At 43.4% G+C, this 72,089-nt stretch overlaps 1 protein-coding gene across 1 annotated transcript; it reads right to left on the minus strand.

The window, feature by feature from the left end:
• Positions 1-20,013: 20,013 nt before the first annotated feature.
• Positions 20,014-49,747, minus strand: LOC143799887 (SCAN domain-containing protein 3-like). The gene is made up of 4 exons (XM_077281166.1): positions 49,608-49,747; positions 47,895-49,451; positions 20,203-20,252; positions 20,014-20,129 (listed from the first exon to the last, which is right to left on the minus strand). The coding sequence occupies exons 1-4, from the start codon at positions 49,745-49,747 to the stop codon at positions 20,014-20,016; spliced, it is 1,863 nt and encodes a 620-aa protein (XP_077137281.1).
• Between the last annotated feature and the right edge of the window lie 22,342 nt (positions 49,748-72,089).

The raw sequence follows: 72,089 nt of genomic DNA on the forward strand, positions 1-72,089 counted from the left end.
GTCACCGGAAATGGTTTTCACTTCACAGTTGTGCCCTGTCAGGTATAATAATCGGGATTTCTTGCCTTATAAATGGGGTTGGGACCATCAGTTGTGTTGCGCAGAAGTCTGGTGGATACACAGCTGATAGTCCTACTGAATAGACTGTTAGAATATGTATTATGGCAAGAAAAAAGCAGCTAAGTAAAGAAAAACAAGTGGCCATCATTACCTTAAGAAATCAAGGTCAGTCCGAAAAATTGGAACAGCTTTGAAAGTGTCCCCAAGTGTAGTTGTAAAAACCATCAAGCACTACAAATAAACTGGCTCACATCAGGAAATGAAGACGAATAGTCACCTCTGCTTCTGAAGTTTTTCCGAGTCACCAGCCTCAGAAATCGCAGGTTAACAGCAGCTCAGATTAGAGACCAGGTCAATGTCACACAGAGTTCTAGCAGCAGACACATCTCTACAACAACTGTTAAGAGGAGACTTTGTGCAGCAGGCCTTCATGGTAAAATAGCTGCTAGGAAACCACTGCTCAGGACAGGCAACAAGCAGAAGAGACTTGTTTGGGCTAAAGAACACAAGGAAGGGACATTAGACCAGTGGAAATCTGTGCTTTGGTCTGATGAGTCAAAATTTGAGATCTTTGGTTCCAACCACCGTGTCTTTGTTCGACAAAGAAAAGGTGAACGGATGGACTCTACATGCCTGGTTCCCACTGTGAAGCATGGAGGAGGAGGTGTGATGGTGTGGGGGTGCTTTGCTGATGACACTGTTGGGATTTATTCAAAATTGAAGGCATACTGAACCAGCATGGCTACCACAGCATCTTGCAGCGGCATGCTATTCCATCAGGTTTGCGTTTAGTCGGACCATCATTTATTTTTCAACAGGACAATGACCCCAAACACACCTCCAGGCTGTGTAAGGGCTATTTGACCAAGAAGGAGAGTGATGGGGCGCTGTGGACCTGGAGGAAGACACATGTGGTGTTGAAACATGTCGTCCATAAGGGATTGATTGTATGCAATATTGTAACTGAAGAAATCTGGAACTTTTTAATGGATAAATAAAAGGTATAATTTACTCTACCATTGGACTGATCGCTGGAGAAACAAAAAGTTTTTTCTTTACATGTGTGGATTTGTCCCAATCCGTTTTCCGTGCGAACTGTAACCACAGGTTGGATGTATTCCTGTTTCTTCAAAGCGCTAAGCTGGCTTTGCCAAAAACTCTTTTTTATATATTAATATGAATATGTAGTGATATTTACTATATATACAATTATATAGATAATATTAATATTGTCGCTTATGTCTACATACTTCTGTGAACTTTACCAGATAGTGTGTAAACACCAACTATATAATTAATAGTTTGAACTGTTCCACAGTGAAGCTGATCCTTCTTATTTACCCATATCAACTATGGGTTCGGCCTCTGTTCCCATCTCCTATGGCTGCCACTCTTTACTGTGCCCATGCCGGATCTCACAAGTTGTTTGACATGCCTCACTGACTCAAATGAAGTGTCTGAGTATTCAGCCAGTGTTGTTTCAGTTGCCATTTGTTTTGTCATCATCCTATTCATTCAGCTGCAATCATCTCATCAAACTCCTGTGATTTCTACAACTTTCATCTACTGCTCATCAGACTTGCTATTTAACACATTTTTGATGTAAGCATTACGAACTGTAATTTAGAGTTTATTCACAATATGCTGTAATTATCTCTGCAATCTCTTTTAGCTTCAGGTGTGTTTCACGCCCTATTTTCTAGCTTGTTGTCCATTTTCACATTCACACTACCCAGTTTTGTTTCTTTGTTTCATATATGTATGTCACTCAGCGTTCCATTTCTCCTATAATACTCCTATATATACATATACATTTTCCTCTTGCGCAGCTGTTAATACCCCCTCCCAGGGAGAAGGCGGTACGCGCACGTGTGCTGAGGTGCTTGGGTCGCCTTGCCGACCACGTCTCCATGTCTCCGGGGTCTTCCTGGTCACGTGCTTACCCACGTGGCCGTTGTGTCATCTGTCACATGACACGGTCGCCAGGGTAACTCACTCGCGTCGGCTTGTGTTGCGCATCAATCCACGCCTCCTCCCTGTGACTGGTTGGCGGTTAGCACACATCCCCTCACACACCATTGGCTCACTGCACTATATAGAGCTTACTGTTCCATGTTGTCTCCACCCTCTGACGAAGGTGGAAGCCGAAATGCGCGTCAGGATGGACGCCACTCGGACGAAGGAGCTATATTGTCATGTATGTCCACTACTTTATTAGATTGCTTCCAATATGATCTGTTGTGAAATTGGATTCTGGGCTCCCCCGGTGGCCACTTGTGGAATTGTACTTGTGTGCATCATCCCCTCTGTTCACCTGCTCCTTTCAGGATGTGGGAGTCGCTATATAACCTTGCTCCTCTGTCAGTTTCATGCCGGTCAACAATGTAATCAGAAGCCTTCTGTGCATGTTCCTGCTACTAGACAACTCCTAGCTAAGTTGGACTTTTGTCCTTGTGTGTTTTTGCATTTTGTTCCTGTTCACAGCTGCTGTTTCGTTACTGTGTCTGGAAAGCTCTTGTGAGCGGAAATTGCCACTCTGGTGTTATGAGTTAATGCTAGAGTCTTAAAGTAATTTCTGGATGGTGTTTTGATAGGGTTTTCTGCTGACCATGAAAGTGCCCTTTCTGTCTTCATGCTATCTAGTAAGCGGTCCTCGATTTTGCTAAACCTATTTTCATACTACGTTTGTCATTTCATCTAAAATCACCGCCAATATATGTGGGGGCCTCTGTCTGCCTTTTGGGAAAATTTCTCTAGAGGTGAGCCAGGACTGTCTTTTCCTCTGCTAGGATTAGGTAGTTCTCCGGCTGGCGCTGGGCATCTAGAGATAAAAAACGTAGGCATGCTACCCGGCCACTTCTAGTTGTGCGGCAGGTTTAGTTCATGGTCAGTATAGTTTCCATCTTCCAAGAGCTAGTTCTCATATATGCTGGGCTATGTTCTCTCGCCATTGAGAATCATGACAGTTTGACCGGCCCAAAAAAGGGTTAAATTACTGGCTGAGAAAGGAGAGAAAAAAGAAGTCTGCTACAATTTTTTTTTTTTTTTTTCCTCTAGTTCTGAGTGTGCTCTTAATTGAATCACTTGCTAGTTTGCCTATGCTGCAGCCTTCCTCTCTTTCTCTCCTTCTAATCCTTGAATGGCTCTGTGTTCACCTGTTTCAAATGGATCTTCAGAGTGTAGCTACAGGTTTGAATAATCTCGCCACAAAGGTACAAAATTTGCAAGATTTTGTTGTTCATGCACCTATGTCTGAGCCTAGAATTCCTTTGCCTGAATTCTTCTCGGGGAATAGATCTCACTTTCAAAATTTTAAAAATAATTGCAAATTGTTTTTGTCCCTGAAGTCTCGCTCTGCCGGAGACCCTGCACAGCAGGTCAGGATTGTAATTTCCTTGCTCCGGGGCGACCCTCAAGACTGGGCTTTTGCATTGGCACCAGGGGATCCTGCGTTGCTCAATGTGGATGCGTTTTTTCTGGCCTTGGGGTTGCTTTATGAGGAACCTCATTTAGAGCTTCAGGCGGAAAAGGCCTTGATGTCCTTGTCTCAGGGGCAAGATGAAGCTGAAATATACTGCCAAAAATTCCGCAAATGGTCTGTGCTTACTCAGTGGAATGAGTGCGCCCTGGCGGCGATTTTCAGAGAAGGTCTCTCTGATGCCATTAAGGATGTTATGGTGGGGTTCCCTGTGCCTGCGAGTCTGAATGAGTCCATGACGATGGCTATTCAGATCGATAGGCGTCTGCGGGAGCGCAAACCTGTGCACCATTTGGCGGTGTCTACTGAGAAAACGCCAGAAAATATGCAATGTGATAGAATTCTGTCCAGAAGCGAGCGGCAGAATTTTAGACGAAAAAATGGGTTGTGCTTCTATTGTGGTGATTCAACTCATGTTATATCAGCATGCTTTAAGCGTACTAAGAAGCCTGACAAGTCTGTTTCAATTAGCACTTTACAGTCTAAGTTTATTCTATCTGTGACCCTGATTTGTTCTTTGTCATCTATTACCGCGGACGCCTATGTCGACTCTGGCGCTGCTTTGAGTCTTATGGATTGGTCCTTTGCCAAACGCTGTGGGTATGATTTGGAGCCATTGGAGGCTCCGATACCTCTGAAAGGGATTGACTCCACCCCATTGGCTAGTAATAAACCACAATACTGGACACAAGTGACTATGCGTGTTAATCCGGATCACCAGGAGGTTATTCGCTTTCTGGTGCTGTATAATCTACATGATGTTTTGGTGCTGGGATTGCCATGGCTGCAATCTCATAACCCAGTCCTCGACTGGAGAGCTATGTCTGTGTTAAGCTGGGGATGTAAAGGAACTCATGGGGACGTACCTTTGGTTTCCATTTCATCATCTATTCCCTCTGAGATTCCTGAATTCTTGTCTGACTTTCGTGACGTTTTTGAAGAACCCAAGGTTGGTTCACTACCTCCGCACCGGGAGTGCGATTGTGCCATAGACTTGATCCCGGGTAGTAAATACCCTAATGGTCGTTTATTTAATCTGTCTGTGCCTGAACACGCGGCTATGCGAGAATATATAAAGGAGTCCTTGGAAAAGGGACATATTCGTCCTTCGTCATCTCCCTTAGGAGCCGGTTTTTTCTTTGTGTCTAAGAAAGACGGCTCTTTGAGGCCGTGTATTGATTATCGACTTTTGAATAAAATCACGGTTAAATATCAATATCCGTTACCACTGCTTACTGATTTGTTTGCTCGTATAAAGGGGGCCAAGTGGTTCTCTAAGATTGATCTCCGTGGGGCGTATAATTTGGTGCGAATCAAGCAGGGGGATGAGTGGAAAACCGCATTTAATACGCCCGAGGGCCATTTTGAGTATTTGGTGATGCCTTTTGGTCTTTCAAATGCCCCTTCTGTCTTCCAGTCCTTTATGCATGACATTTTCCGCGATTATTTGGATAAATTTATGATTGTGTATCTGGATGATATTCTGATTTTTTCGGATGACTGGGACTCTCATGTCCAGCAGGTCAGGAGGGTTTTTCAGGTTTTGCGGTCTAATTCCTTGTGTGTGAAGGGTTCTAAGTGTGTTTTTGGGGTTCAAAAGATTTCCTTCTTGGGATACATTTTTTCCCCCTCTTCCATCGAGATGGATCCTGTCAAGGTTCAGGCTATTGGTGATTGGACGCAACCCTCTTCTCTTAAGAGTCTTCAGAAATTTTTGGGCTTTGCTAACTTTTATCGTCGATTTATTGCTGGTTTTTCTGATGTTGTAAAACCATTGACTGATTTGACTAAGAAGGGTGCTGATGTTGCTGATTGGTCCCCTGATGCTGTGGAGGCCTTTCGGGAGCTCAAGCGCTGCTTTTCTTCCGCCCCAGTGTTGCGTCAGCCTGATGTTGCTCTTCCTTTTCAGGTTGAGGTCGACGCTTCTGAAATCGGAGCTGGGGCGGTGTTGTCGCAGAGAAGTTCCGACTGCTCCGTGATGAGACCTTGTGCCTTTTTTTCCCGTAAATTTTCGCCCGCCGAGCGGAATTATGATATTGGGAATCGGGAGCTTTTGGCCATGAAGTGGGCTTTTGAGGAGTGGCGTCACTGGCTTGAGGGGGCCAGACATCAGGTGGTGGTATTGACTGACCACAAAAATTTAATTTACCTTGAGTCTGCCAGGCGCCTGAATCCTAGACAGGCGCGCTGGTCGTTGTTTTTCTCTCGGTTTAATTTTGTGGTGTCTTACCTACCGGGTTCTAAGAATGTTAAGGCGGATGCCCTTTCTAGGAGTTTTGAGCCTGACTCCCCTGGTAATTCTGAGCCCACAGGTATCCTTAAAGCTGGAGTGATATTGTCTGCCGTTTCTCCAGACCTGCGGCGGGCCTTGCAGGAGTTTCAGGCGGATAGACCTGATCGTTGCCCACCTGGTAGACTGTTTGTTCCTGATGATTGGACCAGTAGAGTCATCTCTGAGGTTCATTCTTCTGCATTGGCAGGTCATCCTGGAATCTTTGGTACCAGGGATTTGGTGGCAAGGTCCTTCTGGTGGCCTTCCCTGTCACGAGATGTGCGAGGCTTTGTGCAGTCTTGTGACGTTTGTGCTCGGGCCAAGCCTTGTTGTTCTCGGGCTAGTGGATTGTTGTTACCCTTGCCTATCCCGAAGAGGCCTTGGACGCACATCTCGATGGATTTTATTTCGGATCTGCCTGTTTCTCAGAAGATGTCTGTCATCTGGGTGGTGTGTGACCGTTTCTCTAAGATGGTCCATCTGGTTCCCTTGCATAAGTTGCCTTCTTCTTCCGAGTTGGTTCCTCTGTTTTTTCAAAATGTTGTTCGTTTGCATGGTATTCCGGAGAATATCGTTTCTGACAGAGGGACCCAATTCGTGTCTAGATTTTGGCGGGCATTCTGTGCTAGGATGGGCATAGATTTGTCTTTTTCGTCTGCTTTCCATCCTCAGACTAATGGCCAGACCGAGCGGACTAATCAGACCTTGGAGACATATTTGAGGTGTTTTGTGTCTGCGGATCAGGATGATTGGGTTGCTTTTTTGCCTTTGGCGGAGTTCGCCCTCAATAATCGGGCCAGCTCTGCCACCTTGGTGTCCCCGTTTTTCTGTAATTTGGGGTTTCATCCTCGATTTTCCTCCGGTCAAGTGGAATCTTCGGATTGTCCTGGAGTGGATGCTGTGGTGGAGAGGTTGCATCAGATTTGGGGGCAGGTGGTGGACAATTTGAAGTTGTCCCAGGAGAAGACTCAGCTTTTTGCCAACCGCCGTCGTCGTGTTGGTCCTCGGCTTTGTGTTGGGGACTTGGTGTGGTTGTCTTCTCGTTTTGTCCCTATGAGGGTTTCTTCTCCTAAGTTTAAGCCTCGGTTCATCGGCCCGTACAAGATATTGGAGATTCTTAACCCTGTGTCCTTCCGTTTGGACCTCCTTGCATCCTTTTCGATTCATAATGTTTTTCATCGGTCATTGTTGCGCAGGTATGAGGTACCGGCTGTGCCTTCCGTTGAGCCTCCTGCTCCGGTGTTGGTTGAGGGTGAGTTGGAGTACGTTGTGGAAAAGATCTTAGACTCTCGTGTTTCCAGACGGAAACTCCAGTATCTGGTCAAATGGAAGGGATACGGTCAGGAGGATAATTCTTGGGTCACTGCCTCTGATGTTCATGCCTCCGATCTTGTCCGTGCCTTTCATAGGGCTCATCCTGATCGCCCTGGTGGTTCTGGTGAGGGTTCGGTGCCCCCTCCTTGAGGGGGGGGGTACTGTTGTGAAATTGGATTCTGGGCTCCCCCGGTGGCCACTTGTGGAATTGTACTTGTGTGCATCATCCCCTCTGTTCACCTGCTCCTTTCAGGATGTGGGAGTCGCTATATAACCTTGCTCCTCTGTCAGTTTCATGCCGGTCAACAATGTAATCAGAAGCCTTCTGTGCATGTTCCTGCTACTAGACAACTCCTAGCTAAGTTGGACTTTTGTCCTTGTGTGTTTTTGCATTTTGTTCCTGTTCACAGCTGCTGTTTCGTTACTGTGTCTGGAAAGCTCTTGTGAGCGGAAATTGCCACTCTGGTGTTATGAGTTAATGCTAGAGTCTTAAAGTAATTTCTGGATGGTGTTTTGATAGGGTTTTCTGCTGACCATGAAAGTGCCCTTTCTGTCTTCATGCTATCTAGTAAGCGGACCTCGATTTTGCTAAACCTATTTTCATACTACGTTTGTCATTTCATCTAAAATCACCGCCAATATATGTGGGGGCCTCTGTCTGCCTTTTGGGAAAATTTCTCTAGAGGTGAGCCAGGACTGTCTTTTCCTCTGCTAGGATTAGGTAGTTCTCCGGCTGGCGCTGGGCATCTAGAGATAAAAAACGTAGGCATGCTACCCGGCCACTTCTAGTTGTGCGGCAGGTTTAGTTCATGGTCAGTATAGTTTCCATCTTCCAAGAGCTAGTTCTCATATATGCTGGGCTATGTTCTCTCGCCATTGAGAATCATGACAATGATCTATACCACGAGGTGACTTATTGCATATAGGTCCATGATGTTATGTTTACTGTTTCATACACATAGTGTTATTAATTAGGGTTCCCATATAATCGCTCAACACTTTGAGGATTGCACTGGCACTTTATTTGTTCCTATAATGAGATTTATTTTTTGTGTTATTTGAGTCAAGATTTTTTGATTTGATCATGTATATATGGTGTTTACATCCTGCTCTCCTTCCCACATTGTTACAACACCTTGGGTGTGCGTCCTTGTCTTTTTATTATGCTTTTAGCATCATTTTTTTCATCTTTGTTCTGATACCCCTGTTGATGTTAATAAAGTTATTTATTAGTGATGAGTAAATATACTTGTTACTCGAGATTTCTCAAGCACGCTCGGGTGTCCTCCGAGTATTTTTTAGTGCTCGGAGATTTAGTTTTCATCGCCTCAGCTGAATGATTTACAGCTATTAGCCAGGCTAAGTACATGTGGGGGTTACCTGGTTGCTAGAAAATCCCCACATGTAATCAAGTAGGCTAGTAGCTGTAAATCATCCAGCTGCCTCGAAGAAAACTAAATCTACGAACACTAAAAAATACTCGGAGGACACCCGAGCGCGCTCGGAAAATCCCGAGCAACGAGTATATTCGCTCATCACTATTATTTATGATTATATATAATGATGAGGGAATATACTCGTTACTCGAGATTTCCCGAGCACGCTCGAATGACCTCCGAGTATTTTTTAGTGCTCGGAGATTTAGTTTTCATCGCCGCAGCTGAATGATTTACATCTCTTAGCCAGCATAAGTACATGTGGGGGTTGCCTGGTTGCTAGGGAATCCCCACATGTAATGAAGCTGGCTAAGAGGTGTAAATTATTCAGCTGAGGAAAACTAAATCTCCGAGCACTAAAAATACTCGGAGGTTACCCGAGCGTGCTTGGGAAATCTCAAGTAACGAGTATATTCGCTCATGACTAATTATATATTATACATGGTACAGGGACTTTTTTGGTGAGTTCATGTTGTTGATGACAGACTGATACAGAGGGAAGAGGACCCTGCCCTTGCAGGCTTACATTCTACAGGATTATGGGGAAGGAGACAGTAGGTCGAGGGTTGCAGTAGCTCCGATGGTGTTGAGGTGGCCGTGTGTTCATTACAGGCTGTAAGCTTCTTTGAAGAGGTGGGTTTTCAGGTTTCTTTTGAAGGATCCAAATGTGGTGGATAACCGGACGTGTCGGGGTACAAAATTCCAGAGGATGAGGGATATTCGGGAGAAGTCTTGGAGGCGATTGGGTGAGGAGCAAATAAGCGTGGAGGAGAGAAGGAGATCTTGGGAGGACCAGAGATTATGTGAGGGAAGATATTGAGAGATTAGTTTGGAAATATATGGAGGAGAAAGGTTATGGATGGCTTTGTAGGTCAGTGTTAGTAGTTTAAATTGGATAGGCTGGGAAATTGGGAGCCAGTGAAGGGATTTGCAAAGAGGGGAAGCAGGAGTGTAGCGAGGAGAGAGATTAATTAGTCGGGCAGCAGAGTTAAGGATGGACTGAAGGGGTGCGAGAGTGTTAGAAGGTAAGCCACAGAGGAGGATGTTGCAGTAGTCGAGGCGGGAGATGATTAGGGCATGCACAAGCATTTTGGTAGAGGGTTGAGGAAAGGACAGATTTTGAAAATATTTTTGAGCTGTTTTCTCTTTCCCCTATTTAATAGTTTATCTCTGACTGTCCCCTTCACCTCATACAAGTTGGATCGGTTGGGTCACAACTTTGTTACTATTGGCTATACTTTACGATAGATCCATGTAGTCCCACCTATAGATCCCAAATATCTCCTTGTGTTTCTGTTTCTTATTGTTGCTGTGTTTCACACAGATTTTATACAAGGACAATGGACTTCAAAGCCAGTGAACAGGCCTGGCAAGGCACTGTTAATCAAGTTTTTGGTAACAGTGGGTCGTCGGACCAATGTAATGGTGGTCAGAGTAATGAGGACTTTTTTAATAAAATTAAAACACTTCTCCTAAAATGCACCAGATTATGGTGGAATAAGACATTCCTAGAGAATTATGTTGCTAAAAAATTAATACCAAGGGGCCTTCGTATTAAAGTTATACCTTCTTTTCCCATTGATGATGAAAGTATCATCACAGCATGGGAAGAGGTTTGTAATAAGGCCTCCACTCAACTTATGGAACTACTGATAAGGCATAACACGAATAATAAGGACATTATTAATAAGGATCTAGAGGACATTTTTACCCTTGCTAAAACTAAGATGGCTGCAGATGACCTTACAACAATTAATTCCCAAATGGATAAACATGTTGATACCCTGGTGAAACACATCCATGAAACTCAGAGTAGCAAGTTTAATAGAGACCAGAAGGATTTTCAAACGAAGACGGTTTACCGATGGCGGAGAGTACCAATCCGCACACATCAACTGTCACGCACATCATCTGAATCATCTATGACATCAACAAGCGACATTTCTGACATATCCTCATATACAATCTCTACAAGATTTGGGACTAAGAAGAGAAGGAAACAAGACTCACACTGTTTCGGTAATAAAAGTGGATATAATATGTCTCCTGAAAGAAACAACAGAGATATGAAGGTAATTAATCTTAGTACACATACCTTCTCTCACTCCGACTTGGAAATATTAAAAAGGTCTTTCCTTCTCTCCCACTTAGATCTGCATAACTTTGCAAGAAAATTGATTTTCAAAAAACACTTTCATGATGATTCTCTTCATACTATGTTTCCCACACAGAGAGACTAAGGGACATTAAGAATATTAGAAGAGCTCTCTATTTTAAACAATACTCAGAAAGTGGTAAGATTCCTTTATCTATCAGACCAAAATCAAAAAAATTCCCCCCTCTCACCACATGCCCTAATGTGGATCTATTTGTTTGGATTGTATCACATCATATTGAACAAATTTCCAAGCGAATAAAAAATGACAATATGACAAGGGATGGACGAACATCACTAAATAGATTGAAAGACCTTGAGGATATAGTAATAAAGCAAGCTGACAAAGGCGGCAACATTGTCATCTCGCCTAAACCCATGTATGAGGCGGAAGCCTTCCGCCAAATTAGCCATAGGGACTGTTATAAAAAACTCACGTATAATCCCTCTACTAGTTTTCGTACTCTTTTTTCAAGACTTACTTATCTCAGCCAACAACAATGGGATAATTGCTAAAGAACTGTATAATGCCCTTTGGATTCACGAGCCCACAATCCCAACGTTCTATCTTCTTCTGAAGATCCACAAAAATGAAGTGACACCACCAGGCAGACCGATAGTCTCTAGTACTGGGAATTACCTTGAGAATATCAATCAATTTATTGACGTGAAACTACAACCCTTAGTGGAAAATCTTCCGGCATTCATTAAAGACACCAGTGATTTTCTGAGGAAAATTAGTAACATAGTAGCATAGTTATTAAGGTTGAAGGAAGACTTTAAGTCCACCTAGTTCAACCCATAGCCTAACCTAACATGCCCTAACATGTTGATCCAGAGGAAGTAAAAAAAAACCCATGTGGTAAAGAGTAAGCTCCACATTGGGGAAAAAAATTCCTTTCCGACTCCACATACAGCAGACTAGTTCCCTGGATCAACGCCCTATCAAGGAATCTAGTATATATAACCAGTAACATTATACTTTTCAAGAAAGGTATCCAGTCCCCTCTTAAATTTAAGTAATGAATCACTCATTACAACATCATACGGCAGAGAGTTCCATAGTCTCACTGCTCTTACAGTAAAGAATCCACGTCTGTTATTATGCTTAAACCTTCTTTCCTCCAGACGTAGAGGATGCCCCCTTGTCCCTGTCTCAGGTCTATGATTAAAAAAAAGAAAAGAAAAAGAAAGGTCTTTGTACTGTTCCCTAATAGATTTATACATTAAAATAAGATCACCCCTTAGCCTTCGTTTTTCCAAACTAAATAGCCCCAAGTGTAATAACCTATCTTGGTATTGCAGCCCCCCAGTCCTCTAATAACCTTGGTTGCTCTTCTCTGCACCCGCTCTAGTTCAGCTATGTGTTTCTTATACACCAGAGAATGGAACTGCACACAGTATTCTAAGTGTGGTCGAACTAGTGACTTGTAAAGAGGTAAAATTATGTTCTCCTCATGAGCATCTATGCCTCTTTTAATGCATCCCATTATTTTATTTGCCTTTGTAGCAGCTGCCTGACACTGGCCACTAAATGTGAGTTTGTCATCCACCCATACACCCAGGTGTTTTTCATTGACGGTTTTGCCCAGAGTTTTAGAATTAAGCACATAGTTATATATCTTATTACTTCTACCCAAGTGCATGACCTTACATTTATCCCCATTAAAGCTCATTTTCCATTTATCAGCCCAAGCTTCTAGTTTACATAAATCATCCTGTAATATAAAATTGTCCTCCTCTGTATTGATTACCCTGCAGAGTTTAGCGTCATCTGTAAATATTGAAATTATTATTATTATTATTATTATTATTATTATTATTTATTGTTATAGCGCCATTTATTCCATGGCGCTTTACAAGTGAGGAGGGGTATACATAATAAAAACAAGTACAATAATCTTGAACAATACAAGTCATAACTGGTACAGGAGGAGTGAGGACCCTGCCCGCGAGGGCTCACAATCTACAAGGGATGGGTGAGAATACAGTAGGTGAGGATTCTGCTCTGTATGCCCCCTACAAGGTCATTAATAAATATGTTAAAAAGAAGAGGGCCCAATACTGACCCCTGTGGTACCCCACTGCTAACTGCGACCCAATCCGTGTGTGCTCCATTAATAACCACCCTTTGTTTCCTATCCCTGAGCCAGCTCTTAACCCACTTACACATATTTTCCCCTATCCCCAGTATTCTCATTTTATGCATCAACCTTTTGTGTGGCACCGTATCAAAAGCTTTTGAAAAGTCCATATACACTACATCCACTGCGTTCCCTTGGTCCAGTCCAAAACTTACCTCTTCATAGAAATTGATCAGATTTGTCTGACAGGAATGGTCCCTAGTAAACCCATGTTGATATTGGGTCATGAGGTTATTCCTCTTCAGATACTCCAGCATAGCATCTCTTAGAATACCCTCCAGGATTTTACCCACAGTAGAGGTTAAGCTCACTGGCCTAAAATTTCCGAGTTCAGTTTTTGTCCCCTTTTTGAATATTGGCACCGCATTTGCTATATGCCAGTCCTGTGGTACAGACCCTGTTATTATGGAATCTTTAACCTTCGTCAGGCTGCATAATTTTACAACGTTAACAGGCTGCAGAGGTACAATTGTACCTTCATATATACCTCCACTGTGGGAAGACTTTCTCCTTTACTTGGTTTCAGAAACTAAAGTTCATTCAGCTACAAATGTTATGCTGATATCTATTGGCCAGTGTTGTTACTGCTCACTTATGTTGCTGTCAATTAAGTTGATTCAAACTGGGAGTGGCTTCTACTTCTCTTCCTGCCTCCCTCCTCTCAGTAGCCATTTTGCTGTTCATCTCATTGCTGTGAGCACACACGTTTCTAGGCTTGTGCTAACAGCCAGTTATACCTTCATTCGCCTTATGTGGGGACAGAACAGTCAGAAATTGTCTTTGAGCCTGGACTTGGCTTACATATATTTTGTATGAAACTTATCACTATAGGTATGATTTTTATACAAAAAATGGATAATAATTAGTATCTACATATTGTTTTACGATGTTTTACTTATATTCAGCACAAAATAAAGATGGTGGCTCTGTTACAATTTTCCTATTGGTCGAAAAAACAGTCGAAGATGGAATGAAAATTCTGAAATTCTGATACGGTTTACATAATATATTAATGAAATTTATAAATAATTATCACTAGAAATAATTTACTTTTTTATCTGCACTTTAGAATCAAGTTTCATTCTACTTGCCACGTGTTACTGAACTAAATTATGAAGCCAAAATTCATCTACCAAGTCATCATGAGTGATAGTGATGCTGGATCTAGTTTCCGCCATAATCAAAGAAAACGTGTTTGCAGGTTAGTATCATTTTGTGAAAAGCCAATAATGTAGTATTGTGTAGCATTTCGGAAAATTATTTATTTTTCATTTTTTCATATTTACAGATTTACGTCTGACGAAATAATGCGAATGCTAGAAGAATCTGATTCTGAGCATGAGGAAGAACCATATGTTGCATCTGATGATGAAAACTATGTACCACAAGTGGATGTTACTGAAGAAGATTCAGACATTGAACAAGAAATGGTCATAGAGCAGGAAAAAGACTACGACTCAGACGAAAGTGTTGAGGATGAGTCTGTGCCTCAAAATGCAGGCGACATTTGGACTGCTGAGGATAAAACTCAATGGTGTAGTGATCCACTGCCAAATGCACAAACAAAATCTCATAATGTCCTACAACAAAGAGGTGGCCCTGCAGCAATCAGCAACCTGTATACAGCAAAAGAGCTATTCAAGTCAATCATGACTCCCGAGATGTGTGACATCATATTACGAGAAACTAATCGAAAGGCCAAGAGAGTTTGTGATGCTTACAACAACGAACTGGTACAACATTTTCCTGATTCTTCTGAACGGCCACCACAAAATAACACTCAAGCAATTTACTGAAACTAAACTCCATGCATTTTTGGGCATACTGATTGCTGCTGGTGTGCACAGAGACAACAAAGAGAATCTGGAGGAAATGTGGAATGTTGCTGCTCTGCCTCTTATACGTGTAGCCATGTCTTGTGACCGCTTCAAGATGATACTCAGATTTATCAGATTTGACAACAAAAATACACGTGCAGAACGTGTGCAAACAGATAAAGCTGTACAAATACGGGACATCAGGACAATGCTGAACAGAAATCTGGAGAGAGCCTACAAGCCATATAATTGTATCACCGTCGACGAGCAATTATTTCCATTTAGAGGCCATACTAAATTTACCCAGTATATACCTTCAAAACCAGCTAAATATGGCATAAAGATTTTCTGGGCTTGTGACTCGTCAAACACCTACCCATTACAAGGTCAGCTCTACACTGGGAAACCAACTGATGGTCCTCGACAAGTAAACATTGGTGAACGAACAGTATTGGACCTAGTGAGCTCGTATAAAGGCTATGGAAGAAATGTCACCACCGATAACTTCTTTACAACCATGGAACTAGCTCAGGTATTGAACTCCTGGAACATGACACTAGTGGGTACAGTGAGGAAAAACAAAAGGTTCCTACCTAGCAACATGCAGCCTGCCAAAGAAAGGCCTGTAAACTCGACAAATTTTGCCTACAATCATGATGCAACAGTCTGTTCATATGTACCAAAGAAGAACAAATCAGTCGTGCTTCTATCATCTATGCACGTGACGGGAGAAGTTGAAGAGACACTAGCAGCCAAGCCAGAGATAATAAAATACTACAACAAAACAAAAGGTGGAGTTGATGTTATGGATAAAATGTTGGGAGAGTATACTGTGAAACGACGAACATTGCATTGGCCTCTGGCATTTTTCTACAATATGATTGACGTCACTGGGTTAGCATCCTACATCATCTACAGAGAACACAATCCAAGCTTCAGGACAAAGGATCAACGAAGAAAGTTCCTGAAAGATCTCGCAAATCAGCTGTGTATGCCTGCAATTGAAGATCGTAGTACAAACCGAATGATGATGAGAAACCATTTTCTTCGAGGTGCAGTAGAAATGGTGCTTGGACGATGCATTCTGGTAGCATCGCAAGCAGCAGCTGGCCCTCAAATACCTCATGGTAGTCGTGGACCCTCCTCTGTTGTTGGTAGTTGCTATGTCTGCCGAGACCTGAGGCAAAAACAACGTAAGACTAGAAAGTCTTGTGTGGTTTGTGTGAAACCAATTTGCGATGAACACTCGGTAGCAAAGACAACATGCATTACTTGCGAAGAAAATCAATAAAAAAAGTTTCTTACACTTTCTTTTATAATGTAAATGAACAGGTTTTTTTACTTGTTTATAATAATCAAATAGCATTATCATTAAAAAAAATTATTCTTTTTTCCTTGCATTATCTTCATTCAAAATATATGAGGGTACATTTGTACCTATGCAGCTTGTTATGGATGCAAAAATAAATTGACCCCTTATCTCGGAAGGGGGTGGAGATATTTTATTGAAATTTGGCAAATATATTCTGGACCAAAACTGCAGAGATGTCACGAAATTTCAGCCCTCTACGGCTTTTCGAAAAAAAGTTATTGCAATTTTGAATAGTTACAATTGTACATACTCAGCCGGACGAAGGTTAAAGATTAAAAATAATGGTCTATCAATGACTGTACTTAATTCCTGCAGTACTCGGGTTTGTATCCCATCCGGGCCTGGAGATTCATCATGTTTAGTGATTTTTAGACGCCGCTGTACTTCCTGCTGGGTTAAGCAGGTGACATTTAATGGGGAATTTTTGTTATCACTGATCATATTGTCTGCCATGGAATTTTCTTGTGTAAATACTGATGGAAAAAGTAATTTAGCATATTGGCTTTATCCTCATCCTCAACCACCATTTCACCCAGACTATTTTTAAGGGGGCCAACACTATAATTTTTTGGTTTCTTACTATTTACATAGTTAAAGAATATTTTGGGATTATTTTTACTCTCTCTGGCAATGAGTCTCTCTGTCTCAATGTTTGCTGCCTTGATTTGCTTTTTACAGAATTTATTTAATTTTCTGTATTTATTTAATGCCTCATCACTACCTACTTCCTTTAATTCTCTAAATGCTTTCTTTTTGTCACTTATTGTGCTCTTTACAGCTCTATTTAGCCATATTGGTTTCCTCCTATTTCAAATATGTTTATTCCCATACGGTATATACTGTACACAGGTCCTATCCAGGATGCTAATAAACGTCTCCCATTTTCTTTGTGTATTTTTATGTCTCAGGATATCGTCCCAGTTAATTGCACCAAGATCATCTCTCATCCATTGGAAATTTGCCATCCTGAAGTTTAGTGTCCAAGTAACCCCTCTACTACACATCTTATTAAAGGATACATGAAAACTTATTATTTTGTGATCACTATTCCCCAAGTGACCCCCAACCCTTATATTTGATATGCGGTCGGGCCTGTTGATTAATATTAGGTCTAGCAGTGCCCCCCTTCTTATTGGGTCCTGAACCAGTTATGAAAGGTAATTGTCTCTCATAGTTGTCAAAAACCAATTACCTTTGCTGGAAATGCAGGTTTCTGATCCCCAATCTATTTCAGGGTAGTTGAAGTCCCCCATAATAATGACATCTTCTTGAGTCACAGCTTCATTTATTTGCTTTATGAGGATATTCTCCGTTGTTTCCATTATTTTTGGAGACTTATAACTAACCCATATCAGTAATTTATTATTTTTCCCCCTCCCCTTATCTCCACCCACATGGACTCTACATTTTCATTAGATTCACCTATATTATCCCACAGGATGGGTTTTAAGGATGATTTTACATATAGACACAACCCTCCCCCTCGCTTATCCATTCGGCCATTTCTGAGCAGACTATAGCCCTGCAAGTTAACAGCCCAGTCATGGTTCTCATCCAGCCATGTTTCAGATATCCCCACCATGTCATAATTATGCTCCAACAACACTAATTCTAATTCATCCACTTTGTTGGCGAGGCTTCTGGCATTAGTATACATGCACTTTATGTATCTCTCTGTACCTCTATTCTTTCTTAAATTATTAATTGCTCTAACCCCACCCCCCATGCCACCGCCACCCCAAATTTCCTTATTTGTGCCCACGTCTCTATCTGCACTACCTTCCCCTCCTATTAAATTAATACCCTCCCCAATCCCTAGTTTAAACACTCCTCCAACCTTCTAGCCATTTTCTCCCCCAGCACAGCTGCGCCTTCCCCATTGAGGTGCAGCCTGTCCCTAGCATAGAACCTGTAGCCAACTGAGAAGTCGGCCCAGTTCTGCAGGAACCCACACCCCTCCTTCCTACACCAATTCTTGAGCCACTTCTTAACCTCCCTAATCTCCCGTTCCCTCTGTGGCGTGGCACAGGCAGTATTTCGGGAAATGCCACGTTGGAGGTCCTTGCTTTCAGCTTGCAGCCTAATTCCCTGAAATCATCTTTAAAGACCTTCCACCTACCTCTAACTTTGTCATTTGTGCCAATGTGCACCATGACTGCTGGGTCCTCACCAGCCCCTCCCAGCAATCTGTCAACCCGATCAGCGATGTGTCGGACTCGAGCACCAGGTAGGCAGCACACCGTTAGATGATCCCTGTCTTTGTGACAGATTGCCCTGTCTGTTCCCCTAATGATTGAGTCCCCACTACCAGCACCTGTCTGGCCTGCACTGCTCTCCTATTTCCCTTCTTACTGTAGCAGTCACTCCTCTGGCTTTCAGAGGACATGCCTGGCTGCAGCAGTGCTACCCCTGTACTGGCACCCCCCTCATCTGCCAATTTAGCAAACTTATTGGGGTGTGCAAGATCAGGACTAGCCTTCATGGCACTCTTCCCTCTACCCGGCCTTCTAACTGTCACCCAGCTTGCTGCTCCACTGTCCTGCAGCTCCATCCTACCATCCCCCCCTCATCTATCCCATTGAACATCTGCTCAGTGAGCAGAAAACTCCTTTCCATATTGTCAATGGATCTCAGTGGTGCCAGCTGCACATTTAGAGATAGAATCTGGGCTTCCAAATGCACAACGTGCTCACATCTCGCACAGCAGTATGCACCCTCGACCGGCTGATCAAGGATTGTATACATGTGGCAAGAAGTGCACTGGATACCATTAACAATAGTGGAGCACATTTCGTAATGGGGATTGCACTAGACAGAAAAGTTAAATAAAAAATAAATGTGAAGTACAGTACAGAGTTTGGACACACCTTCTCATTTAAAGATTTTTCAGTATTTTCATGACTATGAAAATTGTGCATTCACGCTGAAGGCATCAAAACTATGAATTAACACATGTGGAATTATATACTTAACAAAAAAGTGTGAAACGACTGAAATTATGTCTTATATTCTAGGTTCTTCAAAGTAGCCACCTTTTGCTTTGATAACTGCTTTGCACACTCTTGGCATTCTCTTGATGAGCTTCAAGAGGTAGTCTTTTTTGTATTACAGTTACTTGAATTCACTTTGAGTCATAACTTTTTCATTTTTAAGGGGTCCTTCTACCTGCAGCTCCAGGGAACAGCCATGAGCGCTTCTTTTGCGCCTTCGTATGTCAACCTGTTACTGGGGCTGTGGGAGAGGGACCTCTTCCTGTCGGATCTGATGCCATCTATGGACCACGTCCATTTTTGGGCACGGTACAAAGACAATATCTTTTTTATCTGGCAGGGATCACATGATACACTTGCTTTGTTTATGGCAGCCCTAAATACTAATGATCGGCATATACATCTTACATATCAAGCGGAATCTAATACTGTTAAATTTTTGGATGTGAAAATCAAGCAAGATAGTACCAATATTTTACAAACAGACCTATATCGGAAACCGACTTCGGTCAATGCTACATGCTTCTTCCGCCCTTCTTTTATGATCAATGCTATTCCAACCAGCCAATTTCTCCGATTGCTCTGGATCTGTCCCTCTGAGATAGACTTTACAAAACAAGCTCAGGATCTCAAAGTGCATCTATGGGAACGTGGATACAGCCATAGATCAGTAAAAAAGGCGTATAACCGCGCTAAACATTCATCACGACATAATCTATTGTATTCTGCCAAAAATTAGTCTAACGACAACCAAGTTTGGTTTATTACGAAATTCCATTCACAAGCTGATGCAATTAGGGAATGTTTATCATATAAATTATTGAAATAAATCATGGCCAATTCTACTTTCAGACCCAACTCTATCCCTTTTTCTCCCAAAAAACCACAGATAACATTCCGTTGTTCCAGAAACCTATATGACAAATTAGTTAGCAGCCCTTATCAATCAACCCCACCATCTACATTTCTGGACAATTATCCTTTACAAGTTGGATGCTCCCCATGTGGCAGATGTGTAGCATGCCCCAACGTTGAACGTGTGGATTCCTTCTCAGACTCAGCAAACTTAAAAACTTTCCGGATTACAAAGTCTATAACATGTACAACCAAAGCTGTCACTTATTACGCGATATGTCCCTGTCCTAAGATCTATGTGGGACTTACCACTAGACAGCTGAAAGTGCATATCCGGGATCATGTCCTTGGGATTATAGCTGTAAGAGAAACAAAAGATGTATCCACATTAAAAACACTTCCAAAGCATTTTAGAACATTCCATAATTGTGATGCATCATTGCTAAAAGTACGAGCATTGATAAAATCGCTACAAATATCAGCAATATTAGCCGCCACCTTGGATAATTGGAGACCAAGTGGATATGGACTTTGAACACAGTCCACCCTTATGGCCTAAACGAGTACAATACATTTGTCCCCTTCCTATGACCATCCTATAATTTATTCTATGATTTATACTAGGGTTGAGCGAAACGGGTCGATCATTTTCAAAAGTCGCCGACTTTTGGCTAAGTCGGCGTCTCATGAAACCCGATCCGACCCCTGTGCTTGTCGGCCATGCGGTACGCGACTTTCGCGCCAAAGTCGCGTTTCAATGACGCGAAAAGCGCCATTTCTCAGCCAATGAAGGTGAACGCAGAGTGTGGGCAGCGTGATGACATAGATCCTGGTCCCCACCATCTTAGAGAAGGGCATTGCAGTGATTGGCTTGCTGTCTGCGGCGTCACAGGGGCTATAAAGGGGCGTTCCCGCCGACCGCCATCTTACTGCTGCTGATCTGAGCTTAGGGACAGGTTGCTGCCGCTTCGTCAGAAGCAGGGAGAGCGTTAGGCAGGGTCCACTAACCACCAAACCGCTTGTGCTGCAGCGATTTGCACTGTCCAACACCACCTTCGGTGTGCAGGGACTGTGGAAGCTATTTTCTTTTTTTTTTCCCCTCAGCGCTGTAGCTCATTGGGCTGCCCTAGAAGGCTCCGTGATAGCTGTATTGCTGTGTGTACGCCACTGTGGAAACCAACTGCTTTTTTCAAAGCACATATCCTCTTGTTCCTTCCTTTCTGCACAGCTATCTTTTTTGTTTGTCCACACTTTTTATTTAATTTGTGCATCAGTCCACTCCTATTGCTGCCTGCCATACCTGGCTTAGATTACTGCAGGGAGATAGTAATTGTAGGACAGTCCCTGTTTTTTTTTTGTTTTTTTTGTGGGAGATTAAGATTGGCATTTCTGCTACAGTGCCATCCCTGTGTGTGCCATCTCTCACTGAGTGGGCCATAGAAAGCCTATTTATTTTTTCCGTGATTTGTGTTCTAAATTCTACCTCAACACAAAAACACTACATCAATCAGTGGGAGAAAAATATTGGCCTCAGTCAGGGCTTGTGTGTCACTGCTGTGTGTGCTATCTCTCATTCAGTGGGCTATAGAAAGCCTATTTATTTATTTATTTTTTTTAATATTATTTGGTTTCTAAAGTCTCCCTGAAAAAAAAAAAAAACCTAAAAAAACAGTGGGAGAGTAATATTGCCCTTTCAGCTTGTGTGCCAGTCTTGACTCCTGGGTGTGCCACCTCTCTCTCTCATTCAGTGGGCCATAGAAAGGCTATTTTTTTTTTTGTTTTTTTAATATTTTTTGGTTTCTAAAGTCTCCCTGAAAAAAAAAAAAAAACATAAAAAAACAGTGGGAGAGTAATATTGCCCTTTCAGCTTGTGTGCCAGTCTTGACTCCTGGGTGTGCCACCTCTCTCCCTCTCATTCAGTGGGCCATAGAAAGCCTATTTATTTTTTTTTTTAAATATTATTGGGTTTCTAAAGTCTCCCTTAAAAAACAAAAAATACATAAAAAAACAGTGGGAGAGTAATATTGCCCTTTCAGCTTGTGTGCCAGTCTTGACTCCTGGGTGTGCCACCTCTCTCCCTCTCATTCAGTGGGCCATAGAAAGCCTATTTATTTTATTTTTTAAATATTATTGGGTTTCTAAAGTCTCCCTTAAAAAACAAAAAATACATAAAAAAACAGTGGGAGAGTAATATTGCCCTTTCAGCTTGTGTGCCAGTCTTGACTCCTGGGTGTGCCACCTCTCTCCCTCTCATTCAGTGGGCCATAGAAAGCCTATTTATTTTTTTTTTAAATATTATTGGGTTTCTAAAGTCTCCCTTAAAAAACAAAAAATACATAAAAAAACAGTGGGAGAGTAATATTGCCCTTTCAGCTTGTGTGCCAGTCTTGACTCCTGGGTGTGCCACCTCTGTCTCATTCAGTGGGCCATAGAAAGCATTTTTTTTTTTCCTTGATTTGTGTTCTAAAATCTACCTCAACACAAAAACACTACATCAATCAGTGGGAGAAAAATATTGGCCTCAGTCAGGGCTTGTGTGCCACTGCTGTGTGTGCTATCTCTCATTCAGTGGGCTATAGAAAGCCTATTTATTTATTTATTTTTTTTCTTATTATTTGGTTTCTAAAGTCTCCCTGGAAAAAAAATAAATAAATAAAAAAACAGTGGGAGAGTAATATTGCCCTTTCAGCTTGTGTGCCAGTCTTGACTCCTGGGTGTGCCACCTCTCTCCCTCTCATTCAGTGGGCCATAGAAAGCCTTTTTTTTTTATTTTTTTAAATATTATTGGGTTTCTAAAGTCTCCCTTAAAAAACAAAAAATACATAAAAAAACAGTGGGAGAGTAATATTGCCCTTTCAGCTTGTGTGCCAGTCTTGACTCCTGGGTGTGCCACCTCTCTCCCTCTCATTCAGTGGGCCATAGAAAGCCTATTTATTTTTTTTTTTAAATATTATTGGGTTTCTAAAGTCTCCCTTAAAAAACAAAAAATACATAAAAAAACAGTGGGAGAGTAATATTGCCCTTTCAGCTTGTGTGCCAGTCTTGACTCCTGGGTGTGCCACCTCTCTCTCTCATTCAGTGGGCCATAGAAAGCCTTTTTTTTTTTTTTTTTTTTTTAAATATTATTGGGTTTCTAAAGTCTCCCTTAAAAAACAAAAAATACATAAAAAAAACAGTGGGAGAGTAATATTGCCCTTTCAGCTTGTGTGCCAGTCTTGACTCCTGGGTGTGCCACCTCTCTCTCTCATTCAGTGGGCCATAGAAAGGCTATTTTTTTTTGGTTTTTTTTAATATTATTTGGTTTCTAAAGTCTCCCTGAAAAAAAAAAAAAACATAAAAAAACAGTGGGAGAGTAATATTGCCCTTTCAGCTTGTGTGCCAGTCTTGACTCCTGGGTGTGCCACCTCTCTCCCTCTCATTCAGTGGGCCATAGAAAGCCTTTTTTTTTTTTTTTTTTTTAAATATTATTGGGTTTCTAAAGTCTCCCTTAAAAAACAAAAAATACATAAAAAAACAGTGGGAGAGTAATATTGCCCTTTCAGCTTGTGTGCCAGTCTTGACTCCTGGGTGTGCCACCTCTCTCTCTCATTCAGTGGGCCATAGAAAGGCTATTTTTTTTTTTGTTTTTTTTAATATTATTTGGTTTCTAAAGTCTCCCTGAAAAAAAAAAAAAAACATAAAAAAACAGTGGGAGAGTAATATTGCCCTTTCAGCTTGTGTGCCAGTCTTGACTCCTGGGTGTGCCACCTCTCTCTCATTCAGTGGGCCATAGAAAGCCTATTTATTTTTTTTAAAAATATTATTGGGTTTCTAAAGTCTCCCTTAAAAAACAAAAAATACATAAAAAAACAGTGGGAGCGTAATATTGCCCTTTCAGCTTGTGTGCCAGTCTTGACTCCTGGGTGTGCCACCTCTCTCTCTCATTCAGTGGGCCATAGAAAGGCTATTTTTTTTTTTGTTTTTTTAATATTATTTGGTTTCTAAAGTCTCCCTGAAAAAAAAAAAAAAAACATAAAAAAACAGTGGGAGAGTAATATTGCCCTTTCAGCTTGTGTGCCAGTCTTGACTCCTGGGTGTGCCACCTCTCTCCCTCTCATTCAGTGGGCCATAGAAAGCCTTTTTTTTTTTTTTTTTTAAATATTATTGGGTTTCTAAAGTCTCCCTTAAAAAACAAAAAATACATAAAAAAACAGTGGGAGAGTAATATTGCCCTTTCAGCTTGTGTGCCAGTCTTGACTCCTGGGTGTGCCACCTCTCTCTCTCATTCAGTGGGCCATAGAAAGGCTATTTTTTTTTTTGGGTTTTTTTAATATTATTTGGTTTCTAAAGTCTCCCTGAAAAAAAAAAAAAACATAAAAAAACAGTGGGAGAGTAATATTGCCCTTTCAGCTTGTGTGCCAGTCTTGACTCCTGGGTGTGCCACCTCTCTCTCATTCAGTGGGCCATAGAAAGCCTATTTTTTTTTTTTTTTTAATATTATTGGGTTTCTAAAGTCTCCCTTAAAAAACAAAAAATACATAAAAAAACAGTGGGAGAGTAATATTGCCCTTTCAGCTTGTGTGCCAGTCTTGACTCCTGGGTGTGCCACCTCTCTCTCTCATTCAGTGGGCCATAGAAAGGCTATTTTTTTTTTTGGTTTTTTTAATATTATTTGGTTTCTAAAGTCTCCCTGAAAAAAAAAAAAAAAAACATAAAACAACAGTGGGAGAGTAATATTGCCCTTTCAGCTTGTGTGCCAGTCTTGACTCCTGGGTGTGCCACCTCTCTCTCTCATTCAGTGGGCCATAGAAAGGCTATTTTTTTTTTGGTTTTTTTAATATTATTTGGTTTCTAAAGTCTCCCTGAAAAAAAAAAAAAAAACATAAAAAAACAGTGGGAGAGTAATATTGCCCTTTCAGCTTGTGTGCCAGTCTTGACTCCTGGGTGTGCCACCTCTCTCTCATTCAGTGGGCCATAGAAAGCATTTTTTTTTTTTCCTTGATTTGTGTTCTAAAATCTACCTCAACACAAAAACACTACATCAATCAGTGGGAGAAAAATATTGGCCTCAGTCAGGGCTTGTGTGCCACTGCTGTGTGTGCTATCTCTCATTCAGTGGGCTATAGAAAGCCTATTTATTTATTTATTTTTTTTCTTATTATTTGGTTTCTAAAGTCTCCCTGAAAAAAAAAATAAATAAATAAAAAAACAGTGGGAGAGTAATATTGCCCTTTCAGCTTGTGTGCCAGTCTTGACTCCTGGGTGTGCCACCTCTCTCCCTCTCATTCAGTGGGCCATAGAAAGCCTTTTTTTTTTTTTTTTTTAAATATTATTGGATTTCTAAAGTCTCCCTTAAAAAAAAAAAAAACAGTGGGAGAGTAATATTGCCCTTTCAGCTTGTGTGCCAGTCTTGACTCCTGGGTGTGCCACCTCTCTCTCTCATTCAGTGGGCCATAGAGAGGCTATTTTTTTTTTGGTTTTTTTAATATTATTTGGTTTCTAAAGTCTCCCTGAAAAAAAAAAAAAAAACATAAAAAAACAGTGGGAGAGTAATATTGCCCTTTCAGCTTGTGTGCCAGTCTTGACTCCTGGGTGTGCCACCTCTCTCCCTCTCATTCAGTGGGCCATAGAAAGCCTTTTTTTTTTTTTTTTTTAAATATTATTGGGTTTCTAAAGTCTCCCTTAAAAAACAAAAAATACATAAAAAAACAGTGGGAGAGTAATATTGCCCTTTCAGCTTGTGTGCCAGTCTTGACTCCTGGGTGTGCCACCTCTCTCTCTCATTCAGTGGGCCATAGAAAGGCTATTTTTTTGGGGGGGTTTTTTTAATATTATTTGGTTTCTAAAGTCTCCCTGAAAAAAAAAAAAAACATAAAAAAACAGTGGGAGAGTAATATTGCCCTTTCAGCTTGTGTGCCAGTCTTGACTCCTGGGTGTGCCACCTCTCTCTCATTCAGTGGGCCATAGAAAGCCTATTTTTTTTTTTTTTTAATATTATTGGGTTTCTAAAGTCTCCCTTAAAAAACAAAAAATACATAAAAAAACAGTGGGAGAGTAATATTGCCCTTTCAGCTTGTGTGCCAGTCTTGACTCCTGGGTGTGCCACCTCTCTCTCTCATTCAGTGGGCCATAGAAAGGCTATTTTTTTTTTTGGTTTTTTTAATATTATTTGGTTTCTAAAGTCTCCCTGAAAAAAAAAAAAAAAAACGTAAAACAACAGTGGGAGAGTAATATTGCCCTTTCAGCTTGTGTGCCAGTCTTGACTCCTGGGTGTGCCACCTCTCTCTCTCATTCAGTGGGCCATAGAAAGGCTATTTTTTTTTTGGTTTTTTTAATATTATTTGGTTTCTAAAGTCTCCCTGAAAAAAAAAAAAAAAACATAAAAAAACAGTGGGAGAGTAATATTGCCCTTTCAGCTTGTGTGCCAGTCTTGACTCCTGGGTGTGCCACCTCTCTCTCATTCAGTGGGCCATAGAAAGCATTTTTTTTTTTTCCTTGATTTGTGTTCTAAAATCTACCTCAACACAAAAACACTACATCAATCAGTGGGAGAAAAATATTGGCCTCAGTCAGGGCTTGTGTGCCACTGCTGTGTGTGCTATCTCTCATTCAGTGGGCTATAGAAAGCCTATTTATTTATTTATTTTTTTTCTTATTATTTGGTTTCTAAAGTCTCCCTGAAAAAAAAAAAAAATAAATAAAAAAACAGTGGGAGAGTAATATTGCCCTTTCAGCTTGTGTGCCAGTCTTGACTCCTGGGTGTGCCACCTCTCTCCCTCTCATTCAGTGGGCCATAGAAAGCCTTTTTTTTTTTTTTTTAAATATTATTGGATTTCTAAAGTCTCCCTTAAAAAAAAAAAAAACAGTGGGAGAGTAATATTGCCCTTTCAGCTTGTGTGCCAGTCTTGACTCCTGGGTGTGCCACCTCTCTCTCATTCAGTGGGCCATAGAAAGCATTTTTTTTTTTTCCTTGATTTGTGTTCTAAAATCTACCTCAACACAAAAACACTACATCAATCAGTGGGAGAAAAATATTGGCCTCAGTCAGGGCTTGTGTGCCACTGCTGTGTGTGCTATCTCTCATTCAGTGGGCTATAGAAAGCCTATTTATTTATTTATTTTTTTTCTTATTATTTGGTTTCTAAAGTCTCCCTGAAAAAAAAAATAAATAAATAAAAAAACAGTGGGAGAGTAATATTGCCCTTTCAGCTTGTGTGCCAGTCTTGACTCCTGGGTGTGCCACCTCTCTCCCTCTCATTCAGTGGGCCATAGAAAGCCTTTTTTTTTTTTTTTTAAATATTATTGGATTTCTAAAGTCTCCCTTAAAAAAAAAAAAAACAGTGGGAGAGTAATATTGCCCTTTCAGCTTGTGTGCCAGTCTTGACTCCTGGGTGTGCCACCTCTCTCTCTCATTCAGTGGGCCATAGAGAGGCTATTTTTTTTTTGGTTTTTTTAATATTATTTGGTTTCTAAAGTCTCCCTGAAAAAAAAAAAAAACATAAAAAAACAGTGGGAGAGTAATATTGCCCTTTCAGCTTGTGTGCCAGTCTTGACTCCTGGGTGTGCCACCTCTCTCTCATTCAGTGGGCCATAGAAAGCCTATTTATTTTTTTTTAAAAATATTATTGGGTTTCTAAAGTCTCCCTTAAAAAACAAAAAATACATAAAAAAACAGTGGGAGAGTAATATTGCCCTTTCAGCTTGTGTGCCAGTCTTGACTCCTGGGTGTGCCACCTCTCTCTCTCATTCAGTGGGCCATAGAAAGGCTATTTTTTTTTTTGGTTTTTTTAATATTATTTGGTTTCTAAAGTCTCCCTAAAAAAAAAAAAACAAACATAAAAAAACAGTGGGAGAGTAATATTGCCCTTTCAGCTTGTGTGCCAGTCTTGACTCCTGGGTGTGCCACCTCTCTCCCTCTCATTCAGTGGGCCATAGAAAGCCTATTTATTTTTTTTTTTAAATATTATTGGGTTTCTAAAGTCTCCCTTAAAAAACAAAAAATACATAAAAAAACAGTGGGAGAGTAATATTGCCCTTTCAGCTTGTGTGCCAGTCTTGACTCCTGGGTGTGCCACCTCTCTCCCTCTCATTCAGTGGGCCATAGAAAGCCTATTTATTTTTTTTTTTAAATATTATTGGGTTTCTAAAGTCTCCCTTAAAAAACAAAAAATACATAAAAAAACAGTGGGAGAGTAATATTGCCCTTTCAGCTTGTGTGCCAGTCTTGACTCCTGGGTGTGCCACCTCTCTCCCTCTCATTCAGTGGGCCATAGAAAGCCTATTTATTTTTTTTTTAAATATTATTGGGTTTCTAAAGTCTCCCTTAAAAAACAAAAAATACATAAAAAAACAGTGGGAGAGTAATATTGCCCTTTCAGCTTGTGTGCCAGTCTTGACTCCTGGGTGTGCCACCTCTGTCTCATTCAGTGGGCCATAGAAAGCATTTTTTTTTTCCTTGATTTGTGTTCTAAAATCTACCTCAACACAAAAACACTACATCAATCAGTGGGAGAAAAATATTGGCCTCAGTCAGGGCTTGTGTGCCACTGCTGTGTGTGCTATCTCTCATTCAGTGGGCTATAGAAAGCCTATTTATTTATTTATTTTTTTTCTTATTATTTGGTTTCTAAAGTCTCCCTGGAAAAAAAATAAATAAATAAAAAAACAGTGGGAGAGTAATATTGCCCTTTCAGCTTGTGTGCCAGTCTTGACTCCTGGGTGTGCCACCTCTCTCCCTCTCATTCAGTGGGCCATAGAAAGCCTTTTTTTTTTATTTTTTTAAATATTATTGGGTTTCTAAAGTCTCCCTTAAAAAACAAAAAATACATAAAAAAACAGTGGGAGAGTAATATTGCCCTTTCAGCTTGTGTGCCAGTCTTGACTCCTGGGTGTGCCACCTCTCTCCCTCTCATTCAGTGGGCCATAGAAAGCCTATTTATTTTTTTTTTTAAATATTATTGGGTTTCTAAAGTCTCCCTTAAAAAACAAAAAATACATAAAAAAACAGTGGGAGAGTAATATTGCCCTTTCAGCTTGTGTGCCAGTCTTGACTCCTGGGTGTGCCACCTCTCTCTCTCATTCAGTGGGCCATAGAAAGCCTTTTTTTTTTTTTTTTTTTTTTTTAAATATTATTGGGTTTCTAAAGTCTCCCTTAAAAAACAAAAAATACATAAAAAAAACAGTGGGAGAGTAATATTGCCCTTTCAGCTTGTGTGCCAGTCTTGACTCCTGGGTGTGCCACCTCTCTCTCTCATTCAGTGGGCCATAGAAAGGCTATTTTTTTTTGGTTTTTTTTAATATTATTTGGTTTCTAAAGTCTCCCTGAAAAAAAAAAAAAACATAAAAAAACAGTGGGAGAGTAATATTGCCCTTTCAGCTTGTGTGCCAGTCTTGACTCCTGGGTGTGCCACCTCTCTCCCTCTCATTCAGTGGGCCATAGAAAGCCTTTTTTTTTTTTTTTTTAAATATTATTGGGTTTCTAAAGTCTCCCTTAAAAAACAAAAAATACATAAAAAAACAGTGGGAGAGTAATATTGCCCTTTCAGCTTGTGTGCCAGTCTTGACTCCTGGGTGTGCCACCTCTCTCTCTCATTCAGTGGGCCATAGAAAGGCTATTTTTTTTTTTGTTTTTTTTAATATTATTTGGTTTCTAAAGTCTCCCTGAAAAAAAAAAAAAAACATAAAAAAACAGTGGGAGAGTAATATTGCCCTTTCAGCTTGTGTGCCAGTCTTGACTCCTGGGTGTGCCACCTCTCTCTCATTCAGTGGGCCATAGAAAGCCTATTTATTTTTTTTAAAAATATTATTGGGTTTCTAAAGTCTCCCTTAAAAAACAAAAAATACATAAAAAAACAGTGGGAGAGTAATATTGCCCTTTCAGCTTGTGTGCCAGTCTTGACTCCTGGGTGTGCCACCTCTCTCTCTCATTCAGTGGGCCATAGAAAGGCTATTTTTTTTTTTGTTTTTTTAATATTATTTGGTTTCTAAAGTCTCCCTGAAAAAAAAAAAAAAAACATAAAAAAACAGTGGGAGAGTAATATTGCCCTTTCAGCTTGTGTGCCAGTCTTGACTCCTGGGTGTGCCACCTCTCTCCCTCTCATTCAGTGGGCCATAGAAAGCCTTTTTTTTTTTTTTTTTTAAATATTATTGGGTTTCTAAAGTCTCCCTTAAAAAACAAAAAATACATAAAAAAACAGTGGGAGAGTAATATTGCCCTTTCAGCTTGTGTGCCAGTCTTGACTCCTGGGTGTGCCACCTCTCTCTCTCATTCAGTGGGCCATAGAAAGGCTATTTTTTTTTGGGGGTTTTTTTAATATTATTTGGTTTCTAAAGTCTCCCTGAAAAAAAAAAAAAACATAAAAAAACAGTGGGAGAGTAATATTGCCCTTTCAGCTTGTGTGCCAGTCTTGGCTCCTGGGTGTGCCACCTCTCTCTCATTCAGTGGGCCATAGAAAGCCTATTTTTTTTTTTTTTTTAATATTATTGGGTTTCTAAAGTCTCCCTTAAAAAACAAAAAATACATAAAAAAACAGTGGGAGAGTAATATTGCCCTTTCAGCTTGTGTGCCAGTCTTGACTCCTGGGTGTGCCACCTCTCTCTCTCATTCAGTGGGCCATAGAAAGGCTATTTTTTTTTTTGGTTTTTTTAATATTATTTGGTTTCTAAAGTCTCCCTGAAAAAAAAAAAAAAAAACATAAAACAACAGTGGGAGAGTAATATTGCCCTTTCAGCTTGTGTGCCAGTCTTGACTCCTGGGTGTGCCACCTCTCTCTCTCATTCAGTGGGCCATAGAAAGGCTATTTTTTTTTTGGTTTTTTTAATATTATTTGGTTTCTAAAGTCTCCCTGAAAAAAAAAAAAAAAACATAAAAAAACAGTGGGAGAGTAATATTGCCCTTTCAGCTTGTGTGCCAGTCTTGACTCCTGGGTGTGCCACCTCTCTCTCATTCAGTGGGCCATAGAAAGCATTTTTTTTTTTTCCTTGATTTGTGTTCTAAAATCTACCTCAACACAAAAACACTACATCAATCAGTGGGAGAAAAATATTGGCCTCAGTCAGGGCTTGTGTGCCACTGCTGTGTGTGCTATCTCTCATTCAGTGGGCTATAGAAAGCCTATTTATTTATTTATTTTTTTTCTTATTATTTGGTTTCTAAAGTCTCCCTGAAAAAAAAAAAAAATAAATAAAAAAACAGTGGGAGAGTAATATTGCCCTTTCAGCTTGTGTGCCAGTCTTGACTCCTGGGTGTGCCACCTCTCTCCCTCTCATTCAGTGGGCCATAGAAAGCCTTTTTTTTTTTTTTTTAAATATTATTGGATTTCTAAAGTCTCCCTTAAAAAAAAAAAAAACAGTGGGAGAGTAATATTGCCCTTTCAGCTTGTGTGCCAGTCTTGACTCCTGGGTGTGCCACCTCTCTCTCATTCAGTGGGCCATAGAAAGCATTTTTTTTTTTTCCTTGATTTGTGTTCTAAAATCTACCTCAACACAAAAACACTACATCAATCAGTGGGAGAAAAATATTGGCCTCAGTCAGGGCTTGTGTGCCACTGCTGTGTGTGCTATCTCTCATTCAGTGGGCTATAGAAAGCCTATTTATTTATTTATTTTTTTTCTTATTATTTGGTTTCTAAAGTCTCCCTGAAAAAAAAAAAAAATAAATAAAAAAACAGTGGGAGAGTAATATTGCCCTTTCAGCTTGTGTGCCAGTCTTGACTCCTGGGTGTGCCACCTCTCTCCCTCTCATTCAGTGGGCCATAGAAAGCCTTTTTTTTTTTTTTTTAAATATTATTGGATTTCTAAAGTCTCCCTTAAAAAAAAAAAAAACAGTGGGAGAGTAATATTGCCCTTTCAGCTTGTGTGCCAGTCTTGACTCCTGGGTGTGCCACCTCTCTCTCTCATTCAGTGGGCCATAGAGAGGCTATTTTTTTTTTGGTTTTTTTAATATTATTTGGTTTCTAAAGTCTCCCTGAAAAAAAAAAAAAACATAAAAAAACAGTGGGAGAGTAATATTGCCCTTTCAGCTTGTGTGCCAGTCTTGACTCCTGGGTGTGCCACCTCTCTCTCATTCAGTGGGCCATAGAAAGCCTATTTATTTTTTTTTAAAAATATTATTGGGTTTCTAAAGTCTCCCTTAAAAAACAAAAAATACATAAAAAAACAGTGGGAGAGTAATATTGCCCTTTCAGCTTGTGTGCCAGTCTTGACTCCTGGGTGTGCCACCTCTCTCTCTCATTCAGTGGGCCATAGAAAGGCTATTTTTTTTTTTGGTTTTTTTAATATTATTTGGTTTCTAAAGTCTCCCTGAAAAAAAAAAACAAACATAAAAAAACAGTGGGAGAGTAATATTGCCCTTTCAGCTTGTGTGCCAGTCTTGACTCCTGGGTGTGCCACCTCTCTCCCTCTCATTCAGTGGGCCATATAAAGCCTATTTATTTTTTTAAAAAAATATTATTGGGTTTCTAAAGTCTCCCTGAAAAAAAAAAAAAAAAACATAAAACAACAGTGGGAGAGTAATATTGCCCTTTCAGCTTGTGTGCCAGTCTTGACTCCTGGGTGTGCCACCTCTCTCTCTCATTCAGTGGGCCATAGAAAGGCTATTTTTTTTTTGGTTTTTTTAATATTATTTGGTTTCTAAAGTCTCCCTGAAAAAAAAAAAAAAAACATAAAAAAACAGTGGGAGAGTAATATTGCCCTTTCAGCTTGTGTGCCAGTCTTGACTCCTGGGTGTGCCACCTCTCTCTCATTCAGTGGGCCATAGAAAGCATTTTTTTTTTTCCTTGATTTGTGTTCTAAAATCTACCTCAACACAAAAACACTACATCAATCAGTGGGAGAAAAATATTGGCCTCAGTCAGGGCTTGTGTGCCACTGCTGTGTGTGCTATCTCTCATTCAGTGGGCTATAGAAAGCCTATTTATTTATTTATTTTTTTTCTTATTATTTGGTTTCTAAAGTCTCCCTGAAAAAAAAAAAAAATAAATAAAAAAACAGTGGGAGAGTAATATTGCCCTTTCAGCTTGTGTGCCAGTCTTGACTCCTGGGTGTGCCACCTCTCTCCCTCTCATTCAGTGGGCCATAGAAAGCCTTTTTTTTTTTTTTTTAAATATTATTGGATTTCTAAAGTCTCCCTTAAAAAAAAAAAAAACAGTGGGAGAGTAATATTGCCCTTTCAGCTTGTGTGCCAGTCTTGACTCCTGGGTGTGCCACCTCTCTCTCTCATTCAGTGGGCCATAGAGAGGCTATTTTTTTTTTGGTTTTTTTAATATTATTTGGTTTCTAAAGTCTCCCTGAAAAAAAAAAAAAACATAAAAAAACAGTGGGAGAGTAATATTGCCCTTTCAGCTTGTGTGCCAGTCTTGACTCCTGGGTGTGCCACCTCTCTCTCATTCAGTGGGCCATAGAAAGCCTATTTATTTTTTTAAAAAAATATTATTGGGTTTCTAAAGTCTCCCTTAAAAAACAAAAAATACATAAAAAAACAGTGGGAGAGTAATATTGCCCTTTCAGCTTGTGTGCCAGTCTTGACTCCTGGGTGTGCCACCTCTCTCTCTCATTCAGTGGGCCATAGAAAGGCTATTTTTTTTTTTGGTTTTTTTAATATTATTTGGTTTCTAAAGTCTCCCTGAAAAAAAAAAACAAACATAAAAAAACAGTGGGAGAGTAATATTGCCCTTTCAGCTTGTGTGCCAGTCTTGACTCCTGGGTGTGCCACCTCTCTCCCTCTCATTCAGTGGGCCATATAAAGCCTATTTATTTTTTTAAAAAAATATTATTGGGTTTCTAAAGTCTCCCTTAAAAAACAAAAAATACATAAAAAAACAGTGGGAGAGTAATATTGCCCTTTCAGCTTGTGTGCCAGTCTTGACTCCTGGGTGTGCCACCTCTCTCTCATTCAGTGGGCCATAGAAAGCCTATTTATTTTTTTTTTTAAATATTATTGGGTTTCTAAAGTCTCCCTTAAAAAACAAAAAATACATAAAAAAACAGTGGGAGAGTAATATTGCCCTTTCAGCTTGTGTGCCAGTCTTGACTCCTGGGTGTGCCACCTCTCTCTCTCATTCAGTGGGCCATAGAAAGGCTATTTTTTTTTTGGTTTTTTTAATATTATTTGGTTTCTAAAGTCTCCCTGAAAAAAAAAAAAAAACATAAAAAAACAGTGGGAGAGTAATATTGCCCTTTCAGCTTGTGTGCCAGTCTTGACTCCTGGGTGTGCCACCTCTCTCCCTCTCATTCAGTGGGCCATAGAAAGCCTATTTATTTTTTTTTTTAAATATTATTGGGTTTCTAAAGTCTCCCTTAAAAAACAAAAAATACATAAAAAAACAGTGGGAGAGTAATATTGCCCTTTCAGCTTGTGTGCCAGTCTTGACTCCTGGGTGTGCCACCTCTCTCCCTCTCATTCAGTGGGCCATAGAAAGCCTATTTATTTTTTTTTTTAAATATTATTGGGTTTCTAAAGTCTCCCTTAAAAAACAAAAAATACATAAAAAAACAGTGGGAGAGTAATATTGCCCTTTCAGCTTGTGCGCCAGTCTTGACTCCTGGGTGTGCCACCTCTCTCTCTCTAATTGTGGGCCATAGAAAGCCTTTTTTTTTTTTTTTTTTTTAATATTATTTGGTTTCTAAAGTCTCCCTGAGAAAAAAAAATAAATAAATTAGGTGGGAGATTAATATTGACATTAGTGCTTGAGTGACAGTCCTGCGTGTGTGTCATCTCTGTGATTTTGTGCCACAGAAAACAGAGTGTGTAACATTGTGCCTGATTTTCCTTGTGGTCTCACCAACCTGTTAAGGGATATTGAAATCATACTGAAGTTATAGCTCACCGTGTAAGTTGTTTGACAGCAACAAATAAAGTTACTTTGGTTAAGATTTTAAAACAATGAGGAAGTCTGGTGCAAGAGGTCGTCGTGGGCGTTCATTGTCAGCTGGTAATGATGGTAGTGGTAGTGGAGCATCAGGTGGTCGTGGGGATAAAAATATTCCACCTAAGTCTGGAGCTGTGGAGCCAGTTTCGTCGTCAGGCTACACAAGGCCTCGAACGCTCTCTTTTCTGGGAGTAGGAAAACCGCTTTTAAAGGCGGAGCAGCAACAGCAAGTTTTGGCTTACATTGCAGACTCAGCCTCTAGCTCTTTTGCCTCCTCTTCCGAAACTGGTAAATGTAAAAGCAGCGCGTCGCTTGTGGATGTTCACGGTCAGGGACAAGTCGCTTCCTTGTCCTCCTCAGCAAAAACTACAACAAGAGAGAAGGATGCAGCAGGCGACACAACGGGTCACTCCATGGAGCTCTTTACACATACCGTCCCTGGCTTAGAAAGTGAAACATTTAACAGGCCATGCCCATTACAAGTATATTCTGACATGGAGTGCACTGATGCACAGCCACAGCCAGAGTACTATGCTGCTCCTTTGACTCAGACCACCACATTGCCCTCTCAGGGTACAGATCCACAATCAGACCCTGATGAGACTATGTTGCCCCGCCACGAACGCTATACCACCGACCGACACAGTGACACAGACGAAGTTGCACACGAGCTCGAAGAGGAGGTAATAGATGACCCAGTTATTGACCCCGATTGGCAGCCATTGGGGGAACAGGGTGCAGGCGGCAGTAGTTCAGAAGCGGAGGTGGAGGAGGGGCCGCAGCAGGCATCAACATCGCAACAGGTTCCATCTGCCGGGCCCGTATCTGGCCCAAAACGCGTGTCAAAGCCAAAACCTGTTGGAGCACAGCGTTGCCATCCGGTTAAAGCTCAGTCTGCAATCCCTGAAAAGGGATCCGAGTCTAGGAAGAGTGCAGTCTGGCATTTTTTTAAACAACATCCAACTGATCAGCGCAAAGTCATCTGTCAAAAATGTTCAACTAGCTTAAGCAGAGGTCAGAATCTGAAAAGTCTAAATACTAGTTGCATGCATAGACACTTAACCACCATGCATTTTCAAGCCTGGACTAACTACCAAACGTCCCTCAAGGTTGTAGCACCCTCGGCAAATGAAGCTAGTCAGCAACGCAACATCCCTTCCGTCACTGTAAGGCCACCATTTTCTGCACCACCGGCAGTATCTGTGCAGGTTTCTTTGCCAGCCAAAAGCAGTCAGGGTCAGGGAACCACCAGTTTTGTAGGAGGAAATATTGCATCTAGGGCACCGGCGGAAACAATACCGTCTCCAACCGTCTCTCAGTCTGCCATGTACACCGGCACACCCGAAAGTTCCACGATCTCCAGCTCTCCAGTCCAGCTCACCCTACATGAGACTCTGGTTAGAAAAAGGAAGTACTTATCCTCGCATCCGCGTACACAGGGTTTTAACGCCCACATAGCTAGACTAATCTCGTTAGAGATGATGCCCTACCGGTTAGTTGAAAGCGAAGCTTTCAAAGCCCTGATGGAGTACGCTGAACCACGATACGAGCTACCCAGTCGACACTTTTTTTCCAGAAAAGCCATCCCAGCCCTGCACCAGCATGTTAAACAGCGCATCGTCCATGCACTCAGGCAATCTGTGAGTACAAAGGTGCACCTGACTACAGATGCATGGACCAGTAGGCATGGCCAGGGACGTTATGTGTCCATCACGGCACACTGGGTGAATGTGGTGGATGCAGGGTCCACAGGCGACATCAATTTAGGGACAGTTGTGCCTAGCCCACGGTCTAGGAAACAGTTGGCTGTAGGCGTTCGCACCCCCTCCTCCTCCTCCTCCTCGTCCTCCTGCAGAAGCTACAGCTCTTCCACAGAACGCAGTCTGCCAACCACTCCATCGGCAGATGACACTGTTGCACACCAGTTGTCCCATTATGGGCCAGCTACTGCCAAGCGTCAGCAGGCTGTATTGGCTATGAAGTGCTTGGGCGACAACAGACACACCGCGGAAGTTCTGTCCGAGTTCTTGCAACAAGAAACGCAGTCGTGGCTTGGCACAGTAGATCTTGAGGCAGGCAAGGTAGTGAGTGATAACGGAAGGAATTTCATGGCTGCCATCTCCCTTTCCCAACTGAAACACATTCCTTGCCTGGCTCACACCTTAAACCTGGTGGTGCAGTGCTTATTGAAAACTTATCCTGGGTTCTCCGACCTGCTCCTCAAAGTGCGTGCACTTTGCTCACATATCCGACGTTCGCCTGTACACGCCAGCCGTATGCAGACCTATCAGCGGTCTTTGAACCTTCCCCAGCATCGCCTAATCATAGACGTTGCAACAAGGTGGAACTCAACACTGCACATGCTTCAGAGACTGTGCGAACAGAGGCGTGCTGTTATTTATTTGTGGGAGGATACACGGGCAGGCAGTAGGATGGCAGACATGGAGTTGTCAGGTGTGCAGTGGTCTAAGATACAAGACATGTGTCAAGTCCTTCAGTGTTTTGAGGAATGCACACGGCTGGTTAGTGCAGACAACGCCGTAATAAGCATGAGCATCCCCCTAATGCGTCTGCTGATGCAAAGTTTGACGCACATAAAGGAGCAGGCGTCTGCACCAGAGGAAGAGGAAAGCCTTGATGACAGTCAGCCATTGTCTGGTCAGGGCAGTGTACAGGACGAGGTAGCGGGCGAAGAGGAGGTGGAGGACGAGGAGGATGATGGGGATGAGTATATTTTTAATGCCGAACCTTTCCCGGGGGCACAGGAAATTGGTTGCGTGTCACGGCCGGGTTCTGGTTTTTTGAGGGACACAAGTGACGTAGATTTGCCTGCAACTGCCCCTCAACCAATCACAACCGGAGATTTGACAACTGGAACTTTGGCCCACATGGCGGATTATGCCTTACGTATCCTAAAAAGGGACACACGCATTACGAAAATGATGAACGATGACGATTACTGGTTGGCCTGCCTCCTTGATCCACGCTATAAAGGCAAATTGCAAAATATTATGCCACATGAGAACTTGGAACTAATATTAGCAACCAAACAATCAACTCTTGTTGACCATTTGCTTCAGGCATTCCCAGCACACAGCGCACGTGATCGTTCTCACACGAGCTCCAGGGGGCAGCAGACTAGGAGTGTTAGGGGTGCACACATCAGAAGTGGCGTTGGACAGAGGGGTTTTCTGACCAGGTTGTGGAGTGATTTTGCTATGACCGCAGACAGGACAGGTACTGCTGCATCAATTGAAAGTGACAGGAGACAACATTTGTCCAGTATGGTTACTAACTATTTTTCATCCCTTATCGATGTTCTCCCTCAACCGTCATTCCCATTTGATTACTGGGCCTCCAAATTAGACACCTGGCCAGAATTGGCAGAATATGCATTGCAGGAGCTTGCTTGCCCGGCAGCAAGTGTCCTATCAGAAAGAGTATTCAGTGCTGCAGGTTCAATATTAACCGAAAAAAGGACTCGTCTGGCTACCCAAAATGTTGACGATCTAACATTCATTAAAATGAACCACAACTGGATTTCGAAATCTTTTGCCCCACCTTGCCCGGCCGACACCTAGCTTTCCTATGAAAGGCTCTTGCCTGTGAATTACTTTTCTAATGTCTAATTTGCTGCAGCTGATTGTACAGCATACGACATGTTTACACCTCCCTAAATGGCCAAACTCCCCACACGGGGCCGTGGTATCGCGACTTGGCGCAAGCACCCGTGAGACTGCTGTTTGTCTGAAGAGGTGGGTGTGCTCGCTTTTGGTTGACGGCATTGCTACTGGGTCCCTCATAGTACAATGTAGTGTCTCTGGCGGTGGTGGTGCGCACCCAACGTCAGACACACCGTTGTAACATGAGGGGCCCTGGGGCAGTCCCGCCGGCCTCTAGAGAGTTCCCCCCTACCCCAGCTCAAAATGTGCTCTACCACATGCAAAATTATGTCGCACAGCTCCACCAATCTTTAGTCTATTCGCTGACATCATTCAATGTCTGGCACTGACAATACAAATTTGTAGACATCTATGATGCAACTTAAAGTAGTCTGTGTCTGTGTCCTATATTGGCACCATTAAATAGTTACTGCCAAATTACTATGTCAGAAACTCAGCAGATGAGCCCACCCCTGTACCTAAGTATGCCACCTTTTTTTTTGTTTTGGTTGTTTTGCGAGACATTAACATCTATTTATATTTTGGGAGTACTGGGACAGACACTCCTTGCACTACTCCTCCACTCACCACCAAGCTGCCCGTGTATCCATGTAACCGCTGTAAAACTGCCATGAGCCTATTGTTTGTTATTTTAGGCCTTTGAAGCCTGTCTGCGGTCCCTCCTTCCACTAGTCCTCCACTGACCAGACCACTGCTGCCCGTGTACCCCTGGAACCAATTATAAAGTGCCTACAGCCAGCCCATTTTTTTATGTTAGGCCTTTGAAGCCTGTCTGCGGTCCCTCCTTCCACTAGTCCTCCACTGACCAGACCACTGCTGCCCGTGTACCCCTGGAACCAATTATAAAGTGCCTACAGCCAGCCCATTTTTTTATGTTAGGCCTTTGAAGCCTGTCTGCGGTCCCTCCTTCCACTAGTCCTCCACTGGCCAGACCACTGCTGCCCGTGTACCCCTGGAACCAATTATAAAGTGCCTACAGCCAGCCCATTTTTTTATGTTAGGCCTTTGAAGCCTGTCTGCGGTCCCTCCTTCCACTAGTCCTCCACTGACCAGACCACTGCTGCCCGTGTACCCCTGGAACCAATTATAAAGTGCCTACAGCCAGCCCATTTTTTTATGTTAGGCCTTTGAAGCCTGTCTGCGGTCCCTCCTTCCACTAGTCCTCCACTGGCCAGACCACTGCTGCCCGTGTACCCCTGGAACCAATTATAAAGTGCCTACAGCCAGCCCATTTTTTTATGTTAGGCCTTTGAAGCCTGTCTGCGGTCCCTCCTTCCACTAGTCCTCCACTGGCCAGACCACTGCTGCCCGTGTACCCCTGGAACCAATTATAAAGTGCCTACAGCCAGCCCATTTTTTTATGTTAGGCCTTTGAAGCCTGTCTGCGGTCCCTCCTTCCACTAGTCCTCCACTGGCCAGACCACTGCTGCCCGTGTACCCCTGGAACCAATTATAAAGTGCCTACAGCCAGCCCATTTTTTTATGTTAGGCCTTTGAAGCCTGTCTGCGGTCCCTCCTTCCACTAGTCCTCCACTGACCAGACCACTGCTGCCCGTGTACCCCTGGAACCAATTATAAAGTGCCTACAGCCAGCCCATTTTTTTATGTTAGGCCTTTGAAGCCTGTCTGCGGTCCCTCCTTCCACTAGTCCTCCACTGACCAGACCACTGCTGCCCGTGTACCCCTGGAACCAATTATAAAGTGTCTACAGCCAGCCCATTTTTTTATGTTAGGCCTTTGAAGCCTGTCTGCGGTCCCTCCTTCCACTAGTCCTCCACTGGCCAGACCACTGCTGCCCGTGTACCCCTGGAACCAATTATAAAGTGCCTACAGCCAGCCCATTTTTTTATGTTAGGCCTTTGAAGCCTGTCTGCGGTCCCTCCTTCCACTAGTCCTCCACTGACCAGACCACTGCTGCCCGTGTACCCCTGGAACCAATTATAAAGTGCCTACAGCCAGCCCATTTTTTTATGTTAGGCCTTTGAAGCCTGTCTGCGGTCCCTCCTTCCACTAGTCCTCCACTGACCAGACCACTGCTGCCCGTGTACCCCTGGAACCAATTATAAAGTGCCTACAGCCAGCCCATTTTTTTATGTTAGGCCTTTGAAGCCTGTCTGCGGTCCCTCCTTCCACTAGTCCTCCACTGGCCAGACCACTGCTGCCCGTGTACCCCTGGAACCAATTATAAAGTGCCTACAGCCAGCCCATTTTCTTATGTTAGGCCTTTGAAGCCTGTCTGCGGTCCCTACTTTAAATACTCCTCCACTCACCACCAAGCTGCCTGCCCGTCTATCCATGTAACCGCTGTAAAACTGCAATGAGCCTATTGTTTGTTATTTTAGGCCTTTGATAGCCTGTCTGCGGCCCCTACTTGCAATACTCCTCCACTGACCACAATGCTGCCTGGAGTGCCTGCCTGTGTATCCATGTAACCGATGTAAAACTGCCATGACTGCCTACTGTTTGTTATTTTAGGCCTTTGATAGCCTGTCTGCGGCCCCTACTTGCAATACTCCTCCACTGACCACAATGCTGCCTGGATTGCCTGCCTGTGTATCCATGTAACCGATGTAAAACTGCCATGACTGCCTACTGTTTGTTATTTTAGGCCTTTGATAGCCTGTCTGCGGCCCCTACTTGCAATACTCCTCCACTGACCACAATGCTGCCTGGAGTGCCTGCCTGTGTATCCATGTAACCGATGTAAAACTGCCATGAGTGCCTACTGTTTGGTATTTTAGGCCTTTGATAGCCTGTCTGCAGCCCCTACTTGCAATACTCCTCCACTGACCACACCAATGCTGCCCGTGTACCCCTGGAACCTATTTAAAAGTTCATAGAGCCTAGTTATATATTTTATTTACTATTAATAAGGCCATGATGGACTACGCTGTACCACGCTACAAGCTAACCAGTCGACACTTCTTTTGCGAGAAAAGCCATCCCAACCCTCCACCAGCATGTAGAAGACCGCATTGTCCATGCACTCTGGCAATCTGTGAGTACAAAGGTGCACCTGACAACAGACGCATGGCCCTGTAGGCATGGCCACGGAAGATTACGTGTCCATTACGGCGCAATGGGTTAATGTGTTGGATGCATGGTCCACAGGGGACAGCCTACTAAGTCTGTCTGCAGTCCCTAATTCAAATTGTCCTCCACTGTCTAAATCGGAGCTTCCACCTTCTGGCTTTCGGCCTATAGTATCAGAAATTAAACTGCATTTGGCCTTCAACTTTGGTTAGGGCCTACTAACGGCTTCTGCCCCTCCCTGGTGTTGCCCTCAACTAAATAAAGCTGAGCTTCAACCTTCTGCTCCAAATTACCATTTTAAAAAATGCAATAGGCTTTTCCGGCCTACTAAAGGTGTCTGTCTGTGTGCCCCTGCCTGGTGTTGTCCTCAACTAAATAAAGCTGAGCTTCAACCTTCTGCTCCAAATTACCATTTTAAAAAATGCAATAGGCTTTTCCGGCCTACTAAAGGTGTCTGTCTGTGTGCCCCTGCCTGGTGTTGTCCTCAACTGAATAAAGCTGAGCTTCAACCTTCTGCTCCAAATTACCATTTTAAAAAATGCAATAGGCTTTTCCGGCCTACTAAAGGTGTCTGTCTGTGTGCCCCTGCCTGGTGTTGTCCTCAACTGAATAAAGCTGAGCTTCAACCTTCTGCTCCAAATTACCATTTTAAAAAATGCAATAGGCTTTTCCGGCCTACTAAAGGTGTCTGTCTGTGTGCCCCTGCCTGGTGTTGTCCTCAACTGAATAAAGCTGAGCTTCAACCTTCCGGCTCTCATTAAGTGGTTTTTAAAAAACAAAATGGTGGTTAGGGCCTACTAACGGCTTCTGCCCCTCCCTGGTGTTGCCCTCAACTAAATAAAGCTGAGCTTCAACCTTCTGCTCCAAATTACCATTTTAAAAAATGCAATAGGCTTTTCCGGCCTACTAAAGGTGTCTGTCTGTGTGCCCCTGCCTGGTGTTGTCCTCAACTGAATAAAGCTGAGCTTCAACCTTCCGGCTCTCATTAAGTGGTTTTTAAAAAACAAAATGGTGGTTAGGGCCTACTAACGGCTTCTGCCCCTCCCTGGTGTTGCCCTCAACTAAATAAAGCTGAGCTTCAACCTTCTGCTCCAAATTACCATTTTAAAAAATGCAATAGGCTTTTCCGGCCTACTAAAGGTGTCTGTCTGTGTGCCCCTGCCTGGTGTTGTCCTCAACTGAATAAAGCTGAGCTTCAACCTTCCGGCTCTCATTAAGTGGTTTTTAAAAAACAAAATGGTGGTTAGGGCCTACTAACGGCTTCTGCCCCTCCCTGGTGTTGCCCTCAACTAAATAAAGCTGAGCTGCAACCTTCTGCTCCAAATTACCATTTTAAAAAATGCAATAGGCTTTTCCGGCCTACTAAAGGTGTCTGTCTGTGTGCCCCTGCCTGGTGTTGTCCTCAACTGAATAAAGCTGAGCTTCAACCTTCCGGCTCTCATTAAGTGGTTTTTAAAAAACAAAATGGTGGTTAGGGCCTACTAACGGCTTCTGCCCCTCCCTGGTGTTGCCCTCAACTAAATAAAGCTGAGCTGCAACCTTCTGCTCCAAATTACCATTTTAAAAAATGCAATAGGCTTTTCCGGCCTACTAAAGGTGTCTGTCTGTGTGCCCCTGCCTGGTGTTGTCCTCAACTGAATAAAGCTGAGCTTCAACCTTCCGGCTCTCATTAAGTGGTTTTTAAAAAACAAAATGGTGGTTAGGGCCTACTAACGGCTTCTGCCCCTCCCTGGTGTTGCCCTCAACTAAATAAAGCTGAGCTTCAACCTTCTGCTCCAAATTACCATTTTAAAAAATGCAATAGGCTTTTCCGGCCTACTAAAGGTGTCTGTCTGTGTGCCCCTGCCTGGTGTTGTCCTCAACTAAATAAAGCTGAGCTTCAACCTTCTGCTCCAAATTACCATTTTAAAAAATGCAATAGGCTTTTCCGGCCTACTAAAGGTGTCTGTCTGTGTGCCCCTGCCTGGTGTTGTCCTCAACTGAATAAAGCTGAGCTTCAACCTTCTGCTCCAAATTACCATTTTAAAAAATGCAATAGGCTTTTCCGGCCTACTAAAGGTGTCTGTCTGTGTGCCCCTGCCTGGTGTTGTCCTCAACTGAATAAAGCTGAGCTTCAACCTTCCGGCTCTCATTAAGTGGTTTTTAAAAAACAAAATGGTGGTTAGGGCCTACTAACGGCTTCTGCCCCTCCCTGGTGTTGCCCTCAACTAAATAAAGCTGAGCTTCAACCTTCTGCTCCAAATTACCATTTTAAAAAATGCAATAGGCTTTTCCGGCCTACTAAAGGTGTCTGTCTGTGTGCCCCTGCCTGGTGTTGCCCTCAACTAAATAAAGCTGAGCTGCAACCTTCTGCTCCAAATTACCATTTAAAAAAATGCAATAGGCTTTTCCGGCCTACTAAAGGTGTCTGTCTGTGTGCCCCTGCCTGGTGTTGTCCTCAACTGAATAAAGCTGAGCTTCAACCTTCCGGCTCTCATTAAGTGGTTTTTAAAAAACAAAATGGTGGTTAGGGCCTACTAACGGCTTCTGCCCCTCCCTGGTGTTGCCCTCAACTAAATAAAGCTGAGCTTCAACCTTCTGCTCCAAATTACCATTTTAAAAAATGCAATAGGCTTTTCCGGCCTACTAAAGGTGTCTGTCTGTGTGCCCCTGCCTGGTGTTGTCCTCAACTAAATAAAGCTGAGCTTCAACCTTCTGCTCCAAATTACCATTTTAAAAAATGCAATAGGCTTTTCCGGCCTACTAAAGGTGTCTGCCCCTCCCTGGTGTTGTCCTCAACTGAACAAAGCTGAGCTTCCACATTCTGGCTTTCGCCCTATACTATCAGATATTAAACTGCATTTGGCCTACTAGTGTGGTTAGGCCCTTGAAACAGTGTCTGCTGCTCTTGGGTTTGCTACTCCACTGAACAAAGCAATGCCGCCTGTTTAGTCCTGTTACCAATTTTGAACTGCAACACCGCCGTGACGTAGTCCGCATTTCCTGGGCCCACGAAAAACTTGAGCCAGCCCTACTCCCCCCACAACTTTCCCCCAATTCCCTATGCCCAACTATTATTATACAGTTAATTAAGATTGGCAAGCTTCAGAAACAAGAATGGATGTTTTTGGCATTAAAATGGGCACTGTAGGTGTTTTCCTGGCCTCCACTCACTGCCGACTATGCTTCCCCATTGACTTGCATTGGGTTTCGTGTTTCGGTCGATCCCCGACTTTTAGCGATAATCGGCCGACTGCACTCGACTCGACTCTGGACAAAATCGGGTTTCCCAAAACCCTACTCGATCTTAAAAAAATGAAAGTCGCTCAACCCTAATTTATACTATTTCAACTATTGTTCCCCTTTTTATTGTCTCTGAGTTTTTAGTCATTTTTTTTCTTTCTTTTATGCTTACCATGTCGCCTTTTTATTTTATTATAGAATTGTTTTATTTTTCTGGGCTCTGTCGCATTTTGGAATTAGGATCTGGAGATAATGATGTGCTGTGGTTCCTCACTTTAAGAAGGTTCCATCCCTCAACATGAAATCACTTTGGACTCTATTTTTGCCACCCATGTTTTCTTTTTTGATTGTCTTGAGACTATAATTGATTAACTACTTCCACTGTCTACACCTTATTAACATTTTAGCATTTATTTATTATTATTTATTATGTATTATTTATTATTTTTTATTCATTTTTTATTTTTCATTTTTATTTACTTATTTTTTATATTTTATTATTTAATATTTTTTGTGCATACTTGTGTATTTCTTGTCACATTCATTATTCTTTATTTTTGCAATATTTCAGTGTTTATCTATTTATCTAATTCACAATTATACTTGATTATGTTTACATTCACACACTCAATTTTTAATTTATTTTTTCATTTGATAAATTCTCACATTTTAGACCACATGCATATAGTATAATATTTTTTCCATTTTCACATTCACGCTACCCAGTTTTGTTTCTTTGTTTCATATATGTATGTCACTCAGCCCTCCATTTCTCCTACAATACTCCTATATATCAATCTATATAATCGTCTAAGGGGTACTTCCGTCTGTTTGTCTGTCTGTCTGCCTGTAACGGAAATACTGCATCGCTGAATCAGCGACAGGCTTAGTCTGGCCGCAAATTGGCCCCTCCCTACTCTCCTTCAGTCAGTGCCCCCTCCCTACTCACCTCCAGTCAGCGCCAGTGTGTCGCCCCATCCCGGACCAACATTTTACTATTGATGCTGGCTATGCGACATTCACGCGGGATTAAAATCACGGTTCACAGTGTGCGATTTAAACACCGCTTCACTGATTGGTCGCACCCGGCCAACCGCGAACAATCAGAGACAGGTGCTGTCCAGCCACGAATTGGCATGGGATTTAAACCACGCTTTGCTGATTGGTCGTGACCGGCCAACCGCCACTAATCAGTGACATTGGCACGGCCGGGCACGACCAATCAGCGAAGCGTGATTTAAATGCTGCTCTAATTCGCACCCGGACTGCGCCTGTGACTGATTGGTCACGGCCCGCCGGCAGAGACCAATCAGCGAAGCGAGATTAAAATCCTTCGCCGATGTCGCTGATTGGTCGCGCTCGGCCAGGCGCGACCAATCAGCGAAGCAGTGTTTAAATCCCACGCCAATGTCAGAATCCATTGCGGCAATGACCGGAGAAGGCGTAGAGGTCTCGCGAGACCTCTACACCATCACGTGTTATTGCCGCAATGCATTCTTGGGACCAGAGCGTAGCGAGGAGCATCGTTAAATGCCTGGGCTGGATCTGGAGGCCGCCGGAAGGTGAGTATATAAATATTTTTTATTTTAATTCTTTTTTAATAGGGATATGGTGCCCACATTGCTATATACTACGTGGGCTGTTTTAGATACTACGTGGGCTGTGTTATATACTGCGTGGGCTGTGTTAGATACTATGTGGGCTGTGTTATATACTATATGGGCTGTGTTATATACTGCGTGGCCTGTGGTATATACTATGTCTCTGTGCTATATACTACATGGCTGTGTTATATACTATGTGGCAGTGTTATATACTACGTGGGCTGTGCTATATACCACGTGGCTGTATTATATACTATGTGGGCTGTGTTATATACCGCGTGGGCTGTGTTATATACTGCGTGGGCTGTGCTATATACTACTATATATATTCTAGAATACTAGAATACCCATCTAGTGTATATGTGTATATATATATATATATATATATATATATATATATATATATATATATATATATATATATACAGTACAGACCAAAAGTTTGGACACACATTCTCATTTAAAGATTTTTCTATATTTTCATAAGTGCAAATTTCTTAAAGTAATGATGGCCACTTGTTTTTCTTTACTTAGCTGCTTTTTTCTTGCCATAATACAAATTTTAACAGTCTATTCAGCAGGACTATCAGCTGTGTATCCACCAGACTTCTGCACAACACAACTGATGGTCCCAACCCCATTTATAAGGCAAGCAATCCCACTTATTAAACCTGACAGGGCACACCTGTGAAATGAAAACCATTCCCAGTAACTACCTCTTGAAGCTCATCAAGAGAATGCCAAGAGTGTCGAAAGCAGTCATCAAAGCACAGGTGGCTACTTTGAAGAACCTAGAATATAAGACATATTTTCAGTTGTTTCACACTGTGTATAATTCCACATGTGTTAATTAATAGTTTTGATGCCTTCAGTGTGATTGTACAATTTTCATAGTCATGAAAATACAGAAAAATCTTTAAATTAGAAGGCGTGTCCAAACTTTTGGTCTATACTGTATATATACATATAAATGTTCCTTCTGCACAGCTGTTAATACCCCCATTTCTTTATTTCCTCCCAGGGAGAAGGCGGTACGCGCACGCATGCTGAGGTGCTTGGGTCCCCTTCCTGACCGTGTCTCCATGTCTCCGGTGTCTTCCTGATCACATACTTACCCACGTGGCTGTTGCATCACACGCATCGGCTTGTGCTGCGCGTCACTCCATGCCTCCTCCCTGTGACTGGTTGGCAGTTTGCACACACCCCCTCACACATTATTGGCTCACTGCACTATATAGAGCTTACTGGTCCATGTTGTCTCCACTCTCTGGAAGACGAAATGCGCGTCAGGGTGGACGCCACTCGGACAAAGGAGCTATATTGTCATGTAAGTCCACTACTTTATTAAATTGATTCCAATGATGATCTATACCAGAGGTCCCCAACCTTTTTTGCACCAGGGAACGGCTTTAAGCAAGACCAGTTTTCCATGGCCCGGGGGGGTGGGGCAGGGGCGGGGCTTTGGTCATATGGGGGTGGGGTTATGGAGGGATGGAGCTTAGTGCATACTTATCATATAATTATGACATTTATAATGAGAATGTGATTCAACTTACCATAGGTTCAGAATGAGTGGGAGCACCAGGCTTGTTTCCCTGGATCCGTGGGAGCACTGGGCTTGTTTTCCTGCAACAAGACGGTCCCATCTAGGGGTGATGGGAGACAGTGAAACCCGAAGTGTGTTCCTTATGTCCAGTCTACTCCGTAATCTCGTTTTTGCTGTTGTCATGGCAGAAAACACAGTTTCACAAAGATAGGATGTTGGAAAAGGAAGCAGAGTTTTCAGTGCTTTGGTGGCGATCCCAGGATATTCAGCCTTGACTTTAATCCAGAATGTTGGGAGATTTGAAGTCTCAAACATACTTTTAAGGCTACCATCATTTGCAATCTCAAGCAGTTGGTCTTCTTCAAGCACGGACAAGGTCGATTCACCTGGCTTGTTCACAAATGGGTTGCGAATCCATTCCTTCCTAGTTCGTGGGTCTTTTGTGGTCGGAAAATAGCACTCAAACTCTTCTGAAAGCTGAGATAGGTGATCATGCACCAGCTGGGAGAATGAAGGCTCAGGCTCGGTCTCTTCCAAAATTCCTGCTAATGTTTGAAACATGTCAAATATCCCTGTTCTCACTCGCCGTCCCCACACTTCCAGTTTGGCTTTAAATGCAGCAACTTTATCTGCCAACTTGAAGGCAGTTGTCATTCTCCCCTGAAGTGACAGATTAAGTTCGTTCAAAAAGTTGAATATGTCACATAAGTAAGCAAGTTTTGTGACCCATTCCTTACTACTGAAATGTGCTGCAAGTGGCAATTCTTTTTCTAAAAGAAATCTATAAAGCGGGTCTCGTAACTCAAAAACTCTGGCCAGTGCTCTACCTTTAGAAAGCCATCTGACTTCTGTGTGTAGGAGAAGACATTTGTGCTCCGCGTCCATCTCCTCACAGAGCTGCTCGAACAGACGTGAGTTAAGGGCATGTGCTTTTATGTGATTAATAACTTTAATCACATCTTGCAAAACGCTGTTAAGTTCAGATGACATTTTTCGGCTTGCCAGCATTTCTCTATGGATGACACAGTGCGTAGACTCGCATTCAGACGCAACCTCTTTGACCCGGGTAGTTAAACCAGAAAGCCGTCCAGTCATGGCAGCTGCTCCGTCTGTGCATATACCGACACAAAATGACCAGTTTAGGTTTCCTGATATGTAATCATCCAAAGACTTGAATAGTTCTGCACCTGTGGTGTTGGCTGGCAACAATAATGCACATAACATATCCTCATGCACATCCTCCTGAAAAATATATCGCACATAAACAAGCATCATTGCCTTGTTGTCAACGTCAGTAGACTCGTCAACCTGGATTGCGTACCATGGTGACGCATTAATCCTCTCCAACAATTGTACCTCGATGTCTTCTGCTATTTCATTAATTCGTCTAGTGACAGTGCTCGCTGAAAGAGGAACCTGTGCCACTTTTTTAACCGCAGCCTCTCCTAAAAGTTCCTGGCAAATGTCCTTAGCGGCAGGCAGGATCAACTCTTCACCAATAGTGAAGGGCTTCTTAGCCTTGGCAATGCGGTTAGCCACTAAGAATGATGCTCTCAGAGCAGACACACTTGTTGATGTGGTGGCCTTCAATAATTGCTTCTGTCCTTCGTGTTCGCGTTTTTTTCTTTAAAAAAACTCCAAAGGCTTGTCTTTTGATGCAGGGTGCTTGGTCTGTAAGTGGCGAACCAGTTTTGAAGGCTTCATGGCCTCGTTGGATAGCCGGTCGCCACATATCAGACAGAGTGGGCTTGGGGCATGTGAATCGCCAGTTGCGATGAACCCATAATTTAAGTAGGACTCATTGTATTTTCTTTTAAATGCAGCTTTCTTTTTTTTAGCAGTCATGGAGTCTTCATCTGTCTCATTGGGTCTTTCTTCCTTTTCAAAGAAGCTCTTCAGTGATGTTTGTTTTTTACTCATTTTACAAGGGTTAGAGGTGAAGGCGTAGTGGGCCCCTAACACAGAAAGATGGCTACTGCTACTGCTGCTACTGGAGACGGGCACTGATGATGATGACCACCACTACTGCTGCTACTGGAGACGGGCACTTATGATCATGACCACCACTACTGCTGCTACTGGAGACGGGCACTGATGATGATGACCACCACTACTGCTGCTACTGGAGACGGGCACTGCTGCTATGAATTTTCACTGTTATTTGCTTTTTTCACTTTAACCAGAAAATCTGCTGCTGGGCCGCACGACACCAGAACACAGCTACAGGAGTCATAAGGGTGCGACACCTGACGTCATATCTAGCTGCCCATTAGCATCCAGAGCCCCTCCCCCTCCAACTCGCAGCTAGCAGGAGGGGAAGGAGCGCTGGACACACATGACCTGCTTGTCCCTGCTCCTGCCTGAGCACATTCTGCGAGTAGCTGCACTGTACATTGAGTTTCAGTGTACAGCACTGCTACTAGCACTGCTATATGCACCAGACAGCGCTGTATGGGGAGGATGCTGGCGGGACCTCGGTGTACAGCGCTGCTAAGTAGCAGCATTGTACATTGAGCGTCAGTGTATACAGCGCTGCTGCTTAGCAGCGCTACACACTGAACACCAGTACCGGGAGCCGCGTCACTGAAGCCAGTCTGCTGCCCCAGCACGCCCCACATAACATGTTCTGCCGGGGGCATGTCAGTGAGGAGAGCCTGCCGCCCCACCCCGTCAGGAACACACCATGCTGCGCAGGAGGGCCGCCCCGTGACGTACAACAGGTACCATGCTGTGCTGTGGAGGGCTGCGTCACTAAGACCCGCCCGACGCCCCACCCCGTCCTGCATAATGTTCTCTTCCGGGAGCTGCGAGCTGTCACGGCTACGTCAGAAAACTGAAAAACCCCAACGGCCCGGTCCTGGTCCGCGGACCGGCAGTTGGGGACCTCTGATCTATACCATGAGGTGACTTATTGCATATGGTTTCATGATGTTATGTTTACTGTTTCATACACATAGAGTTATTAATTAGGGTTCCCATATAATCGCTCAACACTTTGAGGATTGCACTGGCACTTTATTTTTTTCTATAATGAGTTTTATTTTTTGTGTTATTTTTTGATTTGATCATGTATGTATAGTGTTTACTTCCTGCTCTCCTTCCCATTTTGTTACAACACCTTGGGTGTGCGTCATTGTCTTTTTATTGTGTTCTTAGCATCATTTGTTTCCATTTTTGTTCTGATACCCCTGTTGCTGTTAATAAAGTTGTTTATGATTATATATTATACATGGTACGGGGACTTTTTTGGTCAGTTTATGTTCTCTCCTTCTCCTTATTTAATAGTTTATCTCTGACTGTCTCCTTCACCTCATACAAGTTGGATCGGTTGGGTCACAACTTTGCTACTATTGGCTATACTTTACAATAGATCCATATAGACCCACCTATAGATCCCATATATCTCCTTGTGTTTCTGTTTCTAGCATGTTGTCTAGCATAGTCCATTTTCCTGGTCCTTGCTACTGTGCCATTAACCTTGTTTAAGTTGTTTACCCCAACAAGTGCCAGTGCCAGGCAGCAGCTGCCAAGGCAAACAGGATCATGGGGTGCATTAAAAGAGGTCTGGATACACATGATGAGAGCATTATACTGCCTCTGTACAAATCCCTAGTTACAATCCCTGCACATGGAGTACTGTGTCCAGTTTTGGGCATCGGTGCTCAGGAAGGATATAATGGAACTAGAGAGAGTACAAAGGAGGGCAACAAAATTAATAAAGGGGATGGGAGAACTACAATACCCAGATAGATTAGTGAAATTAGGATTATTTAGTCTAGAAAAAAGATGACTGAGGGGCGATCTAATAACCATGTATAAGTATATAAGGGGACAATACAAATATCTCGCTGAGGATCTGTTTATACCAAGGAAGGTGATGGGCACAAGGGGGCATTCTTTGCGTCTGGAGGAGAGAAGGTTTTTCCACCAACATAGAAGAGGATTCTTTACTGTTAGGGCAGTGAGAATCTGGAATTGCTTGCCTGAGGAGGTGGTGATGGCGAACTCAGTCGAGGGGTTCAAGAGAGGCCTGGATGTCTTCCTGGAGCAGAACAATATTGTACCATACAATTATTAGGTTCTGTGGAAGGACGTAGATCTGGGGATTTATTATTATGGAATATAGGCTGAACTGTATGGACAAATGTCTTTTTTCGGCCTTACTAACTATGTTACTATGTAACAAGTGGCCTCTAAAACATCATCACATTTATCTGCAAATGCAACATGATGATAAAATCTTTTGTTTTATTCACAACGCATTTCAATGCCTTACCAGCATCTTTATCAAGTTAAAAAAACAAATGTCATAAGGGTAACCAAAATTGTATTATGCTCATAGACTATGTCTGTGACAGACGTGTGTAGAACAATCTTACTTATTACATTACAGTGTCTCTAAAATAGATCAAATCTACTGTATATTAATACAGTTACATGAAAAAGTTTGGGCACCCCTATTAATCTTAAGCTTAATGTTTTATAAAAATTGTTTTTTTTGCAACAGCTATTTCAGTTTCATATATCTAATAACTGTTGGACACAGTAATGTTTCTGCCTTGAAATTAGGTTTATTGTACTAACAGAAAATGTGCAATCTGCATTCAAACAAAATTTGACAGGTGCATAAGTATGGGCACCCTTATCATTTTCTTGTTTTAAATACTCCTACCTACTTTTTACTGACTTACTAAAGCACTTTTTTTTGTTTTGTAACCTCATTGAGCTTTGAACTTCATAGCCAGGTGTATGCAATCATGAGAAAAGCTACTTAAAGTGGTCACTTGCAAGTTGTTCTCCTGTTTGAATCTCCTCTGAAGAGTGGCATCATGGGCTCCTCAAAACAACTGTCAAATGGTCTGAAAACAAAGATTATTCAACATAGTTGTTCAAGGGAAGGATACAAAAAGCTGTCTCAGAGATTTAACCTGTCAATTTCCACTGTGAGGAACATAGTAAGGAAATGGAAGAACACAGGTACAGTTCTTGTTAAGGCCAGAAGTGGCAGGCCAAGAAAAACATCAGAAAGGCAGAGAAGAATGGTGAGATCAGTCAAGGACAATCCTCAGACCACCTCCAGAGAGCTGCAGCATCAACTTGCTGCAGATGGTGTCACTGTGCATCGGTCAACTATACAACGCACTTTGCACAAGGAGAAGCTGTATGGGAGAGTGATGCGAAAGAAGCCATTTCTGCAAGCACGCCACAAACAGAGTCGGCTGAGGTATGCAAAAGCACATTTGGAGAAGCCAATTTCTTTTTGGAAGAAGGTCCTGTGGACTGATGAAACCAAGATTGAGTTGTTTGGTCATACAAAAAGGCGTTATGCTTGGCGGCCAAAAAACACAACATTCCAAGAAAAACACTTGCTACCCACAGTAAAATTTGGTGGAGGTTCCATCATGCTTTGGGTCTGTGTGGCCAATGCCGGCACTGGGAATCTTGTTAAAGTTGAGGGACGCATGGATTCCTCTCAGTATCAGCAGATTCTTGACAATAATGTTCATGAATCAGTGACAAAGCTGAAGTTACGCAGGGCAAGACAATGATCCAAAACACTGCTCCAAATCTACTCAGGCATTCATGCAGAGGAACAATTACACTGTTCTGGAATGGCCATCCCAGTCCCCAGACCTGAATATCATTGAACATCTGTGGGATCATTTGAAGAGGGCTGTCCATGCTCGGCAACCATCAAACTTAACTGAACAGGAATTGTTTTGTAAAGAGGAATAGTCAAAAATACCTTCATCCAGGATCCAGGAACTCATTAAAAGCTACAGGAAGCAACTAGAGGCTGTTATTTTTGCAAAAGGAGGATCTACTAAATATTAACCCCTTCATGACCTTGGTATTTTCCGTTTTTCCGTGTTCGTTTTTTGCTCCCCTCCTTCCCAGAGCCATAACTTTTTTATTTTTCTGTCAATTTGGCCATGTGAGGGCTTATTTTTTGCGGGATGAGTTGTACTTTTGAACGACATCATTGGTTTTACCATGTCATGTACTAGAAAACGGGAAAAAAATTCCAAGTGCGGTGAAATTGCAAAAAAAGTGCAATCCCACACTTGTTTTTTGCTTGGCTTTTTTGCTGGGTTCACTAAATGCTAAAACTGACCTGCTATTATGATTCTTCAGGTCAGTACGAGCTCATAGACACCTAACATCACTAGGTCCTTTTTTATCTAAGTGGTGAAAAAAAAAATACAAACTTTGCTAAAAAAAAGAATTGCGCCATTTTCCGATACTCGTAGCGTCTCCATTTTTCATGATCTGGGGTCGGTTGAGGGCTCATTTTTTGCATGCCGAGCTGGCGTTTTTAATGATACCATTTTGGTGCAGATACGTTCTTTTGATCGCCCGTTATTGCATTTTAATGCAATGTCATGGCGACCAAAAAAAGGTAATTCTGGCGTTTCAAATTTTTTTCCCGCTACGCGGTTTAGCTTTTTTTTTATTGATCAGGCGATTCTGAACGTGGCAATACCAAATATGTGTAGGTTTGATTTTTTTTTATTGATTTATTTTGATTGGGGCGAAAGGGGGGTGATTTAAACTTTTATATTTTTTTTATTTTTTCACTTTTTTTTTTTTACTTTAGTTTTTTTACTTTTGCCATGCTTCAATAGCCTCCATAGGAGGCTAGAAGCAGGCACCACTCGATCACCTCTGCTACATAGCAGCGATCTGATGTTCGCTGCTAAGTAGCAGAATTGCAGGTGTGCTGTGAGCGCCAACCACAGGGTGGCACTCACAGCTGCCGGGAATCAGTAACGATAGAGGTCTCAAGGACCTCTATGATTACTATTCTGAAGCATCGCCGACCTCCGATCATGTGACGGGGGTCGGCGATGCAATCATTTCCGGCCGCCCGGCTGGAAGCGGTAGTTAAATGCCGCTGTCTGAGTTTGACAGCGGCATTTAACTAGTTAATAGGCGCGGGCAGATCGCGATTTTGCCCGCGCCTATTACGGGCAAATGTGAACTGTTCAAAACAAATGTCAACTGTTCACCGCCGGAGCCCGCATCAAAACGGGGCTTCTGACCTCGGACGTACTATCCCGTCCGAGGTCAGAAAGGGGTTAATGTCACTTTTCTGGTGAGGTGCCCATACGTATGCACCTGTCAAATTTTGTTTGAATGCAGATTGCACATTTTCTGTTAGTACAATAAACCTCATTTCAAGGCAGAAACATTACTGTGTCCAACAGTTATTAGATATATGAAACTGAAATAGCTGTTGCAAAAAAAACAATTTTTATACAACATTAAGCTTAAGATTTATAGGGGTGCCCAAACTTTTTCATATAACAGTATTTGAACACTGTTTAGGTATTATATGGCAGCATTATTTGAGTGCTGTGTGGTTATATTATTAAAGCACTAAAAGAGTCTGTGGTTTGTATACAATGTGTAATATAATTATTTGAACATCATTTGGTATGTGGTTGTGTTTCTGTATAATGTGGTCCATCGAACATCATATTACATATATAGCCATCAGCTTTTGTTTTGACCAAAAGATTTTTTTAAGCCTGCCACCAAGACAAGGCAGACTATTTTGGCCGGGCCCTACTCTACTTATAGCTATTAAAAATTTGCTAAAATATCCAATACTTTTTTTTAGGTATGGAACATATATACACTTCTCAAAAAAATAAAGGGAACACTAAAATACCACATCCTAGATATCACTGCATGAAATATTTCAGTTGCAAATCTTTATTAATTACATAGTGCAATGTGTTGAGCACAATAAAACATAAAAATGATCAATGTAAATCAAAATTAATATCCCATGGAGGTCTGGATTTGGAACGACACTCAAAATCAAAGTGGAAAATCAAATTACAGGCTGATCCAACTTCAGTTAAAATGCCTCAAAACAAGGAAATTATGCTCAGTAGTGTGTGTGGCCTCCACGTGCCTGTATGAACACAATACAATGCCTGGGCATGCTCCTGATGAGGCGGCAGATGGTCTCCTGAGGGATCTCCTCCCAGACCTGGACTAAAGCATCCGCCAACTACTGGACAGTCTGTGGTGCAATGTGACGTTGGTGGATGATGCGAGACATAATGTCTCAGATGTGTTCTATCGGATTCAGGTCTGGGGAATGGGCGGGCAGTCCATAGCTTCAATGCCTTCATCTTGCAGGAACTGCTGACACACTCAAGCCACATGAGGTATGGCATTGTCCTGCATTAGGAGGAAACCAGGGCCAACTTCACCAGCATATGGTCTCACAAGGGGTTAAAGGATCTAATTTTGGTACCTAATGGCAGTCAGGCTACCTCTGGCGAGCACATGGAGGGCTGTGCTGCCCTCCAAAGAAATGCCACCCACACCATTGCTGACCCACTGCCAAACTGGTCATGCTGAAGGATATTGCAGGCAGCAGATCGCTATCCACGGCATCTCCAGACTCTGTCACGTCTGTCACATGTGCTCAGTGTGAACCTGCTTTCATCTGTGAAGAGCACAGGGAGCCATGGGCGAATTTGCCAATCCTGGTGTTCTGTGGCAAATGCCAAGCATCCTTCATGGTGTTGGGCTGTGAGCACAACCCCGATCTGTGGACATCAGGCACTCAGACCATCCTCATGGAGTCGGTTTCTAACCATTTGTGCAGACATATGCACATTTGTGGCTTGCTGGAGGTAATTTTGTAGGGCTCCAGCAGTGCTCCTCCTGTTTCTCCTTGCACAAAGGCTGAGGTAGTGGTCCTGCTGCTGGGTTGTTGCCCTCCTACGGCCCACTCCACGTCTCCTGGTGTATTGGCCTGTCTCCTGGTAGGGCCTCCAGCCTCTGGACACTACGCTGATAGACGCAGCAAACCTTCTTGCCACAGCTTGCATTGATGTGCCATCCTGGATCAGCTGCACTACCTGAGCCACTTGTGTGGGTTGTAGAGTCCGTCTCATGCTACCACAAGTGTGAAAGCACAACCAACATTCAAAAGTGACCAATACATCAGCCAGAAAGCTTTGGTACTGAGATGTGGTTTGTGGTCCCCACCTGCAGAACCACTCCTTTATTGAGTGTGTCTTGATAATTGCCAATCATTTCCATCTGTTGTCTATTCCATTTGCACAACAGCATGTGAAATTGATTGTCAAACAGTGTTGCTTCCTAAGTGGACAGTTTAATTTCACAGAAGTTTGATTTACTTGGAGTTATATTCTGTTGCTTAAGTGTATATTACAAACAGAGTGATATATTTCAAGTACATATTACAAACAGAGTGATCTATTTCAAGTGTTTATTTATGTTAATATTGATGATTATGAATTACAGCCAATGAAAACCCAAAAGTCATTATCTCAGTAAATTAGAATAATTAGCAAAAAATATCTGCAAATGCTTCCTAAGCAGTTAAAATGTCTGTTTAAGTAGGCTCCACAATCATGGTGAATAATAATAGCAATCTTTATTTATATAGCGCCAACATATTCCACAGCGCTTTACAGTTTACCAGTTTCAAACACAACAGTCATAGGTAACAACGTTAACAATACAATAATAAAGCAAAATAAGACGACCCTGCTCATGAGAGCTTACAATCTACAATGAGGTGGGGGTGATACAAAATACAGGTGTGAATTTACAATGATGTATTTACAATGATGGTCCAGCCATCTTCAGAGGGTAGGGGGTGAAGACTGCGGACTTCACTGATGTACAGAAGGCAGTCATTGACGCACTCCACAAGGAGGGTAAGCCAGAAAATGTCATTGCTAAGGAAGCTAGCTGTTCACAAAGTGCTGTATCCAAGCAAATTAATGGAAAGCTGAGGAAGGAAAAGATTGTGATAGAAAAAGGTGCACAAACAACTGGAATAACCGCAGCCTTGAAAGGATTGTTAAGAACAGTGTTAGAATCTGTTTAGTTTGTGACTATCCGCCATTTTCTTGTGGTGTTCTGGCTGCTAGTCTTTTCCCTCTGGTGCTGGGTTTGTCTTGGGTCAGGTGATTGTATCACTCTTTATTAACCAGCACCTGCCTCCCAGTCCTTGGTGGACAACAGTGTTAATCTGCTTTATTTCTGGCTTGGTGCTTTGCTTTGTCTTCTGTGTGTGTTGTTTGTGCAGTACTGGGAGCTCTGGTTCTGCTAGTCTTCGTTTCTGTGTTCTGTTTGTATCTGCAGCCTTCTCTGTGTTTTCTATTAGTAGGTGACCCATTTTTGTACCGATCCCTTAGATCTTTTAGGGAATCCCTTCCCCCGATCTATAGGTCTTCGCTTGAGATTAAACTAGGATCATCGGTGGGTCTCTTCGCAAGGAATGGGTCACCCACTCCATTGTAGGGTATCAGCCTAGTCATAGTGCAGGGTCAGTTTTCCCCCTTCTACCCTAGTCTTGTGTTGCAGTGCCGTAACAAACAGGCCATTCAAAATTTTGAGGAGATTCACAAGTAGTGGACTGTTGCTGGACTCATTGCTTCAAGGGCAACCACGCACAGATGTATCCAGGACATGGGCTACAAGTGTCGCATTCCTTGTGTCAAGTCACTCATGACCAATAGACAACACAAGAATGCATCAATCAGTCCCTCCAGTTCCCCTTCCACCCCAAAACCCAAATTTATAGGCTGCTGGATGATCCTGAGCACTGCTGCCTTATGTTATAATTAGGCATTTGGTTCGTCAGCAGTGCTCAGGATCATCCAGTCAATTATACTTTAGATGTGGTTTGTAAAAGAGGAGGGGAAGGAATAAATGTATCAGACAATCATGCACTGAAGTGGTGGACAAATTAATACTGGGACTTAAGTTAGTTACTAACGCAGCCAGTGCCACCCCTATACTCACTACCCAGTCACAAAGAATCTAATGGCAGCCTCAGTATGCCCACTGCCTCTTCACTTCAGCCTCACTCTTCCTGCTGCAGCTTCCTCACTCTGCCCGCATCCTCATCATCCTCCCCTCAGCAGCCTGCCCTGAGCAGCCTTCCCTCAGCAACCTGCTCTCAGCAGCCTCCCCTTAGCACCCTGCTCTCAGCAGCCTCCCCTCAGTAGCCTGCCCTCAACAACTTGTCCTCAGCAGCCACTCCTCAGCAGCCTCCCCTCAGCAGTCCTCTCAACAGCCTGCCCTCAGCAAACTGTCCTCAGCAGCCTTCCATCAGCTGCCTTCCCAGCCAGCCATCAGCAGCTTCTCCTCCCCAGCCTGCCCTCAGCAACCTGCTCTCAGCAGCCTCCCCTCAACAGCCTGACCTTAGCAGCCCTCCTCAACAGCCTGCCCTCAGAAGCCCCCCTTAGCCAACTCCCCTCAGAAACCTCCCTTAAGCAGTCTCCACTCCTCAGCCTCCCTTCCCCAGCCTGTCCTCAGAAGCTTCCCTTCAGCAGCCTCTCCAGCCTGCCATCGGCAGCCTCTCCTCCCCAGCCTGCCCTCAGCAACCTTCCCTTTGCAGCCTGCCCTCAGGAGCTTCCCCAGCCTGTACTCTGCAACCTCCCCACACTGCCCACCTGCCGTTTCCTCACCCTGTCCACCCACCACTTCCTCACTCTGTCCACCCACCGCTTCCTCACACTGTCCACCCGCCTCTTCCTCACATCCACCTCTGTCTCACAGCCTCCAATGGCACCTGTCTTCCATGCTGTGCACCTGGCACACTACTCTGACTCCAGAATCAAAATGGATGTGCCTGTCACATGAGCATGCTACATCAGGACCATGAAGAACCCTGCCACGGCTTACAGGTACAGTGCCCAATTTCGGCTGCTGGGTGCATTAACAAGACTGTACTGGTGTCTTTAACTCACCATAGTTGATTTAACTGTGAATAGCAGTTATGCACCTTGCTTGCGGCACCACAACAGCCCTGATTAATGTTGCCCCTGAGGCCTGGTGTGTGGAAGCAAAGAGGGGGGGGGGGGTGTCACACACCCCTCGTTGCTTCTGTTCACCGGCCCTCATACACTAGTAAGGACAGTAATGCCCTGATGGCGGCTGTGATGTGGACACTTAAGTTTATGCACTTTACCTGCCTATTTATGGTATTATTTTGTATATCATTTAAAAGTATTTTTTGCTATGGTAAGTTGGCATCATTTGACATTTTGCTGTTATTATGTGGCCACTATGTGGAACTTCTACTATAATCTGCACTGAAAACTACATAACTGAATTCTTCTGCCTGTGTAGTTTAGGACTTAAGTGACACCGATGCCTAATAAGATTAAACTCTGCATCTAATTTCACAAACATGTTCTGGACCATTTAACTTAACATTGTATTAGTGTAGTATAATTGTCAAGGCTATGTGTGAATATTTGTATTAAACAACTGAAATAAATATTCAAGTCCATCTGTTGCTACTCATCGAGTACATGATTTTCAAAGCATTTAGAGTTGTCACTTGAACAAGTTGATCCCTATTATTCACAACAAAAATCCACATGCACAAACTTTTTAAATTGAAAAGCATCTGTGAGAATACTGGCATAAATTTTAACAAACACCAGCTTTTCTGTATTTTTGGCAGCAATGCTATTTAGCTTTTCCAACTATTACTGATTTTGAAAATGTGCACAATATAACTTTGATTTTAAGAAAAAAAATCTATACAGCACTAAATGCTCAACAGCTTATATCCACAAGACTGTCATGACTGTTGCTAATCGTGCAAAGGATACATTCATTGTTTTGGAATAGAATTTATTTGCTGGAATCCCAAGAGATAATCTTTGAGATTTTTGTAAGTTACGGAGCACATGCTATGAAAAGGAACATGTATTTCCACCCTACCCCATAAAAACCCTAAAAAAACCCATGAGTTTGTAATTGGAAATTGGAAATTTCTCATTGATGTACACTCTGCACCCCAATTTGACTGAAAAAAACAACAGAAATGTAGACATTTTTGCAAATTTATTAAAAAAGAAAAACTGAAATATCACATGGTCATAAGTATTCAGACCCTTTGCTCAGTATTGAGTAGAAGCATCCTTTTGAGCTAGTACAGCCATGCGTCTTCTTGGGAATGATGCAACAAGTTTTTCACACCTGGATTTGGTGATCCTCTGCCATTCTTCCTTGCAGATCCTCTCCAGTTCAGGTCTCTCCAGAGATGCTCTATTGGTTTTAGGTCAGGGCTCTGACTGGGCCAGTCAAGAATGGTCACAGAGTTGTTCTGAAGCCACTCCTTTGTTATTTTAGCTGTGTGCTTAGAGTCATTGTCTTGTTGGAAGGTGATCCTTTGGCAAAGTCAGAGGTCCAGAGCACTGTGGAAGAGGTTTTCATCCAGGATAGCTCTGTGCTTGGCCGTATTCATATTTCCTTCAATGACAACCAGTCGTCCTATCCATGCAGCTGAAAAACACCCCCATAGCATGATGCTGCCATCACCATGTTTCACTGTTGGGATTGTATTGGGCAGGTGATGAGCAGTACCTGATTTTCTCCACACATACCACTTAGAATTATCACCAAAAAGGTCTATGTTCATCTCATCAGACCAGAGAATCTAATTTCTCAAGCAAACAGGCTCTCCAGGGGCGGACACTGACAGCTTGGGGCCCCTGTGCAAGAAATGTGTCTGCCCTCCCCCTTTTAAGTCAACAAAGCTATATATATATATATATATATATATATATATATACTAGATTGTGGCCCGATTCTAACGCATCGGGTATTCTAGAATATGCATGTCCCCGTAGTATATGGACAATGATGATTCCATAATTCGCGGCAGACTGTGCCCGTCGCTGATTGGTCGAGGCAACCTTTATGACATCATCGTCGCCATGGCAACCATTATGACATCATCGTCGCCATGCTGTGCCCGTCTCTGATTGGTCGAGGCCTGGCGGCCTCGACCAATCAGAGACACGGGATTTCCAGGACAGACAGACAGACAGAAAGACAGACAGACAGACAGACAGACAGACGGAAAAACCCTTAGACATTTATATATATAGATATATATATACACACACACAGACATGTATATATATTACATAGACTGTTTTATTATGTATATTGCTGTCCCTTACAGGAGCAGTATACATGAGGGGCAGTATACAGGAGGGGAGGGCAGTATACAGGAGCAGAGTACAGGAGAGGCAGTATACAGGAGCAGTATACAGGAGGGGCAGTATACAGGAGCAGTATACAGGAGGAGGAGTATACAGGAGGTTCAGTATACAGGAGGTGCAGTATACAGGAGGGGCAGTATACAGTACATCATTGCTTTCTCCCCCACCACCCTCATCATTGCCCTTTCCACCACCTTCATCATTGCTTCCTCTCCCACACCCCCTCATTGCCCTTTCCACCACCTTCAACATTGCTTCCTCCCCCACCATTGCCCTTTCCACCACCTTCAACATTGCTTCCTCCCCCACCATTGCCCTTTCCACCACCATCACCATTGCCTTCACCCCCACCAACCCCATCATTGCCCTTTCCACCACTTTCAATCTTTCAATCATTGTTTCCTTCCCCACCACCACCATCATTGTCTTCTCTCCATCACCTCCATCATTGCCATCCACACACACACACACACACACACATAGCACCATTCACCTCTCCGCATGTTCCTGGGCAGTCACAGCATCTTTGTCACCGGCAGCTTTCTCTATGGCACAGCCGTCATCCAGCAGCACTGCTGTATCAGACTGGAAGCGCGGGCAGGAAGCAGAATGGATCCATGCAGCTCTGCTCCGCTGCCATTTTGTTGGCAGCGGAGCTGCAAGGATCGCTCCCTGCCCATAGCACATGAGGGCAATCTGGCCAGTGACCCCTCGGGCCAGATTGCCCTCAGTGTTAGCCACCCTGCAGGGGCCCCCCTCCACCTCCGGGCCTTGATGCAGCAGCATTGGCTGCACATGCGATGTGTCCACCCCTGAGGCTCTCCATGCATGTGTTGTGACTGTCACACAGCCGTGATACATGCACCTGCGGTGTCGAACAGTTGATTGTCGTGAGCGCTCCAGGTATCTGGGTTCCCAATGCAGCTATTCAGTAAGTGCTATAGCTATTAGGATAAGGAGTTATCCGAAGCTATTCTCTTATCCCTAATCCTAACTCATATGGCAAAGCTTGTTAAAGAGTTGGTATTGACTTTTAAGATTGCTACTTCCAATAGTTGGCACTAAAATTCAAGTCCTCTTCCTCTCTGAAGATGCAATTTGCATATTTAATTTTCCACAGGAGCATTGAATGGCTTATAACCCTCCTTATACTGGTATTCCAGGCTTATCATTCTCCACAAAGACAAACCTTATCCCTTATATCCAAGTCAGAAGCCTCTCATACAGCCAAATCAGATCTCTTGCTATGCACTGATGAGGGGCAACACCCCAAAATACTGTGTTAGGGGTCGAGTTCCCGCCTCTGCACAGGGAGAATCTCGGGCCATCTCTGCTGCGGTCTCCCATTCTTCTCCTGCCGCAGTGGAGCCTGCTCAGCGGAGATGTCAGTCCCAGCGTCTCACTCAGTCTGACTCTGTGCAAAGGGTTACTGCTGCTTTTCCAGCTTCTGCCATTGAAGCCAGTGCAGGGCAGTGGCAAGCAGTCGCTTTCAGGACTAAGTCCTGCTTTTCTCCTTCTGAGCATGCCCAGGGTAAGATCTCTCATTGGAGATCGAGGGTCACATGCTTGGATACTGCAGCAAAGCCCATTGGTTCTCCAGGAAGGTCCTGAAGGTGCTCAGGCTCTGTGGCAGCCTCTCATTGGTCCTTCTAGGAAGGTCTTATACTTGCTGCAGCTATATAACGTACCCGTGGTTTGTAGAAATTGCCAACAACAAGGACATTATGCAAATAAATGTCCTCCGCGGTCGGGTAAACGTTTGTGTCTAGTTACCATTGGAGGAGGTTCACTAGACACAACGGCGTTTTCCTCCAAGCTGTCCTTCAAAGGGACAATCATGTTAGGCTCATCCTCTCTAGCAGTTGAGCTTTGTGTGGACTCTGGAGCAGAGGGGAATTTCATGTCCTCTGCTTTTGCTCTGCGCCATGCAATACCTCTGGTGATGCTCGCCAAACCGGTGACTGTTAGAGTAGTGAATGGGTCGACACTTCCCTCACAAATCACACACCAGACTGTCCCTTTCACATTATCTATGTCCCCTTCCCACCAGGAGATTATTTCCCTTCTTGTTCTTCCCAAGGGAATGGACGAGATTCTGCTGGGAATACCCTGGCTCCGTTTCCACTCCCCACATATTGAGTGGACCTCTGGGAGGATATTCGGTTGGAGTGATTCATGTAAGGGCAGATGTGTGAGGGAGTGCGTTCAGGTTTCCTCTACTGAGATACCCACAGATCTCTCTTCCCTTCCCAAGTGCTATTGGTCCTATGCAGATGTCTTCTCCAAAAAGGCTGCGGAGACCCTTCCTCTTCACCGTCCCTATGACTGTCCTATTGATCACTTGCCTGGAGCAGAACCTCCTCGGGGACGGGTCTATCCCCTCTCTCTCCCGGAAATGGAGGCTATGTCCCAATACATCCAGGAGAATTTGGCAAGAGGGTTCATTAGGAAGTCAGTGTCACCTGCAGGGGCGGGGTTCTTCTTCGTGCAGAAGAACGAAGAATTACATCCTTGCATAGATTACAGGGGTCTTAACGCCATCACCGTTAAGAATAAGTACCCATTGTTCCTGATTTCTGAGCTCTTTGATAGGCTACCGGGAGCAAGGGTATTTACCAAATTAGATCTGTGGGGTGCTTATAACCTGATTCGCATTCGTGAGGGGGACGAATGGAAGATAGTGTTTAATACCAGGGATGGGCACTATGAGAATCTGGTGATGCCCTTCGGGCTCTGTAATGCCCCAGCCGTTTTCCAAGACTTTGTCAACGATATCTTCCGGGATATGCTCTCCACCTCAGTCATAGTCTATCTGGATGATATTCTCATCTTCTCTCCAGATATTGACTCCCACCGGAGAGATGTTGGCAGAGTCTTTGACCTCTTATGGGCAAACTCCCTCTATGCAAAGTTGGAGAAGTGTATGTTTGAGCAGGAGTCTTTACCTTTCCTGGGCTATATCATCTCCGCCCAGGGATTGGCTATGGATCCTGCCAAACTACAGGCTGTGATGGACTGGCAAGAACCCCATTCTCTTAAAGCGGTGCAGCGCTTTATACGGTTCATAAATTACTATCGTCAGTTCATTCCCCATTTCTCAACTTTGGTAGCTCCCTTGGTAGCCCTCACCAAGAAGGGAGCAAATCCCAAATTGTGGTCTGAGGAGGCCTCCAAGGCTTTTTCTTCTATTAAGTCTCATTTTGCTAGCGCTCCCATCCTACATCGTCCCGATGTTGATAAGCCATTTATAATGGAGGTGGATGCCTCATCCGTTGGTGCAGGAGCAGTCCTCTTCCAAAAGGATGCTCAAGGTCAGAAACATCCTTGCTTCTTCTTCTCCAAGACCTTCACACCAGCAGAGAGGAATTATTCCATCGGGGACAGGGAGTTGCTAGCAATGAATTTAGCCTTCTCGGAGTGGAGACATCTTTTGTAGGGGGCTCGCTTTCCCTTCCAGGTCTTCACGGACCACAAAAATTTGGTCTATTTACAAACAGCCCAGAGGCTAAATTCTTGTCAGGCCAGATGACCCTTGTTCTTCTCCCGGTTCCACTTCACCCTCCATTATCTCGCTGGGGAGAAGAACATTCATGCTGATGCCCTCTCTCGCTCCGTTGTGTCATCTGAGGAGGAGGAAGGGGAGCCTTGGCTTATTGTCCCTTCTGAGAGCTTGAGAACCGTAGCTCTGGTTTCAATAGAGTCTGTGCCTCCGGGCAAGACTTTTGTACCCATTAAAGGAAACCTGTCACCCCGTTTTTTCAAGATGAGATAAAAATAGCGTTAAATAGGGGCAGAGCTGTGCTTTACATTAGTGTATTTTTTGTGCCTTTATTCCCCACCTATGCTGCCGAAATACCTTTGTAAAGTCGCCGCTTTGGGCTGTCACTCACGCTGGTCTGGTCATATGGGCGTGGTGACATCGCTGTTTCTCCCCCAGATCTTGCTCATCTTTCCGTTGGTGGCGTAATGGTGTGCGCATGCCCAACAGGCGAATCCACTGCGCAGCTGAAGGAAATGAGCGCGATCTGCGCTATTCAGCGGTTTATCAGTGGGCGCGGCCATCTTCCTGAGGCCGCGCGTGCGCAGATGGTAGTGCTCGGCTTCCCGAGGCTTCAAGAAAATGGCCACGGGATGCCGTGCGTGCGCAGATGGAGATCGCGGCGGCCAGGATGCAAACTTGGCTTCAGGAAAATGGCCGCCATGATCTCCATCTGCGCATGCACGGCATCCCGTGGCCATTTTCCTGAAGCCTCGGGAAGCCAAGCACTACCATCTGCGTACGCGCGGCCTCAGGAAGATGGCCGCGCCCACCGATAAACCGCTGAATAGCGCAGATCGCGCTCTTTTCCTTCAGCTGCGCAGTGGATTCGCCTGTTGGGCATGCACACACCACTACGCCACCAACGGAAAGATGAGCAAGATCTGGGGGAGAAACAGCGATGTCACCACACCCATATGAAGAGACCAGCGTGAGTGACAGCCCAAAACGGCGACTTTACAAAGGTATTTTGGCAGCATAGGTGGGGAATAAAGGCACAAAAAATACACTAATGTAAAGCACAGCTCTGCCCCTATTTAACGCTATTTTTATCTCCTCTTGAAAAAATGGGGTGACAGGTTCCCTTTAACTTGCGACCGGAGGTTCTCTCTTGGGCTCATTCATCCAGGGTGGGTGGACACTAGGGCTGAGCGACTTTTATTTTTTTAGGATCGAGTCGGGTTTCGCGAAACCCGACTTTGTCAAAAGTCGAGTCGAGTGAAATCGGCCGATTATCGTGCAAAGTCTGCGATCGACCGAAACACGAAACCCAATGTAAGTCAATGGGGAAGCAAAGTCGGCAGTGAGTGGAGGACAGGAAAACACCTACAGTGCCCATTTTAATGTCAAAAACATCAATTCATGTCACTTAAGCTTGTGAATCTTAATTTACCTTATAATAATAGTTAGGCATTGAAAATTGGGGGTCATTTGGCTAAAGTTGTGGGGGGGTAGGGCTGGCTCAAGTTTTTTGTGGGCCCAGGAAACGCAGACTACGTCACGGTGGTGGAGCAGGGAGAGGTCAGTATTTCAACTTTGCAAGTGCTGTGATCCTGAGCAAGCAGGGGGGGCCCACTCATTCGCATTGGCACTGGCACAAGGCCCCTCAAAGTACGGCATTGTGTTTGACGGCGGGGGCGCCTCCCACCGACAGAGACACTTTTGCATACTATGAGGGGCCCTGTGACAGTGACGTCGCCAACGAGTATGCCCTCCCCACCTGATGAAGGAACCTGCACTTTCATCTGCGCCTTCCTCTTTGTCCCTTTGTAAGGTGGTATAGTATGTGGGAAGGGGAACCTGACTTTCAGCAGGGTTAGATTTTGGCTGTGTAGAGTGCAAGGGGAATGTAGTGGTCTGGGTCAATGTACCAGCAGACTCATCTAGCAGTGGCTGGGCAATGGGCAGGATGAGGAGGAAACACAGATATAGTCCCAAAGAATAAAGTTGGCTAAATGCAGTTCAAAATTGGTAACAGGACTAACCAGGCGGCATTGCTTTGTTCAGTGGAGGACAACTGTAATGAGAGGCAGACACAGTTAGTAGGCCCAAATAAAAAAGTGGGCCAAATAAAGTTAAAAATTGGTAACAGGAGTAAACAGGCGGCACTGCTTTGGTTAGTGGAGGAGAACACCAAAGAGCGGCAGACACCGTTAGTAGGGCCCAACCAAACTAGTAGGCCAAATGCAGTTTAAAATTTGTAAATATAGGCCGAAAGCCTGAAGATTGAAGCTCAGCTTTGTTCAGTGGAGGAGAACACCAAGGAGTGGCAGACACCGTTAGTAAGCCCCAAACAAACTAGTAGGCCAAATGCAGTTTAATATCTTATATAGGCCGAAAGCCTGAAGATTGAAGCTCAGCTTTGTTCAGTGGAGGAGAACACCAAAGAGCGGCAGACACCATTAGTAGGGCCCAACCAGCCTAGTAGGCCAAATGCAGTTTAAAATTTGTAAATATAGGCCGAAATCCTGAAGATTGAAGCTCAGCTTTGTTCAGTGGAGGAGAACACCAAGGAGCGGCAGACACCGTTAGTAGGGCCCAACCAAACTAGTAGGCCAAATGCAGTTTAAAATTTGTAAATATAGGCCGAATGCCTGAAGATTGAAGCTCAGCTTTGTTCAGTGGAGGAGAACACCAAGGAGCGGCAGACACCGTTTATAGGCCCCAACCAAACTAGTAGGCCAAATGCAGTTTAATATCTGATATAGGCCGAAAGCCTGAAGATTGAAGCTCAGCTTTGTTCAGTGGAGGAGAACACCAAGGAGCGTCAGACACCGTTAGTAGGACCCAACCAAACTAGTAGGCCAAATGCAGTTTAAAATTTGTAAATATAGGCCGAAAGCCTGAAGATTGAAGCTCAGCTTTGTTCAGTGGAGGAGAACACCAAGGAGCGGCAGACACCATTTGTAGGCCCCAACCAAACTAGTAGGCCAAATGCAGATTAATATCTGATATAGGCCGAAAGCCTGAAGATTGAAGCTCAGCTTTGTTCAGTGGAGAAGAACACCAAGGAGTGGCAGACATCGTTAGTAGGCCCCAACCAAACTAGTAGGCCAAATGCAGCTTAAAATTTGTAAATATAGGCCGAAAGCCTGAAGATTGAAGCTCAGCTTTGTTCAGTGGAGGAGAACACCAAGGAGTGGCAGACACTGTTAGTAGGGCCCAACCAAACTAGTAGGCCAAATGCAGCTTAAAATTTGTAAATATAGGCCGAAAGCCTGAAGATTGAAGCTCAGCTTTGTTCAGTGGAGGAGAACACCAAGGAGCGGCAGACACCGTTAGTAGGCCCAAACCAAGCTAGTAGGCCAAATGCAGTTTAATATGTGATATAGGCAGAAAGCCTGAAGATTGAAGCTCAGCTTTGTTCAGTGGAGGAGAACACCAAGGAGTGGCAGAGACCGTTAATAGGCCCAACCAAACTAGTATCCCAAATGCAGTTTCATATTTAAAATATAGGCCGAAAGCATGAAGATTGAAGCTCAGGAAAAAAAAACTTGAAAAAAAACAAGGAGAGGCAGACACCGTTAGTAGGCCCAACCAAACTAGTAGCCCCAATGCAGTTTTCAAATTCCTATAGGCTGAAAACCTGACAATTGAAGCTCAGCTTTTTTCAGAGGAGGACAGCTGTATTGAGTGGCGCAGACAGACACAGGTAGTAGGCCTTAAACAAAAAAGTTGGCTCAATGCAGTTTAAAAAAGGTTACAGGGGTACACAGGCAGCATTGGTGTGGTCAACGGAGGACGATTGCAAGGAGGGACCACAGACAGACTTACTAGGCCTAAAATAAAAAAGTAGGCTCTATGCAGGTTTAAATAGGTTACAGAGGTACACAGGCAGCATTGGTGTGGTCAGCGGAGGACGATTGCAAGGAGGGACCGCAGACAGACTTACTAGGCCTAAAATGAAAAAGTAGGCTCTATGCAGGTTTAAATAGCTTACAGGGGTACACAGGCAGCATTGGTGTGGTCAGCGCAGGATGATTGAAAGGAGGGACCGCAGACAGACTTACTAGGCCTAAAATAAAAAAGTAGGCTCTACGCAGGTTTAAATAGGTTACAGGGGTACACAGGCAGCATTGGTGTGGTCAGCGGAGGACGATTGCAAGTAGGGACCGCAGACAGACTTACTAGGCCTAAAATAAAAAAATAGGCTCTATGCAGGTTTAAATAGCTTACAGGGGTACACAGGCAGCATTGGTGTGGTCAGCGGAGGATGATTGCAAGGAGGGACCGCAGACAGACTTACTAGGCCTAAAATAAAAAAGTAGGCTCTATGCAGGTTTAAATAGGTTACAGGGGTACACAGGCAGCATTGGTGTGGTCAGCGGAGGACGATTGCAAGGAGGGACCGCAGACAGACTTACTAGGCCTAAAATAAAAAAGTAGGCTCTATGCAGGTTTAAATAGGTTACAGGTGTACACAGGCAGCATTGGTGTGGTAAGTGGAGGACGATTGCAAGGAGGGACCGCAGACAGACTTACTAGGCGTAAAATAAAAAAGTAGGCTCTATGCAGGTTTAAATAGCTTACAGGGGTACACAGGCAGCATTGGTGTGGTCAGCGGAGGACGATTGCAAGGAGGGACCGCAGACAGACTTACTAGGCCTAAAATAAAAAAGTAGGCTCTATGCAGGTTTAAATAGGTTACGGGGGTACACAGGCAGCATTGGTGTGGTCAGCGGAGGACGATTGCAAGGAGGGACCGCAGACAGACTTACTAGGCCTAAAATAAAAAAGGAGGCTCTATGCAGGTTTAAATAGGTTACAGGGGTACAACAGGCAGCATTGGTGTGGTCAGCGGAGGACGATTGCACCGAGGGGCAGACACAGTTAATAGGGCCAAAAAAGTAATAGGCAAAATGCAGTTAAAAATAGTTTACAGGAGTATGCAGGCGGCCTAGCTTTGTTCAGTGGAGGACAACTGTAAGGAGTGTCTGACACAGTTAGTAGGCCAAAATAATAAAGTGAGGTTAATGTCTGGCAAAATAAAAAATTCACAAATAAACAGGTGGCATACCTAGGTACAGGAGGGGGCTCCTCTGCTGACTTGCAGACAGTGGTAGTTGGCGCAAAGTATTAACTGGTGTAAATGTAGGACAGGGCCCCTGAATATTTTTACTAGCATCAATCATGTCAACAAATTGGTATTGGCAGTGCCATTGAAGGATTTAACAGCACAGACTACACAGTGGTGGAGCAGTGAGAGGTAATTTTGCAAGTGGTAGAGCACTGTTTGAGCTGGGGGGGAACACTCTCTCTCGTGGGCGGCGGTACTGGCCCAGGGCCCCTCATGTTACGGCAGTGTGTCTGACGTTGGGTGTGCACCACCACCGCCAGAGACACTTCATTGCACTATGAGGGACCCTGTGCCAGTGCCGTCGCCCAAAATTGGGCACACCCACCTGTTCAGCCAAACGGCACTCGCATGGGTGCTTGCGCCAAGTGGTGACCACGGCCCCGTGGGGAGAGTCAGCTTATTTAGGGAGGTGTAAAAATGGCCTATGATGGACATACAGCAGCTGCAAATGGGAAAATTGGAGCAGTCAGTAAGACGAGTCCAAAAACAAGACCTTTTTACAGGAAAGCTATGTGTCAGCAGGGAAAGTTGGGGCAAAATAATTAGAAATCCATGATTGGTTCATTTTAATGAAGGTTAGATCACCAACATTTTGGGTAGCCAGGCGAGTCCTTTTTTTGGTCAGTATTGAACCAGCAGCACTGAATACTCTTTCTGATAGCACACTAGCAGCTGCGCAAGCAAGCTCCTGTAAAGCATATTCTGCCAATTCAGGCCAGGTGTCTATTTTGGATGCCTAGTATTCAAATGCGAATGACGTGTGAGGGAGAACATCAATAAGGGAGGAAAAATAGTTAGTAACCATACTGGACAAATGTTGTTTCCTGTCACTTTGAATTGATGCTGCAGTACCTGTCGCATCTGTGGTCATTGCAAAATCACTCCACAGCCTGGTCATAAAACCCCTCTGTCCAACGCCACTTCTGATTTTTGCACCTCTAACACCTCTGCCATGTTGCCCCCTGCAGCTCGTGTGAGAACCATCACCGCCGCTGTGTGCTGGGAATGCCTGAACCAAGCAGTCTACAAGAGTTGCTTGTTTGGTAGCCAATATTTGCTCAAGGTTCTCATGTGGCATGATATTTTGCAATTTCCCTTTATAGCGTGGATCCAGGAGGCAGGCTAACCAGTAATCGTCATTGGTCATCATTTTGATAATGCGGGGGTCCCTTTTTAGGATACGCAAGGCATAATCAGCCATGTGGGCCAATGTTCCAGGTGTCAATTCACTGCTTGTGCTGGGTTGAGGAGCACTTTCTGGCAAATCAACATCACTTGTCTCCCTCAAAAACCCTGTACCTGACCTTGCAACGCCACCAGTTTCTATTGCCCCCTGAGAAGCTTCCTCCTCCCATAAATATTCATCCCCATCATCCTCCTCATCCTCCTCCTCTTCGTCTCCCACCTCGTCCAGGAGACTTCCCTGAGCAGACAATGGCTGACTGTCATCAAGGCTTCCCTCGTCCTCGGCTGCAGACGCCTGCTCCTTTATGTGCATCAAACTTTGCATCAGCAGACGCATTAGTGGGATGCTCATGCTTATGATGGCATAGTCTGCACTAACCAGGCGTGTGCATTCCTCAAAACACTGAAGGACTTGACACAGGTCTTGTAGCT

The sequence above is a fragment of the Ranitomeya variabilis genome, chromosome 1 (assembly GCF_051348905.1).
Source record: "Ranitomeya variabilis isolate aRanVar5 chromosome 1, aRanVar5.hap1, whole genome shotgun sequence".
NCBI classification, from domain to species: domain Eukaryota; kingdom Metazoa; phylum Chordata; class Amphibia; order Anura; family Dendrobatidae; genus Ranitomeya; species Ranitomeya variabilis.

What these genes read in the sequence shown, in the direction of transcription:
- LOC143799887 (XM_077281166.1), bottom strand. Translation starts at nt 49,747, where the DNA reads ATGAGTAAAAAACAAACATCACTGAAGAGCTTCTTTGAAAAGGAAGAA. An exon ending in GAGTCCTACTTAAATTATGG is followed by an intron (nt 49,452 to 49,607) that starts GTTCATCGCAAC and finishes GTTTTTTTAAAG; the next exon opens with AAAAAAACGCGAACACGAAG. An exon ending in GCACTTTCAGCTGTCTAGTG is followed by an intron (nt 20,130 to 20,202) that starts GTAAGTCCCACA and finishes TACATGTTATAG; the next exon opens with ACTTTGTAATCCGGAAAGTT.